We start from the raw sequence: 67,006 nt of genomic DNA, 5'->3' as shown, positions 1-67,006 counted from the left end.
TCACAAAATGTGTATTGTGTGGTTCCTGTATGTATGTGTACAGTGTGCATTCTGTGCATTGTATATTGGTATGTGAGTATACACTCAGCCAGGTTTGTGTGTATACAAAGCCATTTTTTTCTACCCCACCTTGTGACACTCTGTTTACTGAGCATTCTGTGCAAATCACCACAATACCACAACCTGGTCCATATGTTGTGGAGTTTGTGCCGCACGCAATAACCGTGTGTTCTGTGCACCTTTCAGGACTGGAGGCTGCTGTAAGCAGTGTTGCAGATATCTGTCAGGGTAGGAGTCAGTTGTACAATGCTGTGCCGGAGCCGGATGAACACGGGTTAACGGAACAAAACTGCTGGTCTCATGGCGGGGAACATGAAGCCTGAATGACACTGCTGGCATCTGGCAGAGAGTGTTAATGGAATGGCACTGATGGTCTCTGGCACCATATGTGTCAGTCCTATTATTGGTAGAAGGCGCAAAGCCTGTACATGTTAAAACTTCAGTCTTCAGGTGACCATTTCGATGCTAAGCCATTGTCTTCAGGAGGACCCCAATACTTCTCAGTCGTTACTACTTTAGACTGTAGACTAGAGATGAGTATTTTGAAAGAAGGGAACCTGCAGTGCGTGTTGCAGCCTGGAAGCTGCTAACAAGGCTAAAAAAACAAACAAACTGAGATTTGATGTTTATATTCATTTAAATAAAGAAATATTCTGAGTATTATTTATGGATGTTTGTGTATATACTGGGGCATATATCATTCCATGGCACACAATAACTTTAGAGGAAGGGGTTGAATAAAGCCTGAATATCGCCTTCAGCATGGAAGCAGGCACCGAGATGGGCGATATATCATACCCACTAACAGCCCTGGAAATATAAGTTATTTTCCTCTATATTATGCTGAAGTAAATGTCTTCCTGATATCCAGCTGCGGAGGCTTCACGCTGATAACTTCCCCCCGCAAAATGATGAGAACTATTTATTACTGAGCACAGAGTATGATCTTTCCAATCTGCAGCCTTTACGCACAATAGGAGAGCTGGCAAGTCTGGGAAATGAGGGCAATGCTACTGAATACATCAGGAGAGCTTCAGCATCAGTAAAAAAAAAACTGAAAAGAAATGCAGCTGCAGTACAGAAAGTAATGGGATTTGAGAGAAATTGAATATAATAGAAAATAGAAAATAGAAATTGAATATATAATAGAGTGAGTGCACAGTGTCAGGCAGTGACTGCAAAAGCCATAGTTGTAATCTACCATTTCTACAAGGAATTAAACATCCTTTTGCCACTTTCTAAATCTTAGATGTGAAGTTGAATTATCAATTCAATGGAATGGCACCTTTTGTGAGAAGCGATAGCGTGGCACTGGCAAGTACAGCAGAAGGAGCTGATTTCTTCTAATAACAAAATTGGCAAATGGCTTCAGATTTACCTGTAGTTGGATCAATAGGATGGATATTAATGATTTACCTGGGTTATTAAATGTAAATAACTAGATTCATTGAGGAGTAAATGAACTGCCGAATGGAACATTTCAAAGGAGCTGAGTGGGGAGGTGTAAGGACACTACTGAAGGAGGATGTTTAGGTTGTTCCCATTGTGATGGAGACACAAGAAAAACAGATGCATTTCAAGTTAAAGTGAGAATCCAATGAGAGCTAGAATCCAATTACTTTAGTGGTCGTTTATTACTACCATGGGAAGATGGGCAAGTGTGGGCCCCTTAGTGCTCATTCAGCCTGGTCTGGCTGTAGTCTACACCCCACACGTGATTTTGTTTAGTGCAAGTGCCAGCCCTGTTCCCAGCAGTCACAGTCCTCTGCCACTGTTTAACTATGCAACTAGATGACCCGCAAGTTAGGGATTGGGTAGGGGGCTGGAGGAGGGAGTGGGATGACAATGGGCCCCCTCCAGCCTCTCCTGAAAAAAATACCGGCCTTCCTATTTATTTATCCTTTTTTCCATATTAATAACATTGGGATCAACCATAGTTTTTACCGGCCAGGTGGCATCCCTATCTGCAACAAAGGAAGGAAGCATGCAAAGTGAAAAAAATTTGTGTATTCCACTGTTTTTTGCACTTTGCATGGTAAGTTGGAAGTCGTAAATGGTCCCTTATATTCACTTATACAACTAGAAAGTTTCACAAGTGGCGACAAGTGGTTCCCATTTATGTAAATGACAGACAGCCCCGAAAGGTATCAGGGAGCTGGCGGAGACGTTACGTGCGCTAGGCCCAAGGAAGAGAGGACCGAATATACCTTGGAAATTGCAATGCTGAATAAAGAATGGGTTGTAACTCTAGTGCTGAATAAATAATACTATCAGTACACTACAAAGGCTCAGAAAACTGGAATTCCAGTGTTTCAGTACAGGATGTCAATCTCCCATAGACTCTATTTTAAGCAAATAATTGTACTTGCTCCCAACTAAGTTATAATTAATCCTTATCAGGATCAAATTTGGTCCAACTGCAAATAAACACACAAGGGTATATCCCTGCTTGAACCAGCTGTGAGTGCCAGTGAACCCTCCACTGCATGAGACAGCTTGGCGGTCCACAATATCGGCAGAGGGGTCCAGGACGCCAGTGCAGAGAGCGCAATTGCACAAGAAGAGCTGAATTTCTGGTTTGAAAAATGGAAATTCATCTTTAAGGTTACCAGGAGCAGCATTTTTGCCACCCCTGGTAACTAGTAGGGCGCTGTTTATCAACTTACATCACTGGGCAGTTCCCCTGGGTACTCTACTAAGTTCGTGCCCCTGGATTTGTGATTTCCGCTGAACCCTGAAAAGCAGGATTTGTTGCATCCCTAGTTCTCTTTCATTCCCATTTCTCTTTTCTTTGTCCCACCTGTTCTTCTCTTTCTTTAACTCCCTTCCCTTAAGCTGATATTGCTTTCCCATTCCATCAGCCAGCATTCATTGCTCTTAAAGTCCTTTCCCTATTCCCCATCTTTGCTCTGCCTTTTGGCTACTCTCTGTTCTGCTCTTTCTGTTACCCCTTTCTCTTTGTATGATGATCGGAACTTATGTCTCGTCCTCCACTTCTAGTTACCTTGTGTAAATTTAAACATTTGGAGATGGAGAGACAGCAGCTCCAGAACTTTGGAAATGCGCTTTAGTAGCTAAATGTGCTGCATTGTCTCTCGAAACGACCATCATTCTATAGCGACGCAGTCCTTTGTGCTAGAGTCAGTTATTAGTAGGTTTGTCTTGTCAAGACACATATTTAAGTGCAGTTCTGAGCTCACTGCAAACCTGTTCAGCCTCCCAACCCCAGCGATCAGCCCACACAGAACAGACGAAGATGCTAATATGGTCTAATTGCTATTCACAGGCAAATTCATACAATGCTAATTACTAAGCAAAGAGAAAGAGTGACATCTAAGGGAATGTCAGGAACACACTAATCCTGTATGCACACAGTTACACAAACACCGAAGCCACACAAATCACTGCCATAACAAAATGTTACACAAACACACAGCGCCACAGGTACACAGGCACCAGCACAACTGCTCCAATCCAGCAAATCTACTCCAAGCTTCACCAATACAGTTTCACAGAGACACAGACACCACTGCTCAGTTACAGCAAATGCATGCATAGCTATACAAATAAACCGACAAACACACAATGACAGCTACACAGCAGGGGCGTAACTACAGAGGAAGCAGACCCTGTGGTTGCAGGAGGGCCCAGGAGTGTAGGGGTCCCAGTAAAGCCGTAATTAACAATAATTTGAGCAATTTCAAACTTGGTAGAATAGGTCAATTTATCAATGCTTTGGGGCCCTCAATTTAATTTCCTGTGGGGCCCAATACACTGCTACACAGGCACAAGCAGACAATAAGACAGCAATACACAAATAAAGCTCATACACAAGTAGAGTTAAACAAACACTATTGCACAGCTACAAATTTAGACACTGGCATAACTGTTGGTCAGTTTATAATGCCATAGTTACACAACTATACAATGACATAGCTACACCAGCACACTGCAACAAATTTATACATAACTGCATACATACAGGTTATGCCACAGTTATTATATCACTGCCCATAGTGAGCTGCCTCACTGTGTATGTATGTATGGCTGCCATCTTATTGTTCTGCTCTTCATGCACAAAAATGATCAGAAAAGCAGGAAGTGAAGAGGATCCTCCTACACTTCCTCATCTGCCAATGCACCATGGATTGGACAACATGGTGCATTGGCCAATTTCATTTTTTTTTTGGCAACCAAGTCAATGAAAATTCCACCAGCTTCCATAGAAATGTAAATCCAGTGTTTCAGGAGATTGAGCCAATGGGCCAATTACCTGGTGGAAATGGTCTGGAGAATTCGAGACAAAGACAAGAGGTCCTCCAGGGACTAAGTTTTACCTGCAACTTACTTGCTGCTTTTAAGGTTAAAACTCCCAAACATGGTTGCCCTTTTATTCAACCACCGACAAAAAGGTTGGCACAGGACAAAAAATATGTTGATCATCACTCACCACGTGGAGCATGCGGTCCACTTGCACCCGCCCCAGACCCTCAGCTTAGGGAGCGGATAAACCAGCAAAGTACAAAAACAGGGGTATCGGGCACTCAGAAAGAATCCACAAGGGCCACCAAAAACAAAAGTTAAAAATGTAATATTTATTGTAGAGTCATTAAAAAAAGGAATAGTATCTCCATTGGCCCCAGTGGAGATACTGTTCCTTTTTTAATGAATCTACAATAAATGTTACATTTTTAACTTTATTTTTGGCGTCCCTTGTGGAGTGCCTGATACCCCTCTTTTTGTACTTTGCCCTTTTATTGACCTCCACTGGGATCAACATAAGGCGGGGGTGTAATGAGGCTGTGACCACAAAATTCGCATAGACAAATACAAGAGTCCTCTGCACTCAACCCATTATCAATATATCAAGGACATTGAAAATGTTGTGCCTTAAGCTACTAAAAAATGCCTTACCCTTTAAACAAAACAGGGATTGTTTGTCCATATATTGCAATATTATCTGGTGCAAGCGGTGTGTAGAATTAGGAGACAAACAAATACATTTTCTTGCACCTACAGATGGGAAATACTAATACCCACTGATGCCGGACATCAAACACGTGAGCAAACACCACTATTGTGATACTTGCTGGTGCAGCAAATGTCTGGTTAGCTTACACTGACCCCAAGTTAAGTGGAGTTGCCGACATCAGATCAGGTCATGAGGGATTGCTAAGAAGGACACATAAAAGGGTGCAACGGTGCTCTTACACTGTGTTTGGTGCATGAGGCCAAAAAAAACTCATGCTTTCTTCTCATGCCTGCTTACACTATGCACTTTAGCAAAGAAACACGCATGCTTTGTCCATTATGTGCACTTTGCAGAAGATAAATTGCACATATATATATATATATATATATATATATATATATATATATATATATATATATATATATATATATATATATATATATATATATATAGAGCAGATCCTATTAATTTGCCTGCTAATAACATTACACCTCTGGATATTTTTTATCTATTCTGATCCTCCTCCCTCTTGCTAATTGTTTTGTTAAATGCCTCATATACAGTACTTGCTAAGTGTTAAAGGAAACTGTAACTAATTAAACTGTCACCTTCCCAGAGTGGTGTTCATGTGAGAGAGGAGAATACATGATTTTGTGCATGACAATCTTCATTCCAGCTCTCTGCTATTTGCCCACACTCCCAGGAGTCTGTGTCCCCTTTTGCCACTTGGACCAGTGTGTCAGATACCCTACTATGTCTCCCTGAGCCCCCTCACCCTTTCTATAATAGAAGCACCCTGTTTTGGTCCAGGATATTCACATTGATAGATTCAATACTGGGAGTTAGGCTTCGAAAAGATCCTAAGATGGTCTTACTCAATACCAATATTCCACTTTCGGATAAATATCATCGCAAGTTGATACAGTTTGTTTTTGTAGCAGCGAAACAAACTGTTGCTGCCTCATGGAAAAAAACTTCTATTCCTATAGTTATGTTTCGCTTAAAAATGAATTGGATAATGGTAAATGAAAGATTATTGAGTATATCTACTGATACCTATTCCACCTTTACTAAGATCTGGACTCCCTGGATGCACTATGCCAGTATACGCTAAACTTTGTCTAGTGCAGGTTTTTTCCATCTTCCAATGTCTCTGTACCACTCTGTACCTGGTTTATCAAGTGATTTATACTAAATTGAAACCTATATGATGGAACTTAAGGCAGTTTCAAACCTGAACTAAGAGCTAATTGTTGACAATTTAATGAATACGGACACGGTTGCTTCGGTATATTGTTTAGTTCTCTTTTTATTTTGTTTTTTTATTCAACATATACTCTTTACTTATACTACATGATGTTTTCTGATATGTCGCTATGTGGAGTGTCCGGAGCCGTTGCTCTTCCTTCACTCTCAAGACATTTGTATGTTATGCTTATGATCCCCTCTGCGTAGGAGGATACACATTTTCTATATCTACGAATGCATAAAAAAAAACTTTGTTATGAGAAAAGTATATGCTGTTTTTGCAACCAATAAAAAGATTTGAAAGAGAAGCACCCTGATTGTCTCACTGAGCCCCCTGGCCCACTTCTATACTAGCACTACTATGATCTGTGAGCACCCTGATCCTCCTCTTCTTCTCTATAATAGTATCACCCTGATCCATGTCTCCCTGTGCCTCCTCTTCTTCCCTGTAATTGAACCACAATGATCTCTACCTCCCCATGCCCCCTAATTTATTATATCTAATAAATGCACCTTTTGTCTCATCTCCTTCTGCATAATTCAGCACCCTGATCTCTGTCTCCCTATACCCCTCTTATTTACATCTCAATAATAGCAGCACACTGATCTCTAATACAGCAGCACCCTGACCTATATCTCCCAGCATCTTTACTCCTTCCCTATAATACAGCACCCATGCTTGTCTTTCCTCTAATAGCAGCACCCTGATCTGTCTCCCTATGCCCCCATTAACATCAGCTCCTTCTCTAAAATAGCATCTCCATATGCCTTTTATCCTTCTCTAGCAACTTTTAATATTGGTCTCTGTATTGCCTCCAACCCACTTTTATCTATTTCTCTATAGGGATGGGGCAGACGGGCAGATTCGGGGAGATTTAGTTGCCTTGTGACTAATTGCCTCTTCTGCGGGAAGACAATCTCCCCGAACTGCTTCTTCCTGCCTTCCTCCTGCTTGAATGAAAAAACGCCAACACAATGCACTCATGGTGCTTCAATTTCCGATATCACCCGAAGTTCCAACTTCGGGCGATTTCGGAAATCGAAGCGCTGCGAGTGCATTGCACCAGGCGACTAATTCTCCCCGAATCTGCCCTTAGCCCAATAGCAGCACCCTGATCTTTGTCTCTTTGTGCTGTCTACTAATCTCTCTAATTGTGGTGCCCTAATCAGTAGCTACTAGCAACAGAATTTAATAATCAGCCCTGTGGCATCAGCTTATATTACAGACCAACCTCATTTTCTGCTGGATAATTAGTGACGAGCCCTAAGCTTAGCTTCTCAACAGCTGCTCAGAGCCCACTGAGCATGTGAGTGTCACAGACACTTTCCAAGATGGTGACCCCCTGTGACAAGTTTGAAGTCCTGGATCATTGCTGCTATTGACAAGCTGAAACTTTAGGCTGGTGCAATAGGTTCAGTATATTAAATATGGCATTTTTAGGGTTTAGTTCTCCTTTAAATCCTGTGTTCAGTAGCTGTTGAACAGATATGTCATGTCTGTTCTCTTTGGCTGGGAAACTCCCATACTCCACAGCTCCCATAGAGAACTTCTATAGCCCCTCTGCCCGAGAGAATTCCCATAGTGTGTTAATGAGTGATGGAAGTACTTAGCTGGGCATGAATATGATCTTAAGATTCAAGGCAAGGTTACCAAGTTTGAAAGACTCATGTATGGTTTGTAATATGTTGTGTACCAGTGGTAGTGTCAAAAATTGCCAAGCTAACCCCTGTGCTATCTGCTCTTATCCATTCCACCATTGCTGGAAATGAAACACCATAAATCAAATAGGAATTCAGTTCTTAATGTAACATGCCCTAGAAATGAATCCTATTTTGCTTTTGCTGGTGGCAGTTTGCTGTTCCTAGGAAGGAACTAACCTCTAGGCAGGAGACACCCAGGGTAGACTTCCTCACACAGCCGCATTTTTCGTTTCTGCACTTCTAATGCTGTATCTTCCCTTACTGCTTACATGTGGGAGCTATGAAAAAGTTATAATTCAGGATGTTATAGTCAGCGATGGGCAAATTTGGCAGCAGAGGTGCAAACTGCAGTAGTACAGCAACCAGTTAGTAATTATTTTACTGACCCAGAATCAGTGTGGAAAAAGGTGACTGTCCTTCCACTGGAAACCCCTAGTCCTTTTTTTTTTATTCTTACTCTGCCTATTTTCTCACCCACATAGTGCCTCTATAAGCAGGGTCGAACTGGGCCGGCCAGATCCACACGGATCCAAGGCTTCTTCCTGCCACGACCTTGCTTTATTGGATGGTCACGGAAAAAACATTGCGCATGTGTGCACGGCACGTCGACGCAGCAGGGGGGGTCCAGAGGGGGTCCTTGGACAGCAGCCCAGGTGGGCCCCCCAGTCCAACCCTGTTTATAAGGGATGTGAAGTGGTGTCTTCCCTTCAGTATAGGTCTGCTGTCTCTGCTGATGACTGGAAATTAGGGTTGCTACCTGTCCGGTTTTGACCCGGACAGACCGGTACTTTGAAGGGCTGCCTGGGTCAAAACTTCCTGCCTGGTTTTCCAAATAAGCAACGGCAATCGGGCAATCGCCGTGTCACAGTCCCGCCCCTCAACATCACAGCCCGCCCCCGCTGCATCACGGTGCCGTCCCCCGTCTAAGCTCCACTGGGGAAGTAGGTGGCAAGCCTACTGGAAATCTGCATCTATTACCAAAGTAAAATTAACACCTCCCCCCAAAAAAACTACAGTTTGCCATACTGACAGCATCTCACATGTGGTGAAGAATACACGTGCCATGAGCCGGCATGCTGCCCAACCACACACACATTAAGAAACACTGGGAATGAGCAGGAGATACGATTGGTTTTTAAACTTCCGGTGCGCCAATCCTCATTGCTGTGAGAATTTGTGTGAATAAAGGGGAGGGGACGAGGGCGATGAATGACAGCAGGCCTAGGGGCGCCAGCTATGTAAATCAGGCCCTGCTTAGAGTTGCTGTCAGTCACAATTTTTATCATAGGACCCCCATTGCTTGCATATGTGCATTATGAGAGCTGCCCTATTAGACAGGCAGATAACAATAAACTAATGTGCATTAGGTAAGACGCATTTGGTCTATGGTTTGAGCAGGCAGCTGTGAACAAATTACATACCTCCTATATATCGACTTGTCAGACAACTTCATAAAACTGTATTTAATTACCAGACAGTTTTTTGTGTCAGTTTTTATCTGACACAATCCCTTCTTTTTCATAAACTTCATTTTCCCGCTCTTTTCTGTTGCTACCCTGCCTGCCAATAACAAAATAATAATTAGTGTTTGGACGTTAACGTTCTCTGGGCCAGAATTTGTTGTTCTCATATAAAATCTGGAAACACAGGGGGTTTTAGTTTGGCTTCATATAGCTTAATATAAAAACAGCAGGGTGCAGAACTATTACATTAACCATATCTGTACATCACACCCACTCTAGCTAGCCCCTGACTTCTTGTACGTCTCCTCAAGATAGGTCAGAATGTGAGTGTGTGTGTATATCTCTCTCTATATCTATCTATCTATCTATCTATCTATCTATCCATCTATCCATCTATCCATCTCTCTCGCGCTCTCTCTCTCGCGCTCTCTCTCTCTATCTATCCGGCTAGTCTTCTTCTATCTTGGTGCTAATGCACTGGGAAGCCAAGGACTGTTTATGACTTGGCACAGAAGTTCTCTCTCACAGTAGGGTGCCAATCTTCTGTAGGTGTGAGAAGGAGGCATCTATTAATAATAATGTCATGCTCCAGGGGGGCATAGTCTGAATGAAACACATACCATTGGTTGCTAAGTCTATTCAAGGAGCAACATCTAACTTCTGCGGTGTATCAGCTGTGGCACCATGACTAATGTGCATTAGGTAAGAAGCATTTGGTCTATGGTTTGAGCAGGCAGCTGTGAACAAATTACATACCTCCTATATATCGACTTGTCAGACAATTTCATAAAACTGTATTTAATTACCAGACAGTTTTTTTGTGTCAGTTTTTATCTGACACAATCCCTTCTTTTTCATACACTTCATTTTCCCGCTCTTTTCTGTTGCTACCCTGCCTGCCAATAACAAAACTACGTCTCCATTTGATCAGCCAATAACATTAAGCTGCTGAACTTCATGTACATCACCCTGACAGTATGAGTCACGTGATCTAAACAGCTGTAAGGCTGACACTTTAGTCCCCATGACTGAGAAACTCAAACACCTTAGTTGCATTTCAACCGATAAAGTGTATATTCATATTTTACATATCCCTGACAAAATGTATACAAAAAAGCACATGCCAGTGGGTTCAATATCAGCCTAGAGCCTTCACTGCCAATAACTCATCTTTGTATTTCAACCTGGCATCTAATTCTGTACAATATCAATTTGGAACAAAATATTCCAACAGCTAAAGGCAGCCTCCCATTTTGTAAGTTTTAATTCCCAGCTTCCTCTTTCCCCGCCCCCAGATCATTAGGCCTCACTCATCTGAGAGGAGGAATGGGTGCAGATACAGTGCTCGACTTGAAGCTCCGCAACAAACAGTTTTAATAAACACATTCATAAATAAGCAATGCTGCAATAAAACCTCTTTAAGAACTACATTCAATGACTGGAAGGAGGTTTATTAATAATTAGTGTTTGGACGTTAACATTCTCTGGGCCAGAATTTGCTGTTCTCATATAAAATCTGGAAACACAGGGGTTTTTAGTTTGCCTCTTATAGCTTAATATAAAAACAGCAGGGTGCAGAAATATTACATTAACCATATCTGTACATCACACCCACGCTAGCTAGCCCCTGACTTCTTGTACGTCTCCTCAAGATAGGTCAGAATGTGTGTGTGTATCTCTCTCTCGCTATCTATCTATCCCTCGCTCTATCTATCTCTCTCTCTATCTATTTCTCGCTCTATCTATCTATCTATCTATCTATCTATCTATCCAGCTAGTCTTCTTCTATCTTGGGGCTAATGCGCTGGGAAGCCAAGGACTGGTTATGACTTGGCACAGAAGTTCTCTCTCACAGTAGGGTGCCAATCTTCTGTAGGTGTGAGAAGGAGGCATCTATTAATAATAATGTCATGCTCCAGGGGGGCATAGTCTGAATGAAACACATACCATTGGTTGCTAAGTCTATTCAAGGAGCAACATCTATCTTGAAAATCAGAGGTGTATCAGATATGGCACCATGGCTGCTTGGTTGTTACTGGGTCTGGGAACCTGAACCTGGGAACTGTCTGAAATCTAAATGCCTCAGTGTCTGTCTTTTCTCCATCGTTTTGCTGCTTTCTATTACATTATTTTTGTATTATTTATTGCTACAACATGATACTTAACAGGAGCATTTGATCCTTGTGGTATCCATAGCCAAATGAGGAAAAGTGAAGTCAAAAAGTAGGCTTAAAGGAGAATTCAACCTGTAATAAAAAAAAAACCCTCCCCCCTACCCGGGTAGACCCCCCTCCCTCCTCCACCCCAGCCTACTTGCCCCCCGGGCAAATGCCCCATATTTTTTACTCACCCCTCCGTGCAGATTCTGGCCTCAGAGTTCACAGCAGGCATCTTCTTTCTTCTGTCTTTTTCGGAAGTTTCGGCGCATGCGCAGTTGGAGTAAATTTCCGGTCGCCGAAAGTCACGAAAATTGTTCAGGACCGGAAACTTACTTCAACTGCGCATGCACCAGAAATGACGTCAAGACACAAAGATTAACGGAGAAGAAGATGGCTGCTGTAAACTCTGAGGCCAGAATCTGCACGGAGGGGTGAGTAAAAAATTAGGGGCATTTGCCCGGGGGGCAAGTAGGCTGGGGGTCTACCCAGGGTAGGGGGAGGGTTTTTTTATTACAGGATGAATTCTCCTTTAAGTTTGACTCAGAGACTACTTCCACTACTAGAAGGTGGAATTAAACAGACCTCCCCTTTATTCAAAGAGACCATCAACGTATAACCAGAACATACTGTAGTTCTACCAACCCGAGACTGCCTGTACAACCCTGCAAATATACCTGTAAATAATGTTAAAATACACAAATAACATATACGATCTATATTTGGATACATAGCAAATTATGTACCCCACCCCTTCGTGTAACATATAAGAATATAATAAGGTGCAAAAGTGTTCCAAGACCATATAAGTCATGGAATTCCATGATAATGTCTAATATCCTCATATAGTATAACAGGGGGTACTTTATTAATTATGAGACACAAGTCTCATTCAGTCATGTGACTGAAATCAATGACCATATAAAGGGCTTAGTGCTTTCATACAGGTCATGGAACTCCAAAGTTACTTCTAATATCCTCGAAATTTACAAAAGGGGGTTAATTTTTTATACAGAAGTTTCAGTGAGTGATGTAACAGAAATAACATCACTAAGCTCTGATTATAACCAATGCCATCACTAAGCTCTGTTTATAACGGATGACATAACTAAGCACCATTTATTAGGATATAAAACACAGGCTAATTATGGTTCTTGTGTATTATCTACATTGGTCCTTGGTGATGCCCCTGAAACTTGTGTTTTAAACACAAATGTTTTAGAGGCGGTGAATCCGAGCAGCTCCATGGCCGAACAGAAAAATCTTCATTTTGAGGATGATGCAGTTGGTGATAAAAGGGGCAAGTAAAGTTCTCGTGTGTGTGTGTGTGTGTGTGTGTGTGTGTCTCACTGAACAGTTATGTCTCATGTGGTCCCCCCTTCAAGTCGCTGACTAACTCAGAGTTAGAGAGCTGAAAAGCAGGAAGTTGGATTCTGGCTATTATGTTAGACATCCAATCACTCCAGCCTTTATACAGTACATTACATTTTTTTTAACTAAATATATCAGAAATTTTTTTTTACATTAAATTTTTGCTAACTACCGTAACTATATTAGAATTTTTTTTATTTTGCACAGCCTATCTATCTATTTACCCAGTTTTGGTAAACTGTTCCTTTAAGAAGGGCTTGGTGCCTTCTAGGACAGACAATATCCAGAGCTAAAGTTAAAGATGCTTGAGTTAGCTGGAAACTGAGAAAGGGGCAGGTTTGGGCCCACAATTAAGGCAGAGACACACTATCAGATTCGGGGAGATTAGTCGCCCAGCGACAAATCTCCCCGAACTTCCTCCAGCCAGCTAGAATGTAAATCGCCGGCGGGATGGCACTCGGAGCTCTCGTGAGGCAACTTCCGGCGACTTCGGAAAACTAATCGATTTGTCGCCCCGAATCTGAGTATGTGTCTCTGCCCTTAAACACATTTGCAGGTCACAGTCAGGTGGAGGGCTGGGGTTTTAAAAATTTATTAACCGCCTAGCGATGTTTGGGGAGGAGACAGGTTAAATGCACAGTCAAGAAATTCCCTACACATGCATCAATATTACTTATTATTATATGTATTGTGTATATACAAAAGTTTCTGGGCTGAAAATCACCTGTACCCGGAGACTCATGCATTTTCCATTCAGATAAACCGGAGTCTAAGGCAGCATTATGTGTTTGGCCCTAACTGTGAATCTGTATTGCTTCCAAAGCTGAACCTAAAGGCTTCATATTGAAATGATACATCAAGCCTGTCATCACGGTTTTCTATTTTTTTCCTCTATTAGATTCTCAAAAAGCCATAAACACATCTAAACAGTAAATCATTTGCATTTCTGTCGGTCAGCACATTTTTTTTTTTTGTAAGCTCGTTCAATTACATTATACAATTCTGCAAAACCTAGAATGCTGTCTCAGGAATAAAGCCCTTAAAGTGACAGCCCTACAATACACTATTTCAGACTCTTAACAGGGCAACATGGGTCAAGAGGTGAAATAACCCTGGATCTATATGCAACTGCCCTCCAGACAATGCTGAAATACTCAATTTGAGGGCCCCAAATCCTAAACCGTTTAAACTCCAAACAATTGTACCAGGGCAATGAGTAGAGCGTCTAGTTCTTCATCTGTAGATACAATCATGCAGAAACGAGACAACATTAAATGTAATATTTACTCGGATTTGACAATTTCAGCAATAAATTTATACACCGTATACAGATGGAATGAACCAGACAGCTAACTATTGCACCAAATTCACATAAAATATAACACAAAAACATACCCCCCGTGTAGTAACAGCCTGCGTTCTGAGAGACTGGGAAGGGCATGTCAAAATAAAACGATTGATCTCAAAATGGGAAGGACACCGGAAAAACCTAATGCCTGGGAACAAGTAAAATGACAGATTTGGTGGGAGATACATCCTGCAGGAAGCTAGATGACAGACGAAAAGAGATGGGAAGAGAGATGAACCAAAGTAAAGCAGGTGGGAAATGACCCAAAATCTGGTACCGAAGACAATTGCTTTCCTGGCACTCTTCTACCAGCTGCAGATACCCGCGAGATGCATGGAGTCAGGCAGCAGGAAACAGTGGAGATAGCAAAAACCCTAGATATCACTATAACTAACAGGTACATGTGCATGGCTGAATTCCTTTAAAGGATAAGTAAACCTTAAAAATAAGTGAATGTAAAATTGACGAGGGTGCTATTCTAAGCACTTTTGTAACTTACATTCATTATTTATTTCAGAAACCTTTCTCAAATCTTTCCTAACCAGAAGAACATCAGAGCAGCTTCTTTCTTTGTCCTGACAACTTCCTTGACAACTTGGTGGTCAGAAAAGGACCAGCAGGTGGCGCTGTTGTAACAAAATTCATTCATATTAACTGTACATGTATCATTTAACATGTTGGAATTAAAAAATAAATAAATAATGAATGTACATTACAAAGGTTCTTAGAATAGCACCCTCATGAATTTTACATTCATTTATTTTTAAGGTTTACTTATCCTTTAAGGCTTCTGTAATTGGGTTTCTAGTAATTCAGACAAAATCACAGGCACAGCTACGCAATAAATATATGCATGCCACAAAGCGTGAACACAGCGTGGATCATCTTGCACCACATTTACATACAGAACCATTGTTGTTAGATTGTATCGAGACGCTGAATGCTCAGGATCTTGCACTGATAAAAACCCTCAATGGATAGAATAAAATTGGGATTTCTAGTACTGCTATTTCCTCTTTGTGCCTTTTTATCTCAAAAACAAAGTGGCTGCCCCCTTCCTGTGAGTGACTCCATGATGGACAAGGACCTGTAAACGGCACATGTGGAGGGGAAAGGGTGTAAGTGCAGGGTAGAGTACACACAGAGACGAATGAGACTGCTCAGTGCTTGGCGGATGAGTCTCGGGGGTAGAATTCTGCCAGGGTGCTCTGGGGAATTCTCTTCAGCAACTCTTTGGGGAAGATTCGAAGAAGCTGCCAACCGATATCCAGCGTCTCGTAAACTGTGCGGTTGTCATATGGACCTGAAAGGGAGCAGGAAACTGGGTTACAGGGACTGCAAAGACATACAGCATAAATCACACTTAATACAATAGACTGCTGTAAGTTACTGTCACAGGATGGCTCTGCAGAGAAAGCTCAAGATGATAACAAGGGTAAAGTTATCCAAATGAAACCTGTCCTTGCTGCTGTTCACTTTTCTCCTAGGTGGGAATGACAATTATACTGGAACTGTTATTAATTCACAAACTAAGGAAGGCTGGAAGCCCTTCATAATAACTGTGTGCCTACTGCCACCCAGTGGTAAATTGTATAAAGTGTAACAAACTAATCTTCCCCTATCTAGGTAGCGAATCTGATTTATCATCTCATTTAATAGAGAGGGTGTTGAAGGGTTAATGCAGGGCCACGTCAGACATCCCCCAGTGCCCCTTAAAGTTCCCATCCATCCATATGTACCAAAGCTGCTATTATCCTTTAACGAGGAGCTGGTTTCCAAGGCAACGGACGGCCGCCCACACACATACACATCCCCGTGTGACAGTCTTGTGAGAGCTATTTAAAGGAAGGCTGGAAGTGCAGCGAAAATGGGTGGCTGCTCCAGGCCACCCGCAGGCAACCAAGTGCCAGATTAGTTAACCTCTTCACAGCCTGGGGTATAAAAGGGCAGAGATGTCACATTTCAAATGTTGGCTTCTGATCATGAGGATGATCATGAACTGTGCCAACGGGTACAGTTAGTGCACCAAAATGATGGTTTTGTTCTATATCCGTAACATTGGGAGGATTAGAAAAACAAATCTGTTCTGCCTGATGAATATCAAAGAGCATGTAGGCATCAGAGACACATCATCGAGGCATCACAGAAATAGAGAATCAGCGAGAGGGAGTGTGGGTACCAGCAAGAGGGAGTGTGGGTATCAATCAGAGGGAGTGTGGGTATCAGCGAGAGGGAATGTGGGTATCAGAGGGAATGTGGGTATCAGAGGGAGTGTGGGTATCAGAGGGAGTGTGGGTATCAATCAGAGGGAGAGTGGGTATCAATAAGAGGGAGAGTGGGTATCAATCAGAGGGAGAGTGGGTATCAATCAGAGGGAGAGTGGGTATCAATCAGAGGGAGAGTGGGTATCAATCAGAGGGAGTGTGGGTATCAATCAGAGGGAGTGTGGGTATCAATCAGAGGGAGTGTGGGTATCAATCAGAGGGAGTGTGGGTATCAATCAGAGGGAGTGTGGGTATCAATCAGAGGGAGTGTGGGTATCAATCAGAGGGAGTGTGGGTATCAATCAGAGGGAGTGTGGTTATCAATCAGAGGGAGTGTGGTTATCAATCAGAGGGAGTGTGGTTATCAATCAGAGGGAGTGTGGGTATCAATCAGAGGGAGTGTGGGTATCAATCAGAGGGAGTGTGGGTATCAGAGGGAGAGTGGGTATCAGAGGGAGAGTGGGTATCAATCAGAGGGAGTGTGGGTATCAGAGAGAGGGAGTGTGGGTATCAGAGAGAGGGAGTGTGGGTATCAGAGAGAGGGAGTGTGGGTATCAGAGAGAGGGAGTGTGGATATCAGAGGGAGTGTGGATATCAGAGGGAGTGTGGGTATCACAGGGAGTGTGGGTATCACAGGGAGTGTGGGTATCAGAGGGAGTGTGGGTATCAGAGGGAGTGTGGGTATCAATCAGAGGGAGAGTGGGTATCAATAAGAGGGAGAGTGGGTATCAATCAGAGGGAGAGTGGGTATCAATCAGAGGGAGTGTGGGTATCAATCAGAGGGAGTGTGGGTATCAATCAGAGGGAGTGTGGGTATCAATCAGAGGGAGTGTGGGTATCAATCAGAGGGAGTGTGGTTATCAATCAGAGGGAGTGTGGTTATCAATCAGAGGGAGTGTGGTTATCAATCAGAGGGAGTGTGGGTATCAATCAGAGGGAGTGTGGGTATCAATCAGAGGGAGTGTGGGTATCAATCAGAGGGAGTGTGGGTATCAATCAGAGGGAGTGTGGGTATCAGAGGGAGTGTGGGTATCAGAGAGAGTGTGGGTATCAATCAGAGGGAGAGTGGGTATCAATCAGAGGGAGTGTGGGTATCAGAGAGGGAGTGTGGGTATCAGAGAGAGGGAGTGTGGGTATCAGAGAGAGGGAGTGTGGGTATCAGAGAGAGGGAGTGTGGGTATCAGAGAGAGGGAGTGTGGGTATCAGAGGGAGTGTGGGTATCAGAGGGAGTGTGGGTATCAGAGGGAGTGTGGGTATCAGAGGGAGTGTGGGGTATCAGAGGGAGTGTGGGTATCAGAGGAGTGTGGGTATCAGAGGGAGTGTGGGTATCAGAGGGAGTGTGGGTATCAGAGGAGTGTGGGTATCAGAGGGAGTGTGGGTATCAGAGGGAGTGTGGGTATCAGAGGGAGTGTGGGTTCAGAGGGGAGTGGTGGGTATCAGAGGGAGTGTGGGTATGCAGAGGGAGTGTGGGTATCAGAGGGAGTGTGGGTATCAGAGGGAGTGTGGGTATCAGAGGGAGTGTGGGTATCAGAGGGAGTGTGGGTATCAGAGGGAGTGTGGGTATCAGAGGGAGTGTGGGTATCAGAGGGAAGTGTGGGTATCAGAGGGAGTGTGGGTATCAGAGGGAGTGTGGGTATCAGAGGGAGTGTGGGTATCAGAGGGAGTGTGGGTATCAATCAGAAGGAGTGTGGGTATCAATCAGAAGGAGTGTGGGTATCAATCAGAGGGAGTGTGGGTATCAGAGAGAGGGAGTGTGGGTATCAATCAGAGGGAGTGTGGATATCAGAGAGAGAGGGAGTGTGGGTATCAATCAGAGGGAGTGTGGGTATCAATCAGAGGGAGTGTGGGTATCAATCAGAGGGAGTGTGGGTATCAGAGAGAGAGGGAGTGAGGGTATCAGAGAGAGAGGGAGTGTGGGTATCAGAGGGAGTGTGGGTATCAGAGGGAGTGTGGGTATCAATCAGAGGGAGTGTGGGTATCAATCAGAGGGAGTGTGGGTATCAATCAGAGGGAGTGTGGGTATCAATCAGAGGGAGTGTGGGTATCAATCAGAGGGAGTGTGGGTATCAATCAGAGGGAGTGTGGGTATCAGAGAGAGAGGGAGTGTGGGTATCAGAGGGAGTGTGGGTATCAGCGAGAGGGAGTGTGTAATGCCTACGGGCATGGAAAACAACAGCAGAAATGCAAGGGCAGTGCTACAAATAGAACCCATCTCTGTGTTTACAGTACAGGAAAGGTTTACACTGGTATTACCTTGCGCAATGAAATTCTTTTCAAATTTCTGTAGGAATTCCAAGTACAGAAGATCATCTGAAGTCAGAGCCTCCTCTCCAACTACAGCCTTCATGGCTTGTACGTCCTTTCCAATTGCATAGCAGGCATACTGCGGAGAGAGGGGCAGGTATGTGAAAAACATTACACTGAAATAAGAAAAGAAGCATCAAGCTTGGCTGTATAAGATGGAGCAGGGGGCCCAGTCATCAAGATGGAGTGTGGTTTGCACAAGGATAGAACTGTCCACCTAAAATAATCTCTGCTATTTCGGGAGATTAGTCGCCAGCAACAAATTGCTTCTTGTTCGGGCGACTAATCTCCCCGAACTGCCTTCCCCCCGGCTAGAATGTAAATCGCTGGCGGGATGGAAGTCGAATCGATTCAGCTTTCCGAAGTCGCCGGAAGGGTGTACCAGGTATTTAAAGGATTCTATCATGATTTTTATGATGTCGTTTTTATTTCTAAATTCCACTGTTTACATTGCAAATAATTCACTCTACAATATAAAATTGCAGTACTGAACCAAAAAGAGTATTTTTTAGTTGTAATATTGGTGTGTAAGCAGCCATCTCTGGTCATTTTGCCGGGTCATGTGCTTTCAGAAAGAGCCAGCATTTTAGGATGAAACTGCTTTCTGGCAGGCTGTTTTCTTCTACTGACTGTGTCTCAGTGGGACCTGGATTTTACTATTGACTGCTGTTCTTAGATCTACCAGGGAGCTGTTATCTGGTTACCTTCCCATTGTTCTGTTCTTAGGCTGCTGGGGGGGGGGGGTGATATCACTCCAACTTGCAGTACAGCAGTAAAGAGTGACTGACGTTTATCACAAGTCACATGACTGGGGGAACATTAAAAATAACAAAATCTGTTTGCTCTTTTGTGAAACAGATTTTAACTTGTTCTGTGTAAGAGCCACAACAGTTCCCAAGGCTGTACAAGTCAGCTGAAGCCCATCACATATTGCCTTCCGAATAGCTGACTCTATACCCTGTAAGTGTGAGCTGCTAGGGTAGATAGGCTAGGGATTTATGGATAATGATGCACCTAAATGGTAGACCAAACCATCAGCCGCATGAATATGATCAGATTACATACAGCCTCCAGTGCAGTCTCTTTAGGAGTGTAATGCATCCAGTACCTCATAAAGTCCCCACCAGGTAGGATTTTCCTAAAAATGTGACATAAATGACATCACATAGTAGTGTGATGACATCACTAAGGATTTATTTACAGGTTATGCATGGATCTTACATATTTTAAGATTATAAACATGACTGGAAGCTAGCGAGAGGTGATAAAGTGCTTACAGCCTGCCGGCCCCAGAGATTGCATAGGCAAGGCTAAATCAATAAGGGGAAAAAAGGCACCTTAAAATATAAAATAAACTTGTATTTTACTGTCCCAGTCTCTTGATATGGCATGGGAACGTTTGGCACAAGCAGGCCTCCATATTTCACATCCAACGTGTTCATCAGTACAGGATATGACAGACAGCAGATGGCGACTGTGATTCCATATAATAAAAAGCTGATTAATGCAGTGTTTCTCATACTGTGGGTAAAGAAGCTCCTAGGAGGTGGGTCATGGTGAAATTTAATAGGGGTCGCAGATATCTCAGGTGTAACATGAGCACACATACGTTTAGTTATCCAAGCCCTGCACATTCTCATTGTCTTCTCACAGTACTGTCCTTAAATATAAGATAATTGAACCCCATCCCAAGCTTGTAGGCAATACTATATGGCCCAGGTTTCAATCTGAGCTAAAAAAAACATTATCATTATCTTTAAAAATGGCCCCTTCAATGGAGATCCCCATAGATCTGCTACAGTTGCTGTCTGAGATCAAATGAGGTGCGCGTGTACGAACAGTCCCTGCCAGAAGCAGTAGGAGCCAATCACAGCCCTGAAGACACACATGCAAAGGCAGGCTTCAGTTCCCTACCAGGTCCATCTAGATGCTGATTGGTTCGTATCCTACAGTTCAGCGTGCTGCCAGCATTCCTGCACAGCCTGGGGAAGAAGGCAGCAGGGAGCGGGACAGATGGGCGGGATTTGTAAAGTTTTTGGAAAAAATTCCAATAAAGTAGTCAGAAACACAACTTTTCTATATTTAGAGGAGTATAATACACTGGCACATTCTTGTTTTTTGACAAAATATATCCCCTTTTAAAGGACCACTACTATGTATAAGCTTTGTATTTAATGTGTTTATGGCTTGCCTTGCAGATTCAGTCTGGTCTAAGCTACTTTCCTTGTAGTATATCATAATGACCTTATAGTAGTGCTGTCCAAGATTTTTCCTGTCAAGAGGTTTATTAAGATGGCATGCAGGGGGATATAAAGATGTACTGGAGGGCCACAACGGGCTTGCATGCATTCACGTTTGCCAGAAACCAGCAAGGGCTCCTGACTAGTAACGTGCTATTTCCCAGGAGGATGTAACCAATAAGAAATATGGCAATAGCATCATACAGGTATAGCTGGTACAAGTTCTTTGTTCATAGCTGGAACACAGGGGCAGCATAAAACTCCCAGTGTAGGTATTCACATAGACTAGGCAGCATTGTGCTAGAAAACATGAGTATATACTGCCTCACTTAGTTGTTTTTAAAGGAACAGTTCAGTGTAAAAATAAAAACTAGATAAATATATGGACTGTACATAATAAAACATGTTTCTAATACAGTTAGCCAAAAATGTAATGTATAAAGGCTGGAGTGACTGGAGGTGTAACATAATAACCAGAACACTACTTCCTGCTTTTCAGCTCTCTAACTCTGAGTTAGTCAGTGACTAGAAGGGGGACCACATGGGACATAACTGTTCAGTGAGTTTGGAATTGAACCTCAGTGAGTTTGCATTCAGCTCAGATTCAAAAGCAACAGTTATGAGCCATTGCTCCCCCTCAAATCTCTGATTGGTTACTGCCTGGAAACCAAGAGAGCTGAAAAGCAGGAAGTAGTGTTCTGACTATTATGTTAGACATCCAGTCACTCCAGCCTTTATACATTACATTTTTAGCTAACTAACTATATTAGAAATATTTTTTTTTATTTTGCACAACCTATCAATTGACCTAGTTTTTATTTTTATACTGAAGGATTCCTTTAAGGGCACCACAGAGGGAATCCTAGGGTGTTTAGCAGTCTTGCTTTGTGTAGGTTTAGCATTTTACTACAGGTAACCCTCAGGTGGGAAATTTGGCATTTCCCTCTGTACTTCAGAAGGACAAACAGTTATGTTGCCCACTGACAGTGGCTCTATCAGGGTTTTGCTAAACATTCTTCTTTCTGAAATGACCAGGCCATTACAGCTCTGCAAAGTCAACATAAATGTGCAGACTAAAGCAATGCAACCTGTTCACATGTTATATGCAGTATATATTCTGATTGTCTATTGCAGCTTGATTCTGCCATCTTTAGTCCTGGAGTTCAGCCTGGCACTGAAAGGCCAATCTGCATTTCCAGCTGTGTACAACTATAAGAGGGAGAAAATACTGTAGCTCTGCTTATTATATAAATGATGAAGATTTATTATGATATGGGAAAAACAAACTATAGAGCTTTCCCTTTAACATTTAGTCCAGTCGATCAGCCTGCAACTGTTGACACTAGGCCAGACTACATTTCCAGCTTTGTATAAATGAATCCGCTTCCTATACAAACAAATCTCTGAAGAGAGCACAATTTATTGCAATTAAAATGTTTTCCCTTACAGCAAGCAATCACAAAAATTAGTACAAAAAATCAAGATAAAGCAGAAAACAGAAAGACTTAAAGGGAAACTAAAGCTTAACTAAAGAAGTAGCAAGAAATGTTGTACAGTATGTAAAGTTTTTGTGCACCTGTACCAGCCCCAGGCAACCACAGTCCTTTAGCAGTAAAGATCTGTGTCTCCAAAGATGCCCCAGTAGCTCCCCATCTTCTTTTCTGCTGATTCACTGCACATGCTCTGTGCTGCTGTCACTTACTGAGCTTAGGGACCCACTCACAATATACAGTACACATAGAATAGAAATGTCACAATATAAGGCTGATTAGTAATTAATACAGATAATTACTACATGGCAGCACAGAAACCAGTGCAACTAGCATCAGAATTTCATAATCAGCCCTGTAGCATCAGCTTATATTACAGACCAACCTCATTTTCTGCTGGATAATTAGTGACAACCCCTAAGCTTAGCTTCTCAACAGCTGCTCAGAGCCCACTGAGCATGTGAGTGTCACAGACACTTTCCAAGATGGTGACCCCCTGTGACAAGTTTGAAGTCCTGGATCATTGCTGCTATTGACAAGCTGAAACTTTAGGCTGGTGCAATAAATTCAGTACATAAAATATGGCATTTTTAGCCACATTAATTTTTGGGTTTAGTTCTCCTTTAACTAACCGCAAAAATGTATTTTCAGCTATAAAATTGTAAAACTGTAATGTAGGAATAACTCACCAGCTGATTAGATACATCGGAGTGGTCCTTTCTTGTCATGCCTTCCCCAATGGCCGACTTCATCAAACGGGAAAGTGAGGGAAGCACATTTATGGGTGGGTAGATCTAATAAACAAACATGTTATTCAATTTTGCAGTTCTATAGGGTGTGTTGGAGAGGGGGTGCATGCATTAAAAAGTATTAGATTGCATCAGTGTTTTTTGATGACTTACCTGCCTGTTGTGTAACTGTCTGTCCACGTAAATCTGTCCCTCAGTGATATATCCAGTCAAGTCAGGAATCGGATGAGTGATATCTGTAACAAACAAGTAAATACTGGACTTTAATGACTCAAAGAATCCAAACTACTATGCTGTATATAAAGACTGTAACAACAAGGCAATAGATGTGTTTTTGTGTATATACCTACAAAACATGGCTACGTGTATGCCAGCTTATACCATCCATTTTCATTATTTGTGTTTTTTGAGTTATTTAGCTTTTTATTCAGCAGCTCTCCAGTTTGCTATTTCAACAATCTGGTTGCTAGGGTCCAAATTACCCTAGCAACCATGCTAGGTTAATGCTAGTCAGAGTTAGAAGGAAAATAATGCAAAAATTATAAAAATCGAAAAATGGAGGTCAACTGAAAAATAGTTTAGAATTAGACATTCTATAGCATACTAAAAGTTAACTTAAAGGTGAATGACCCCTTTAAGGGATATTTAGAGCAGCTGAAGAGATACATGGGTGGCCTTCATACACACACACTGGCCATGACACTATCAAGTAAAATATCCCAATGGAACGGGGTGAATACAGTTTATTGGAGGCAATTCGCGTATTGGAGAGGGGACGGTGGGGCAAATTGATTACTTTGATCTTTCTCAAAAGTGCACGGAAGAGAACGTTTGAGAATACCTCTATTACCCTCTTATCATACGTCCAGTAAATAGTAAAATAATGGATTTCAATGAACAGACTCTATTGTTACAGATGATGATGGACCAGCAGAATAAGACCTGGTCTGGTGTTTGACTAACCAACTACCTGCTCTGTGTTACACCAAAAAGATAGAGAAAAAAACGTTTTCTTTTTTTTTTGCTGACACCACCAAGAAATGTCTTAGCCTAGGATTGGTTTCTAAAAGAAAGTGTTCCTATGAGCAAGTTCTTACCATCGTTAGGCATGGTTAGGATAGGGATCTGAGTGATAGAGCCATTTCTTCCCTCCACACGCCCAGCTCGTTCATAGATTGTAGCCAGATCAGTGTACATGTAACCTGGGAATCCTCTGCGACCTGGCACTTCTTCTCTAGCTGCAGATACCTGGAAGGGAGAGACAAGATTGTCCCCTAAATATTGGCTGAACTGCTTGTGCTTTTGTTCTTAATTCTGCTTACATCAGTATACCGGAAAGAAACATGACAAGACCATGAATGACATAGCACCTAGCATAAGTGTTGCAGTAGACAATAAAAAAACAGATATAGCACAGCAAGTATCCGCATGATACTGGGCAGAGGCAAGACATGATTCTGCAGCCTTCAAATGTCCATATGGGCCCATGTTTTGACGGTATACAATATTTGGGGATTAAAGTATTGCTCAAATACAAAGATTTTTGGATATTAGCTTGTGTAGTCCAGTGGGACCAAGTGGTTAGTAGCTGGTTTCTGAATTAAACAGTTAACATTTTATCTTAATGTATCAACAGGCACCAAATACAGTATTTAATGCAACCATAATTGTTTTGTCATTTGCCTCAGTCAAGTTTAGAAAATATACAAATGGATTCAGAAAAGCAGATATCTTGTAATGGACACTTAATAGTACCAAAAGCACTAAATGGCAAAATAGGGCAAAAGCACTAAATGGATAATTATAGTGTATAATTTGGGGTTTATTAAGGCTCATTTAAAAAAAACACAGACTTACGCAAATCAAGTATAATGACTAAAACTTTTACAAATACTTTTAAAAAATCAGGGAATGTGTGTTTCTTAGCCATGGCTGCATACAGAAATAAGACATTTCTGCTGAGGGTTCCTTTACCCGTACTATACCATGCATACCAAACTGTAGGAAATGAGAATAAATAACAACATTTTACCTCTCTCAGAGCCTCAGCATAGGAACTCATATCAGTCAGGATCACCAGTACGTGCTTCTCACACTGATAGGCCAAGAATTCCGCAGAAGTAAGGGCGAGACGGGGGGTGATGATGCGTTCAATTCTGTAGGGGTTAAAATAAAGACATCAGATTCTGGTATATTCAATGGCATGGAAGGCAAATGAATTTGATAGCAAGGATCTGGACTTACGTGGGGTCATTGGCCAAGTTCAGGAAAAGACACACATTGTCCATGGAGCCATTCTCCTCAAAATCAGACTTGAAGAATCGAGCAGTTTCCATGTTAACCTGGTGAGTCAAGTGCACAATGGCCCTGAGCAGCTTGTTTTTATCTACAATCCAACCCTTTCCTTATTATAATAATGCAAGAGTAGCACCCAGTCTAATACAAAGCATTTCGCCTTAAAATTAATTGCTTTCTTGTTCATAACTTCATTTGTCTTACTAAATTGTTTATTTTGAGTGGAGTCTTCTACATCTTTTGAAGCATTCTCAGTAAATGTCCTTAAGTAGTGGGGGGGGTAAAATGGGGTGAGTCCCTAAATGGCCCCTAATGCCTTGATCAATTCAAGACATTTTAGTCAGGCAAATAAATGCGAAGTTGTTTGATATAGCAACAGCCTTCTCTAGTGTTCACAGCCAGAAACCAAAACAATCAATTAAAATAGAAATGACATGGGAGAAAATGTAGCAACAAAGATGTGGATTGAAAAATATGCGCATTCCTACTAGCGATTTTTATAACAGATACAGGCAAGTGTTTGAATGTAAGATTTGGGTATCTTCCCATGATAAACCTCTGGTCTTGTTCTCCCTGAATCAATTAGGAGATGCTTACCCCCATAGCAGCAAAGACTATGGCAAAGTTATCCTCACTATAATCCATAACATCTTTAGATTTCTTCACCAGCCCTGCTTGGCGACAGATCTGAGCTGCAATCTGTGGACAAAAAGAGCCATTCATGTTAGCAAAGTGGACTGTGTCTTACTAAAAAGCGCTTGCAGCTTCTCATTTCACGCACCTCATTATGTGGAAGACCAGCAGCAGAGAAAATAGGGATTTTCTGACCACGAGCAATGCTGTTCATGCCATCTATAGCAGAAATTCCTGTCTGGATCATCTCTTCAGGGTAGATTCTGCACTGGGGATTAATGGGCTGCCCTGCAACAGGCAAAATGGGGGGTAAGATGTTATAATGAGAGAGAATGGGAAATAACATGTAATGCTGGAATAAATCATACCACATGCTTGTGCATAACCAAGAGGGGCAGTTATTGCAAAAAAAAAAAAAAAAAAACACAACATGAAGACATGGGAATGGAACAAATGGCAGAATCTGGGGGTTCTCACCCATTATGTCCAGATAATCTTCAGCTAAAACACTTGGTCCACGATCAATAGGCTTTCCCGAACCATTAAATACACGTCCTGAAAACAAAGCATTATTATTATTATTATTAATAAGATGTATTTATAGAGCGCCAACATATTGTGCAGCACTGTAAAGTAAATGTTTTTATACAACTAAATCACATGAATTACATACGTATGGAGTTACATACATGACGACCAATACCAGTACAAAAGGTGAGGAAGGCTCTGCGCTAAAGAGCTTACAATCCAAAGGGAAGGAAATAAGACACAAGGTGTAGGAGTTGGCAAGATCAGAATTAAGTGGGTGAGAGATGTAGCATATAATATTGCATTTGGTAGTTAAGCAGAGTGAGGGTAGGCTTCTCTAAATAAGTGCGTTTTAAGAGATCTTTTGAAAGCAGAAAGGTTGGGAGAAAGTCAGACAGACTGGGAAAGAATTTCAGAGGAGGGGTGCAGCTCTTGCAAAGTCTTGAGCATGTGAGGAGGTAATGTGAGAAGAGTTGAGGAGTAGATCAGTAGAGGAACGTAGTAAGCGGTTGGGCGAGTATATAGAGATGAAATCAGAGATGTAGGGTGGGGCAGAGTTAAGGTGGCCATAGACTTAAAGATCCGCTCGTTTGGCGACATCGCCAAACGAGCGGATCTTTCCCCGATATGCCACTAAACTGCGTGGCTATATCGGGGGTAATTCGAGCGTTCGGCCGTACGGCCGAACGATCGAATTACGATGCGCCAAGCGGCTCCGACGGGTCAGTTGGGTAAAAATCCAACCTTCCCGATCGATATCGTGGCCAGATATCGATCGGGATGACCCGTCGGAAGCCCCCATACACGGGCAGATAAGCTGTCAAATCGGTCCAAACGACCGATATCGGCAGCTTTATCTGCCCGTGTATGGCCACCTTTACGAAGTGCTTTGAATGTCAGGGTCATTAGTCTGAATTTTATACTGAGAGGTAGTAGAAACCAGTGCAGGGATTGTCAGAGTGGCATGACAGATGAGGAGCGGTTGCTGAGGCGTATAAACCTGGCAGCAGTATTCATTATGGGCTGGAGAGGTAACAGTCTCTGGCGGGGAAGGCCAATTAAAAGAGAGATACAGTGGTCTAGACTAGAGATGATGAGAGTGAAAATGAAATTTGGCAGCATCTTGGGTGATAAATGATTGTATTTTGGATATGTTCCTTAGGTGAAATTGACATGATTTAATACGACTGGATATGAGGATTGAAGGAAAGGGCAGAATCTAGGATAACCCCAAGGCATTGGGCATGGGGAGACGGGGTGATAGTGGAATTGTTAGCAATGATAGATTCTTTCGGGAAGTTAGGATTACCTCTATAAAGGGACAGACACAAGAGAAGCAAAACCCTTTTGCTACAGATGGCATTTGGGGTGAATAGAATAACATGGTAAGTGATGGCAAAATTAAGGTATGCCGAATTGTTGAATTAGGACTTTGAAAGCTTCAGCAGCTACATTTGGAGACACTGTGCAGCAGGCACTGGCACTAGCTTGTCATTAATGTGTATAGTACAGAGCACTATTTTCTTGGCTCTGCCACTCAAACAAGCAATCCTTATTTGCCGGCAGTGAATAGAAATCTGCCTGACAGACAGATGGGACGTAGGAGAAGAACATATATCTGAAAATGTTTCAACAGCTCTCAGTGTGTAACTACACAATGGTTCCAAGCAAAGATGACCTATCTCACAAAGTAATTGTGTTTCCAGATATGGTCAGAAGTGCAAAGAGCACATACCCAACATGTCTTCCGATACCGGTGTCCTGAGAATATCCCCAGAGAACTCGCATGAGGTTTTCTTTGCATCAATGCCGGATGTGCCCTCAAACACCTGGAAAGCACGAGATACGAGGAAGGAGGTGTGGTCAAAGAAATTGTCATTTGGCTAAAATATGCTGCAGAAATCAGAACACAATAATTCCCATGCAGAAATGATCATTGTGGAGCTTTTCTCAAATGAACGTCACTATAAAGTGATCATAACAAAGGTGGTGCTGACCCACTTTGCACACAAAGGAAAATTATAAAAATGATTTGTAGCTTTATACAATGAAAAAAATGCCAGATGAACTGAATAAACATCTCATAATTAAAATAAACACCATGCACTGGTCATTACAAAGTGTTGCAGTTTCTTGGAGGTGAATGCAGGAAGACAAGAAAGGGCCAGGGCTTTGGAACTCACCTGTACTACAGCTTTGGATCCGCTGACCTCAAGTACCTGCCCGCTCCTCTTTGTGCCATCTGGGAGAGTCAGGTGAACAATCTCTGAGTACCTGGGAAACTGAGGCAAAAACACACAATGGTGGTTAGTTGCAGTTGGGGTCAAGAGTCTTAGAAAAAGTAAAGAGGAGAAATGTGGTGATAGCTGGGCAGATAAAGTGGCCTAAGGATGAAAGAACGAAATTACTTTATAATGGTATTTGTTAATCATTCCTACAGGGAAACATACACAGGAAGCCAGTCCAACTCTGTTGCCAGTGGGTAGAAAACATTGATCATTAGCATAGTTAAAAGAAAACTAAACTTCAGCATAGGATTAAGTTGCAAGGTTTTGGGGTTCTATACCAACCCAAGGGCCACCACAGCCCTTTGGAAAGGAAGATCTGTGCCTTAGAAGATGCCCCAGTAGCTCCCCATATTCTTTTCTTCTGATTCACTGCACATGCTCTGTGCTGCTGTCACTTACTGAGCTTAGGGACCCACTCACAATTTTTATTTACCACATACCACACAGTGTGCAATTAGGGGAAAAGGCTGCAATTGGCCATTTTCGGCACATCATATACTGCTTTATGTGAAGTGCTGCAGGCTTCAGAGCTCCTTTTGGAGCACAGAAACCCGGCTCATGCCCCTTGGATCAAACGCTGAGTGATTTAACAGCTCTCAATCTAAAATGGGCAAGAAGAGGGGGCACATAGGTATTCCCCCAGCCCCCTAACCTGTGCATCATACTGATGCACTCTACTTCTCATAACAGAGGGTGAAACCGCTTTTAAGGGAGCATAAGGGGCACAAGCTTGTGCTGTATTCTGTATCAGAATTATCTAATCAATTGCCCTGTAGCATCAGCTTCTATAACAGATGTCACCTTCCTTTCTGCTGACCATTTCAAGCGATCCCTAGGCGTAGCTTCTCGGCAGCTGCCTAGATCACACTGAGCATGTGCAGTGCCACGGACACACAAAAGATGGTCTAACAAGATCCAAGATGAGGAGCTCCAGTGGACAGCTTTGAAAGCCTGGGTCATTACTGTTACAGGGCTGCTGACCCTCTCTGCTGGTACAGTAAATTATAATATACAATGTAAAATAGGGCTTTAATTCCCCTTTAAGGGTTAGGGCACACAGGAACATTCAGGGAGATTAGTCGCCTGTCGACAAATCTCCTCTTCTTAGGGGCGACTAATCTCCCCGAACTGCCTCCCCTGCGGCTAAAATGCAAATCGCCGGCGAGATGGCACTTGGCGCGATTCGTTTTCCGAAGTCGCTCCAAATTGCTGACCTCAGAAAATGAATCACTGGGCAACAAATCTCTCTGAATCTGCCTGTGTGCCCTGACCCTTAAATGCTGATTATTTTTTTTTGACAAGTATAAGAGAGTGAACAGGAGCTCGATTTGAACAAACCGGGTTAAAGGAAATCAGTCTATCATTACCTTGACATTGTCCAGGATAACCAGGGGCCCATTAACACCAGACACCGTGCGATAAGCTGCAAAAAAGGAAAAAAAAACCACACAAAACAAGATTAATCGAAGACTCAGGAAAATACACAACATACACACATCACTGCACCTCTTTTTGGTGATGCCAAAGAAATAAAATATTCCTGCTATGTCTGTACACAGCCCCATAATACAGTGTGCAGCTTCCACAGCATAACATACAGGTATGGGACCTGCTATCCAGAATGCACGGGACCTGGGGTTTTTCCAGATAATGGATCTTTTCGTAATTTGGATCACCATACTTTAAATCCACTAGAAAATCATGTAAACACTAAATAAACCCAATAGGCTGGTTTTGCCTCCAATAAGGATTAATTATATCTTAGTTTGGATCAAGTACAAGCTACTGTTTTATTATTACAGAGAAAAAGGGAAAATATTTAAAACAAAAATGCTGATTATTTGGATATAATGGAGTCTTTGTGTGACAGCCTTTCCATAATCTGGAGCTTTCTGGATAATGGGTTTCCAGATAATGGATCCCATAGCTGTATTACATGCAGTTACTATTTGAGTACATAGATACATTGTACAGAAGCAAATTAACTTTTGTTTATATGGTGTATAAGAATGTATATAGACTTCTCTGAGAGACCTGTATTAGATTGCAACTTGTTACTATAATTGGCTCCTTGAGAGACAGATATTAACATTTCTCTTTCTGAATGTGTTCATTAACTGTATCAAAGTGAGGAATGAGCCTTACGCAGATGTTAAAGCTCTTGTTGTATGAAAGTGCTAGTGCACGCGGCTCCCAGAGGATGGAGGCTATGTTATATACAGCAGTTGGATATAAGCATATTATAGGAATGTAGTAGAATTGCAGTAAGGTGAGACTATCCCAGGACTCTGGCACACACTTACCACTTGCAGCGAGGTCCTGTGAAACATTACACTTGGCTCACTCATTAACGCTCCCTATGTAGGGAGAAGCTACTAGCTTTACCCGAAAAAGGTTTACAGATATTAAATAATTATTATAGGAAAGTCCAATTCAATGAAATAAGCCAGAAACATGGCAGCACTGTGTTCCTTTCTACCCAGGGTTTCTTCATTAAAGGAGCACCATAAATATTTAGCAATTGGATTCATTGGGAGGGGGGTGCCTAAGACATCAGAACCCCTAGTGGTGTACAAGTAATCGAATTCCATGGAAAGCTACATGGAAAAAATCTTAGCTATGAGGAAAGACTGGCCAAATTTTGGATGTTCACGCTGGAGAAGAGGCACTTAAGGGGGGATATGATAACTATGTATAAATATATAAGGGGATCATATAATAATCTCTCTAATGCTTTATTTACCAGTAGGTCTTTCCAGCTGACACGAGGTCACCCATTCCGATTAGAAGAAAAGAGGTTCTGCCTAAATATTGGGAAGGGGTTTATTACAGTGAGAGCTGTGAAGATGTGGAATTCTCTCCCTGAATCAGTGGTACAGGCTGATACATTAGATAGCTTTAAGAAGGGGTTGGATTGTGTTTAGCAAGTGAGGGAATACAGGGTTATGGGAAATAGCTCATAGTACAAGTTGATCCAGGGACTGGTCCCATTGCCATTTTGGAGTCAGGAAGGAATATTTCTCCCTCTGAAGCAAATTGAAGAGGCTTCAGATGAGGTTTTTTTTGCCTTCCTTTGGATCAGCTGGCAGTTAGACAGGTTATATCTACAGACTTAAAAGGTTGAACTTGATGGACGTACTTAATATGTTACATATGGGCTGTCTGGGTCGACGACAGGCCAGCTTGGTTACACACACACTGGTACTCAAGAGTGATGATTACAGGATCAGATCTAAAGATTGCAGCAGTGGCCTAAACTAAGCAATGCTATGTATCCACTGGTTCAGGCACCGAGCCCTTTATACACCTCCCCACTGACAGCACATCCCACTGTACAAAATAAAAAAATGTTTTCAATATAGTTAGACAAAAATGTAATGTACAGTTAGGCCCATAAATCTTTGGACAGAGACAACTTTTTTTATAATCACTTAGTCACTGACTAACTCAGAGTTAGAGAGCTGAAAAGCAGGAAGTAGTGTTCTGTTATGTTAGACATCCAGTCACTCCAGCCTAAAGGCATACATTACATTTTTGCCTAACTAACTATATTAGAAATATTTTTATTATGCACAGCCTATTTACCTAGTTTTTATTTTTACATCTAGCACACGAGTCTGAAGCCCTTCAACAGACCTCAGGTATAAGGTTCTAGTTCTGTTAATGTATAAATACAGAAGAAATACAGCAGTTATGAGTAATAACAGAATTCCATTTCTGTCTCCAAAACAAATTTCTGTTTGATGTTTCTACTGCCTGCCAATCTAGCAGCAACAGCTAGAAACTAATTAGCTGCCGTTATTCAGCATTGCCTTATTAGCATATTCTACTCATTTTTTTAAAATTTTCTGAGCAATAACGGTGTTTAGCGGAGCATTGTATCAGGGTCATTCAGCTTGCGGCCCTCCAGCTCTTACTGAAATGCCCCTATGTTCCCAGAGGCTTGCACAGCCCAAAGGTCTGCCAGTGCTACATAAAATCGATGACATTTCCCTCTTCCCTTTACACAGGAGTTTTACTTCCCCTTTTCTCTGTATTGTGACATCCACTAATGACATCCCTTCTTTTCCAGGAACCTTTAAAGGACATTGACAATTAACCCATTAGAGGCCTGTGGCAAAACATATTCATATTGTTCCAAACTATCTTATTCCTCTTCACAAAGCTGTGAAAATCAAACGATTGGCTGACAGTGTTTGAGGGGTTGTTCACCTTTAAGTAACATTTTAGCATGATGTAGAGAGTGATATTCTGAGACAATTTTAATTTTTTATTATTTGTGGTTTTTCAGTTATTTAGCTTTTTATTCAACAGCTCTCCAGTTTGCAATTTCTGGTTGCTAGGGTCCAAATTACCCCTAGCAACCATGCATTGATTTGAATAAGAGACTGGAATATGAATAGGGCCGATAAAAGCTCCCGACAGACCAAGTCGGCAGCTTCCTGGCCCGATCTCGATCGGATGGGACAAAAAATCCCGTTGGATCGCGGCCGCATATGTTCGTTGATGCGGTCCCGGGATCTGACCCCCATTCCCATTCGTTAGGATCCGATCGTTGGGCCCTAGGGCCCATGATCGGATCAGCCCGATATGGCTCACCTCAAGGTGGGCATATCGGAAGGGAGATCCGCTCATTTGGCGTCATCACCAAACGAGCGGATCTCTCCGTGTATGGCCACCTTTACAGTGCATTTTTTCAAAAAGCTGAAAAAAGTCAGAAGGAGGCAAATTTGAAAGCTAGATATAAAAAAGAAGGCCAAATTGCTTAGAATTAGCCATTCGCTAACAAACTAATAGATAACTTAAAATTGAACCACCCCTCGAACAATGTAGGTCTCTATAACAAGATATTGCATAAAACAGCTCATATGTAAATAAACCATTTTCATAATAATATACCGTATATACTCGAGTATAAGCCGACCCAAGTATAAGCCGAGATACCTAATTTTACCTACGAAAACTGGGAAAACTTATTGACTCTAGTATAAGCCTAGACACAACTACAGCCCTGTCTCTCAGCAGCACACATTCTGCCAAAGCGACCCCCCCCAGCGATCAACCGGACTTCTTTGCAAAGTTGAAGGTGACAGAGAATTGCCAAACGGATTACTGTGTGCATTGTCCCACTGTCCCACTATCATGTGCAGAGGGTGCTGTGTGATATTGCCATCACTGTTAATCTTTCGTATAACCAACAGAGGGTGCTGTGTGATATTGCCATCACTGTTAATCCTTCATATAACCAACAGAGGGCACTGTGTGATATTGCAGTCACTGTTATTCTTTCATATAACCAACAGAGGGCACTGTGTGATATTGCAGTCACTGTTATTCTTACATATAACCAACAGATGGCGCTGTGTGATATTGCAGTCACTGTTATTCTTTCATACAACCAACAGATGGCGCTGTGTGATTTTGCAGTCACTGTTATTCTTTCATATAACCAACAGAGGACACACTGTTATTCTTTCATATAACCAACAGAGGGTGCTGTGTGATATTGCAGTCACTGTTATTCTTTAATATAACCAACAGATGTCGCTGTGTGATATTGCAGTCACTGTTATTCTTTCATATAACCAACAGAGGGCGCTGTGTGATATTGCAGTCACTGTTATTCTTTCATATAACCAACAGATGTCGCTGTGTGATATTGCAGTCACTGTTATTCTTTCATATAACCAACAGAGGGTGCTGTGTGATATTGCAGTCACTGTTATTCTTTAATATAACCAACAGAGGGTGCTGTGTGATACTGCAGTCACTATTATTCTTTCATATAACCAACAGAGGGTGCTGTGTGATATTGCAGTCACTGTTATTCTTTCATATAACCAACAGAGGGCGCTGTGTGATATTGCAGTCACTGTTATTCTTTCATATAACCAACAGATGTCGCTGTGTGATATTGCAGTCACTGTTATTCTTTCATATAACCAACAGAGGGTGCTGTGTGATATTGCAGTCACTGTTATTCTTTCATATAACCAACAGATGGCGCTGTGTGATATTGCAGTCACTGTTATTCTTTCATATAACCAACAGAGGGCGCACTGTTATTCTTTCATATAACCAACAGAGGGCATTGTGGGATATTGCAGTCTCTCCCCAAGTGTACTGTTGGTATAGGAATGATTAAAAGTGACTGCAATCTCAGGTACTTGGGTCGGGTACCGCTGACCCGAGTATAAGCTGAGGTAGACTTTTTCAGCACATTTTGGATGCTGGAAAACTCGGCTTATACTCGGGTATATACTGTACTTTTCTAATAGTATGTGCCATTGGGTAATCATAAATTGAAAACTGCCATTTTATATCACTTAATGTGATATAAACTATCTGTTGCTTAAATATTTATTTTGGGGGTAAAGTTTTCCTTTAACAAAACAAACTGCCGGGCAGTTATCCTGCAAACTGGCAAAACACTTGCATGGAAGTGTACATCTGTCACACATGCGAGGCCCTTCACTCAGCAAGCAAGGCTATACAAAACATCTTCTGCTTTTATTATGCTTTAATATGGGCAAATGCCTGCCCTTCATGGTCTGCTACATAGAGACGTCCATGAAATGTTTTCAGTGAAGCATTTTTACTGCACTGCGATCAGCTCATTTGTTGTTTAAACAAAGTCCCAGTGAGTCTATTTAACATAATACATATTCACGGTGTGGGTTAGAGAGCCCTACAAAAATATGAAGGTAAAGATATTTATGTAACAACAAAAGGGTAGAAAACAAAAGGGGACTGCATATCAAAAAGGGGACATATATTCTACACAGAATACTTAAAAAATCGTTCTTAACTTTGAGGCATGTGAATTGGGTTCTGAGGAATTTTTTTTAAAGAACAGATTTATTCTTTACAATTTCAAAAACAAGCTCATATTAAAGGGGTTGTTCAACTTTAAATTAACTTTTAGTACGATGCAGAGAGTGATATTCTAAGACAATTTGCAATTGGTTTTCATTTTTTATTATGTGTGTTTTGTGGAGTTACCGTATTTCGCTTTTTATTCAGCAGCTCTGCAGTTTGAAATTTCAGCAATCTGGTTGCTAGGGTTCAAATTAGGGATGCACCGGATCCAGGATTCAGTTCGGGATTCTGCCTTTTTCAGCAGGATTAAGATTCGGCCGAATCCTTCTGCCCGGCTGAACCGAATCTAGGGGCAGGGAGGGAAATCCGCACAAAACAAGGAAGTCAAATTTTTTGTTCCCCTTCCCACCCCTAATTTGCATATGCAAATTAGAATTCGGCGCTGTATTCGGGCGAATCTTTCGCGAAAGATTCAGGGGTTCGGCCGGGTCTTTAGCGAAGGTTTCGAGGGTTTGACCGAATCCGAAATAGTGGATTCGGTGCATCCCTAGTTCAAATTACCCTAGCAACCCGAATATGAATATAAAGATGAGTAATAGAAAGTAGCAATAATAATATTTGCATTCGGTAATTTTTTAGATGGGGTCAGTTGAAAACTGGAAAGAGACAGAAGAAGAAAGGCAAATAATTCAAAAACTATAAAAAAAATTTAAAAAAATAATGGCGACTAATTGAAAAGTAGCTTTGAATTGGTCATTCTATTACATACTAAAAGTTAAAGGAAAATTATACCCCCCCCAAACAATGTAGGTCTCTATAAAAAGATATTGAGTAAAACCTTGCTTCATGTAAATAAACCATTTTCATAATAATATACTTTTCTAATAGTATGTGCCATTGGGTAATCATAAATAGAAAATTGCCATTTTAAAAAATAAGGGCTGCCCCCTGGGATCATACAATTCACTGTGCACACACACATTACAACAAACCATACATGTTAGGTCACATGAGCCAATTAACAGACAGAGTTGTGTCTTTTGCTTCCTCACTTCTTCCTGTTACAGTTAGAGCTGCAGTATTTCTGGTCAGGTGATCTCTGTGGCAGTACACAGACCATTATGAAATAGTGGCTCAAGGCAAGAGATGTAAAAGGGCAATATTTACTTAAATATATATTCCAGTTTGGAAAGATTCTTTAATATGCCACTCAATATGATGTAAACTGTTGCTTAAGTGTTCATTTTGGGAGTATAGTTTTCCTTTAACATAAAGGGGGGCTGCCCCTTTAAAGACTACACGTAAATGCTCTTAGTGTATTTTCATATTCATGGACCTTTAAAAGTGATGAAAAAATGCAGAGCCTTTCAAATACAATATGGCATTTTTGCACCCATGTCTCCCGGCACCTCCGGAATGAAGCAGAAGGCCTGGCCATTTTTAATTACCCCCGTCCAGTGTTCCAGCTGATTGACCTGGAACAGGCCCCGAGGTTTGGGTTGGGCAAGTGAGTTTATTTATTGAGCAGGAAATTACTTTGGAAACAACAATCAATGTAAGAAACACTACTGAATAAGCAGCAGCCTTGTTTAAAGGGGACATACACCTCAAAATTAGGAGGGCATTTCCACTAGACATGCATTACATTTTTTTGATCATTTTAAAGTTATTTGTAACAGCAACTGAATGCAGATTCTGTTTCTACTCTCTGCCCTTGTGTTTATGGCTTTTGAAACAATATAGCAGAAGCCAGCTTAACGGGCCTGTGATGGACGGCTTTGGTTACATGTTTTAAAGGAGACATATAGGATGAATTAAAAAACCCTCGTTTTGTAGGCAATTATACATAATATATGTTTTGCTTTTACATGGTGCTAAAAATTAATATTAACTTTAAAAATAGCTCCTTTATTGGAGCTCCCTATAGATGTTCTCTGTCCCTTTCCTTGTTTCAAATGAGGGGTGGGCGTGTCCTAACGGTCCCTGCCAAATGTACAGTAGGAGGGGGACAGCCAATCACAGCCCTTCAGTCACACAAGCATAGACAGGCTTCAGTTCCCAATCAGGTCCTGCTAGCTGCTGATTGGTTCCTGTCCTACAGTGCAGTGAGCTGAGAGCCAACGGCTCCCCTGCACAGCCTGTGAATTCAGGAAGCAGGAAATGGAAGAGAAGGGAGGGATTATTAGGGTTTTTGCAGAAATATTCAATAAATCAGCCTGAAACACTACTTTTTAAAGCATAATTCTTCTATATCTAAATGAGTATAAGGCACTGGTACATTTTTATTTTTTACACACAATGTCTCCTTCAAAAGAAACAATATCATTTTGTATCACCTAACAAGCACACGCCTATGTGGCTATGATTGTAGCACACCAGAAATTAAAGGGCTTGTTCATCTTTAAATTCATTTTTAGTATGATGTAGACTGAGATTTTGAGACAATTTGCAATTTTTTTTTTTTTGGGACATATCTTTCCACAATTTGCATCTTCTTACCTTAAGTTCTAAACTTGAAACAGGATTGTTTTGTCTCAAATAACTATTAATTATATATCGGTTTGGATCAAGCAAAATGTACTGTTTTATTACTACAGTAAAACACGAAATAATTTTAAAAAATATGGATAATTTGGATCAAATGGAGCCTATGGGATATGGTCATCCTGTACGTCGGAGCTATTTTTGATAATGGGTTTTCGATATAACGAATCCCATGCCTGTATTTGTGTTTTTAAAAACTATTTAGCTCTTTGTGCAACTGCTCTTCAACTTGGAATTTCAGCAGCTATATCTGTTGCTAGGGTCCAAATTACCCTAGCAACCAGGCAGTGGTTTGAACGAGAGACTGCAATATGAAAAGGAGAGGGCCTGAATATAAAAAGAATAAATTACAAAAAAAATACAATAGCTCTGTATCCAAAGAGCAACATTTTATGGGCCACCCATTTCAAAGCAAGAAAGCGTCAGAAGAGGTTAATAGCAATTAACCAATTGAAAAGTTGTAAAGACTTTGCCATTCTATAACATTCTACAAGTTATCTTGAAGGTGAACCATCCCTTTTAAGCGTATATATTTAACCCCCTGTGTGCTAGCAAGTTGCAACAAACACTGAATAAAGAAGAACTCGGGGCCTAAAGTTTTCTGGATAACCGTTATTTCTGTAATTTGGATCTTCATACCTTAAGTCTACTAGAAAATCATATAAACATTAAATAAACCCAATAGGCTGATTTTGCCTCCAATACGGATTAATTATATCTTAGTTTGAATCAAATACAAGTCACTGTTTAATTAATACAGAGGAAAAAGAAAATCTTGTTTTAAAAATTTGGATAAAATGGAGTCTACGGGAGACTGCCTTTCCATAATTCGGAGCATTCTGGATAACGGGTTTTCCGTATAACAGATCCCATACCTGTAGTAGAATTTATAGTGCTGACAAAAAAAAAAAAAACAAGAGGCAGATATGGAGGCTGCCAAATCTGTTGAGTGCTTAGCCCTTTCTGTACAGGGGAGGGGAGCAGAATTTAATATCGGTAATCCTATATTTCTCTTTCATGTACCAGGCAGAGAGCTCTATGTTGCAATATACATTTAATTATAACACAAGGGTGCACATGCGGCAGTTATTAAATATCCGCTTGCAGCACATGAAGGGAAACAGGAGGTAGAAATGACATAACCTAACTGAGGTTTATATTCATGCAGAGCAGAGGAAGCACAGAGATGGGGAGATGAGGAAGAGGGAAGGATGAATCAGGCTCTGTAAGTCACATGACGGGCAGGCATGTGATCAGCTCAGTCACATGACAGCAGAGAGGTTCCATCCAATGCATTTCCTCTTTGCGCAACAAGCCATTCATACAGATTTAGAGCAGGGATCTGACAAACTTTATAAAATTATAAAGGGGAGATGCTGAACGATCCAATATCCGGAAACCCTTTATCCAGAAAACTCCGAATTAAGGGATGGTCGTCTCCCATAGACTCCATTGCAATCAAAGAACTCAAACGTTTACTAATGATTTCCTTTTTCTCTGTACTAATAAAACACTACTTGTACTTGATCCCAACTAAGATCCAATTAGGCCTGACTGGAAGCAAATCAATCTGAATTATTTTTAATGTATGGAGATCCAAATTACAGAAAGATCCCTTATCTGGAATACCCTTAGTCCCGAGCATTCTGGATAACAACCAGTACAACGTAAAGGAGTCGGATATAACTACTCCAGGGAACAGGATGGTGGGCACAAACCAGTAGGTTCCAGTATATATATATATATTTAAGCATGTCTTTATACTTGTGACAGCTGCAGTATTTACACAACAATAACGTGCCACTATCTGTTGTGACTGCAAACACCGTGCATAAAAAAAAAAGCCCTGTAGGGAATACATCCTCACACCAGATCACACGCGGTCACAGACATAGCAATCAGCCCACTATACAGCTTGAATATTTCATGAATACTGTAAGGGCATAGAGCAACGCATTGCATTATTATTGCCTGTTGTAGCAAGAGTTTTTACTATATTAAGGTGATTACAGAGACCCAGGCCTGGACTGTCAATCTGTAGATTCTGGCAAATGCCAGAGGGGCTAATGTAAGATGCTATAGACAGTCACTATTTATTGGGTTGGTGGAAGCTGTTTGGGCCTCTGTGTACTTGAAATTTAGGGATGCACAGAATCCACTATTTTTGATTCAGCTGAACCCCCCTGAATCCTTCATGAAACATTCGGCCGAATACCGAACCGAATAAGCATATTCAAATTAGGGGTGGGAAGGGGAAAACATTTTCTTCACGCTATTTCCCTCCCCACCCCTTTATTTGCTTATGCAAATTAGGAATCGGATTCGGTTCGGCCAAGCAGAAGGAATCCTGCTGAAAAAGGCCAAATCCTGGCCGAATCCCAAACGGAATCCTGGATTCGGTGCATTCCTACTTGAAATGCCAGCGCTTATTTTAAAACCCAGTGCAGAACTGCAGAAACCCACCCTAAACAGCCTGGGGACCCACTTTTCAGTGTGGTATCCATACGTGTGTATATATAGATGTAGAACTATTATAAAGTAACTGTAATATGTACAGTTCATGTCGTTTATGTTTATTTGAAAAAAACTGGAAATGGAAGATAAGCTAAAAACTATGACCGTAAATGTTAATAAACCATGCCAGCATTTAAAGGCCACTACCACTTCAAACTCACCAAGTCAAAACTAGCAGTTACTGGGGACCCCACAGCAAAATCAGTTTAGGACTGTCCTATACCCTGGGGGATAAGACATATCAGCTAAGTACACGTTGTTACTAGTACTGAGCCCCCTATACCTCTGCACCCCTAAATGTCATTGTCCATGACTTTTAATGCATTTCTTTAAAAAAACAAAAAAACAGGGAAACCTTTAGCAAAAACAAAGACATTTAAGGTCCCAACTATGAACTATTAGGACAGAGGGAAGTAGAGATATGATCCCTAGAAAGCCTTCACATAGAACTGCCCTATCTCCTCCCTTTAGAGTTTAATTCTTTGCAGGTGGCGGCCTCTTTACCTACTACCAACCTATTTTTCTGCTTGTCATCTGAAAACCAATTTATAAAACCAATTTATATGTCCTGTTTTCATGACTTAAAGGGGTTGGTCACCTTTAAATTTTAGTACAGCGTTGCCCACACTTTACTAATGCGAGGTCTGATTTTAGTGACGTTGTCCCATTATGATCTACATCCATAAAAGCATTGTTAGCATTCTGTTCCATGGAAAATACGTTTATTACTTAAATATTGTATTGATTTATGAGAAATGTTATATTGCTATATTTAACAAACAACTATTTGTTATGTAACCATAACATAATAAATAACAGAATGAAAAGAAAGAAACAGGAGGGTGATTTAGACAAGCTGTTTGTTGACAGTGTCTTGAGATCTCCTGATCACCAGCTAAAGGTCTACTAATAGATCCCGATCTAGCTTTTAGGCACCCCTGTTTTAGTACAATGTAGAGAGTGATATTCGGAGACAATTTACAATTGATTTCCATGGTTTATTATTTGCGTTTTTTAGCTTTTAATTCAGCAGCTCTCCTGTTTGCAATTTCAGCAATCTGGTTGCTAGGGTCACAATTATCCCAGCAACCATGCATTGATTTGAATAAGAGACCGGCATATGAATAGGAGAGGCCTGAATAAAAAGATGAGTAATAAAAAGTAGCAATAACAATAGCGTTTGTTGTTAAGATGGGGTCAGTGACCGCCATTTGAAAGCTGGAAAGAGTCAGAAGAAGAACTCTAACTATACTATAAAAAATATATAACGAAGACCAACTGAAAAGTGGCCAGATTAAAAGTTAACTTAAAGGTGAACCCCCTTTTAATTAAACTGTATTCAAGGAGACCCATCATAAAGAACACAGGAATCTATTTCTGGGAGTAGAGCCTGCCTGTATATTAATGGCTCTCAGATAGATAGACAGATATATATATATATATATATAATATTTGGTTTATTGCCTATAGTATACATACAGATGAGGACAGACTCCTGTATAAACACACAGTATGTAATATATATATATATATATATATATATATATATATATATATATATATATATATATATATATATATATAAAAGGATTTGCCCAGGGACTGAATGAATGTCCTGAATGAAATGACAGAGCTGTCTCTGTGTCAGCACAACAAGAACACAGTATCAGTATCCTCCCTCCATGACTTACTCAGCCTGGGCTGGGACAGGTAATCTCTGCTGACCGCCTGTACATGTTCTCTGGCTGCTGCGCCAACGGGATTCCCCGGGCCGCCCTTATGTCCGGCTCCAACCTCTCCGCCTCTCATTACTCGTACCGCCATCTTCTCAGCTCTTTAGACTGCAGCCGCGACTCAGCAGCCGATTGTTTTTATAACTTCCGTGACGTCACCGCACAGGAACATGCGCGTCTAGTAAGTCACGGGGTCGGGGACGTGTAGTATTGCGTTCCACCGCCATGTTGGAATACCTTAACAAACCGGGGGAAATCCCTACAAAACCCCAAAAAAAACCTCAGTGGTGGAAACGTGAAGATGTTTGTATACTTTGACTGCAATTTTATAATTGCTAAGTACGAAAAGCTATTCGGTCTACATATACCGTAGTAGCGCTCTAACTTCCGGGGACTGGGTGTAGAAACATGGCTGCTCCTGCTAGTGTCACTGTCCTTGGTGCTGAAAAGAACAAACCCAGTCCAGCTTAAAAGGAATTGTTCAGTATATAAATAAAAACTGGCTAAATAGATAGGCTGTACAAAATAAAAAACGTTTCTAATACAGTTAGTAAGGCAAAAATGTAATGTATAAAGGCTGGAGTGACTGTGTGTGTAACATAATAGCCAGAACACTACTTCCTGCTTTTCAGCTCTCTTGGTTTCCACTGACTGGTTACCCTGGTTACCAGGCAGTAACCAATCAGTGACTTGAGGGGGGGGCACATGGGCCATATCTGTTGCTTTTGAATCTGAGCTGAATGCTGAGGATCAATTGCAAGTTCACTGACCAGAAATGTACCATGTGGCCCCCCTTCAAGTCGCTGACTAACTCAGAGTTATAGAGCTGAAAAGCAGGAAGTAGTGTTCTGGCTATTATGTTACACATCCAGTCACTCCAGCCTTTATACATTACATTTTTGGCTAACTAACTATATTAGAAACATTTTTATGTTGCACAGCCTATCTATTTACCCTGTTTTTATTTTCACACTGAACTATTACTTTAAACTTGATTTTTAACAGAGCGTGTACGTTCCTGGCTGGGTATAGAAATTATATTCTTGGGGACAAACTGTCAGTCCCGAATTCCTCCTGATATATTGGGGCAAAGAGAGCACAAGAAAGCCAAACTCTGTATATGAATTATACCAAGAGCAATCAAATTCTTAGCAAATAAAACCACATATACTGGGCCACTTCTCTTTTCATTGTTTTGCTGCTGGAGGATCATGGTCATTTGTTGTTATAACCAAATAAACTGTCATATATTTTATGGGCAGGTATAGGTTTTATTTTTATTGGATTTAAATAAACACACATTTGTTAGCAGCTAGCACTGCCTCATTGGCTTTTTCTCAGTCAGTAATCCATGGACAATAGATTTTGTTTTTTTATGTCTAAGAATACATCACTTATAATCAGTGCCAACCCTCCAGAATTTTTCAAGAGTGACCTGGTTTTGCCCACCCTCTCCAGGTTTCCTGCAATAACAGCCCAGTCTCCTGCTTTCCATTGCTTGCACCTGAATTCATTGTAACCCCTCGTGACCTGAAAGCACTTCTGAAATTATTTCAGATACTGGCAGCGTTTGGCAGAGCTGGGGGCAGGTGAGGTTTGGACTGGGATTCAAAACAGGCCCTGCCATTCCACATACACAGTGGCGCAAACAGCCCACAACCAGCCCACTTAATAATGACTATGGAATTTTACAGTACAGCAGTCCATTTGGCATTTATCAGAACCCAGACTGACAGTTCAGGCTTTGGGAAAATACAATACAGTAATTGATGAAGAAGTTACACACTGCACTTGCACCTGCTTAGGGTGGCAACATGGCGACTAGTATGCATTCTGGAAAAAATACCAAGAACTCGTGCCTTTTTTTTTTTAAAAGATGAGGGGACAGGGGCAGGCTATCTGGATTGATAAAAGGTATTGCTATATTTTCCTTTAAGGACTTTTATGTTATACCGCATACCTCTTTTCCTTTAGATTGTGAACATAGCCCCTTTACCTCCTGTATCAGGCAGTATGTGTATATCTTCTGTCTGATTATTCTGTGCATGCACCCTGATCCCTGTAGTCCACCGTATTGCAAAATATTTTAATGCTTTATAAATACATGTCACTAATACTTGCAAATAATCACTTCCAGAAACATAAGAAAAAATCCATTATTAAAGGGATACTGTCATGGGGAAAAAAAATTCAAAACACATCAGTTAATTGTGCTGCTCCAGCAGACTTCTGCAAAGAAATTCATTTCTCAAAAGAGCAAACAGATTTTTTTATATTTAATTTTGCCCCTAGTCATGTGATTTGTGCTCTGATAAACTTCAGCCACTCTTTACTGCAGTACTGCAAATTGGAGTGATATCACCCCTTCACTTCCCCCCCAGCATCTTAACAACAGAACAATGGGAAGGTAACCAGCTCACTAACTCAAAATAACAGCTGCACTCAATAGTAAAATCCAGGTCCCACTGCTACACATTCAGTTACATTGAGTAGGAGAAGCAACAGCCTGCCAGAAAGCAGTTCCACCCTAAAGGGCTCTTTCTGAAAGCACATGACCAGGCAAAATGACCTGAGATGCACCTACACAGCAATATTACAACTAAAATAATACACTTGCTGGTTCAGGAATGAGATGATATATTGTAGAGTGAATTATTTAGTGTATTTAGAGTGTAATTTAGAAATAAAAACAACATCATAAAAATTACGACAGAATCCCTTTAAGGTATTAAGATCGTAATTATGGAAAGATCCCTTATCTGGAAAACCCCAGGTCCCATGCCTGTAATATTAGGACTGAAAGAAAGTCTAAACTCTAAAGAAGAAAGTCTAAAGCAGTGAAAAAAAATTCTGCTGACCGTGTTTTACTTTTTAATAAAGGATGGGCTTGACATCCCTATACAGTTTCATGTTTTGCTGCAAAGCTGACTCTCCCCATGAGCTGCTTCCATTAGACGAGGCCAGTCAGTTCTTGGAGCAGCCGGCTGAATTCTCCCGCACTGGACCAGATTGACAGATAGTTATGGTATTCTGAACTTGCTGTTTATGGTGTAGACTGTCCACCAGACCTGCTACATACAGTGTCAGCTGAGTTTATAAGCTGAGTAAAGTAGAACTGTAACTGGAGAATTAATATTCAGTTCAAGGATTTTAATGGTACAAAAGCAATTTGGGGTCAAACCCAAACAAACATACATTTTATACTTTCCTTTTGTTTCACTTTCCCCTAAATAGATCATTATCCATATTTTAGATCATGAGAGGGATGTAAAAATGACATTTTATTTGCAGAAAGGGTTGAAGGTATAGAGTTAATGCTTTGTGCGCCCTGAAACACTTTCACATTCAGAACCATATCTATACCATTACCAAGCCATATACAGCTTGTGATAGACATTACATTTACATGAACTCAAAATGAACATTAAAAATGTTTAATCAACTGCTTAGAATTATATTTTATTTCTTTACTTTCTTTTTTTAAAGGGGTGGTTCACCTTTAAGTCAACTTTTAGTATGTTATGGAATGACCAATTCTAAGCAACTTCCCAACTGGCCTTCATTACTTATTTTTTTTATAGTTTTTTGTTAGTTCGTTTGCCTTTTTACATCTGAAATTTTCCAGCTTTCAAATGGGAGTCACTGACCCATCTAAAAAAAAACAAATGCTCTGCAAGGCTACAAATGTATTGTTAATGCTTCTTTTCATTACTTATCTTTCTATTCAGGCCCTCTCTTATTCATATTCCAGTCTCTTATTCAAATCATTGCATGGTTGCTAGGGGAGTTTGGGCCATAGCAACCAGATTGCTGAAATTGCAAACTGGAGAGCTGCTGAATAAAAAGCTAAATAACTTAAAAAACACAAATAATAAAAATGAAAACCAAATGCAAATTGTCTCAGAATATCACTCTCTACTTCATACTAAAAATTAACTCAAAGATGAACAACCCCTTTAAAGGATAAGTAAACCTTAAAAATAAGTGAATGTAAAATTGATGAGGTTGATATTCTAAGAACTTTTGCAATGTACATTCATTATTTTTTTTTCATTCTAAGATATTAAATTATACATGTACTGTTAATATGAATGAATTTTGTTACAACAGAGACACCTACTGGTCATTTTCTGACCATTCTGACCACTAAGCAGTCAAGGAAGTTGTCAGGAGAAAGAAAGAGGCTGCTCTGATGTTCTTCTGATTAGGAAAGATTTGAGAAAGGCTCTAATTTTTTCAGAGCAGCATTCAGTATTCTCCTCCTGTAAAATTACCTATAAATATAGTAAGAGCCAGTAAAATATCTTCAGGCCTTCAGGAGTGAGGAAGCTGCAAGACCTTTGTCTGCATACCTGTGGGCCTCCAGCAGTGGTTGAACAACTACTAGTTCCGTCATTCCCTCCATGGGCCTGTGTGTATGGTCCTCTAACTGTGACTGTAGTAATATGCTCAGGACTGCAGTTCAGCTTCAATTGACAGGCCAAATGTGTTCAGAAAAGGTTGCATTTAGAATTTATACTGTGCTACAGCTACAGGACCTGAGACTCAGGACCGATTTACATAGTGGGCGCCCCTAGGCCCACTGCCATTCGTTGCCCCTGTCCCCTCCCCTTTATTCGTGAATATTTTCATCATCTGGACTAGAGCAATGGGGATTGGCGCATGGGAAATTAAAAAAATGATTGCATCTCCAGTGCATCACCAGTGTTTTTGAACCAATGTGGGTGTGGTTGGGCAGCATGCCGCCCCCCTAAAATCCTGCCACCCTAGGCCCAGGCCTAGGTGGCCTTTCAACAAATCCGGACCTGCTGAGATTATAATGTGTATAACTATAAAATAATGTTTGCTAACCACTCATTTTAGGCTTCGTAATTTGTGACGACCCCTGAGCTCAGCTTCTCAACAGCTGCTCAGAGCCCACTGAGCATGTGAGTGTCACAGACACTTTCCAAGATGGTGACCCCCTGTGACAAGTCTATAGTCCTGTATCATTGCTGCTATTGACAAGCTGAAACTTTAGGCTGGTGCAATAAGTTCAGTATATAAAATAAGCCATTTTTAGCCATATTCATTGTTAAAGTTTAGTTTTCCTTTAAAGGATACATGTATTGATAACATGAATGAATTTTGTTACAACAGCGCCACCTGCTGTTTATTTTCTGTCTAGTCTGATCACCAAGTAGTCAAAGAAGTTGTCAGGAGAAAGAAAGAGGCTGTTCTGATTTTCTTTTGGTTAGGAAAAAAATTAGAAACTTTTCTCAACCTCTCCTGCTGAAAAATGGTCAATGTTGCCATTTTGGATGTTCCAATGTTGGAACAACATTATTTCATATTAACAGTACATGTATTCTTTAATATCTTGGAAAAAAAACTTGTAAAAGTTCTTAGAATAGCACCCTCATCAATTTTACATAGGTTTACTTATCCTTTAATCTGAATGAATTTTGTGACAGTGGCACCACGTGCTGATCAATTGCCAGCTATGATCCAGTCAAGGAATCTGTGAGAAGAAAGAATAAGGACTGGTCTAATAAAAGTTATGTGAGGTTTCTAATGTTTCTCAACCAGTGTAACAGCATTCTCTTTTCTGACAAGTTCCCCAACTCTAGCACGGTTAGAAACTGACCAGAAGGTGGCACTGTTGTAACAAAATTAATTCATGTTATAAGTACTTCTTTCCCTTAACATCTTAGAATTTTTTAAATAAAAATAAAGAATGTAAATTGCAAAAGTGCTTAGAATAGCACTCTCATCAATTTTACATTCACTTACTTCACAGGTTTACTTATCCTTTAAGGGTCACTCGCTCCCAAATGATTTAATCGGCATGAGAGTTGTAGCTCTGCAACACCTTTCCTCCACTAAGTCAGTGAGGGCCCTTCCCAGAGATTAAGGGGGTTATTTATCAAAATCCAAATTTTTCTGATAATTTTATTAAAAAAAGTCTGAGAAAACTAGAATCCATGATTTGACCTTATTTATTATTAAAAAAGCACAATTTAATCGGATCGGGGGGAAAACTCAAATTGTACAATTTTTTCGGATTTCTTTCCCGAAATTAAATGCACGATTTTTTCGGCTTTTTCCCAAAAGTCTGAGTATTTGGGATTTTTGCCCGAAATATTCGGATTTTAGGGCTAATTCCAGTGCAGTCCACAGAAACTTCCAAAAAAAGGATAGGGGCCTTTCCCATTTACTTTCCGTGTATATAACCCCGGCAGGTCTGAGATGGAGGATTTTTGAATATAGATTTTTTCCATCCTCGGTGTATAATTAATCTCGAAAAAATTGTTTTTTTTGTCCCACTAAAAATTTTGATTTTATAGTTTCGAGTTTTGCCATTTGGACTTTAACAAAAAAGCTGCTGAGTAGCTGTTTAAGTCAATGAGAGAGGGATCAGTTCTAAGTTGTTTGCAGCCATCCTGGAGAAAAAACTTGAATCGAGTTTTTGGGTCGATCCCAGGGTCAGACTTTGCTGGCGGGACACCGGGAAAAAACCCGTGGGCCCCGCTGGCCTAGATCCAAACTCAGTTTGCATATGCATACATTCACCCCCGTTTGGCAGAGAGGGGCTCTGAGGCACTTGCGGAAAAATTTAATTTGCTACAGGTCGATCCTGTTCACCCAAGTTACAATAATTAGATTCTTATAATAAATTTCGATTGGTCGAATTTTGAGTTCATGGGAGTTTTAAAAAACTCCCATGAATTCGAAATTTGACCTTTGATAAATGGCCCTTTAACAGCCACATTAAAAATAAAAGCCTACACTAAGGGGCACATTTACTTAGCTCGAGTGAAGAATAAGAAGGAAAAATACTTTGAATTTCAAAGTATTTTTTGGCTACTTCGACCATCGAATTGGCTATTTCGACCTTTGACTATGACTTCGACTTTGAATCGAACAATTCGAATTAAAAATCGTTCGACTATTCGATAGTCGAAGTGCTGTCTCTTTAAAAAAAACTTCGACCACCTACTTCGCCACCTAAAACCTACCGAGCACCAATGTTAGCCTATGGGGAAGGTCCCCATATGCTTTCCTAGCAATTTCTTATTGAAGGAAAATCGTTCGATTGATGGATTAAAATCCTTCGAATCGAAGGATTTAATCGTTCGATTGAACGATTTTTCCTTCGATCGTTCGTTTGAAGAATTGCGGTAAATCCTTCGACTTCGATATTTGAAGTCAAAGGATTTAACTTCGATGGTCGAATATCGAGGGTTAATTAACCCTCGATATTCGATCCATAGTAAATGTGCCCCTAAAAGTTTTTCTTCCTGCATCTTGTTCCTGTATTTCATGTGGGAGACCAACACAATTAATTTGTGACTGCAGGTAAGGCATTTGGGAACTGGCGTTTTTTGGATAAGGTTTTTTTTTTGTGTCTAAAACCTGAAAAATATTTATACATTGAAGAAAACCGAATAGGGTTGTTTTGCCACCAATATGGGTTTATGTAGCTGTATTTAGGGAGACAGCACTTTTTTTAAGTAACATCACACAAATTTCTCAGGGACACAGTACAATTTTTATTTATATGGTGGAATTAGGGATGCACCGAATCCAGGATTCGGTTCGGGATTTGGCCAGGATTCGGCCTTTTTCAGCAGGATTCGGATTCGGCCGAATCTTTCTGCCTGGCCGAACCAAATCCGAACCCTAATTTGCATATGCAAATTAGGAGCGGTAGGGAAATCACGTGACTTTTTGTTAGAAAACGAGGAAGTAAAAAATGTTTTCCCCTTCCCACCCCTAATTTGCATATGCAAATTAGGGTTCTGATTCGGTTCGGTATTCGGCCGAATCTTTCACAAAGGATTCGGGGGTTCGGCCGAATCCAAAATAGTGGATTCGGTGCATCCCTAGGTGGAATGCCACCATCAGGCTTTACATAGAATTTTTTTTATAGTTTTTAATTATTTGCCTTCTTCTTTTGACTCTTTCCAGGTTTCAAATGGGGGTCGCTGACCCCATCTAAAAACGAACGCTCTGTATGGCAACAAATGCATGGTTGCTAAGGTAATTGGGACCCTAGCAAACAGATTGCGAAATTGCACTGCTCAATTAAATGCTAAATAACTCGAAAACCACAAATAATAAGAAATGAGAACCAACTGCAAATTGTGTCAGTATATGACTCTCTACATCATACTAAAAGTTCATTTAAAGGTGAACAACCCCTTTAATGTACTTGTGGGTGTTCTTTTCATAATATGGGTTCCTCAGAGATATTGCTTTTGAGTCTCTTTGTCATACACTCTGGCACAAACACCTTTCAAGTGGCCGACATCCAAATCTCTTATGTGGGTGAGCAGGATATTCAGGTCCATGAAGGAGAACAGGTTGGGTGGGTTTGTTAACATTCAGCAAGCTCCTCCATTAGCAGAGACACTGTGCTTCTGGCTAAAGGTATCATTCCAGTGGAAGCAACAAGCAAGTGCCACCATCCAACAAGGTAAGAAACTAACACATAGTTCCTCTAATGATCCTTTACCTCTAAAACAAAGCTCTTTCATTTTTAATGCCAACACTTTGCCCCCCCCCCAAGGCCATTGGAGATATTTTTCAACATTTCAAGTTTTGAGTTTACTCTCATACATGTCTGTTAGGGTTGAATCAGACTCAACTTAATGGGATTCACTCATTAAAATGTTATATACAGGTATGGGACCTGTTATCCAGAATGCTCGAGACCTGGGGGTTTACAGATAATGGATATTTCTGTAATGTGGGTCTTCATACCCTAAGTCCATTACAAAATCATTTAAGCATTAAATAAACCCAATAGGCTGTTTTTGCTTCCAGTAATGGTTAATTATATCTTAATTTGGATCAAGTACAAGCTACTGTTTTATTATTATAGACAAAAAACAAATCATTTATAAAAATCTGGATTATTTGGATAAAATGGGGCCTTTCCATAATTCTGATCTTTCTGGATAATATGTTTCCAAGTAATGGATTCCATACCTGTACTTTATATTCTTTTTATACAAACTGGCACACAAGAACCCTTTTCATCTCTTCACCTCAAGCTAATAATAATTCTTTGATTAAATAAAAATCATCTATCTCTATCTATCTATCTATCTATCTATCTATCTATCTATTTCATCTGTCTATATTTATCTATCTATCGATCTATCGATCTATCTATCTATCTATCTATCTATCTATCTATCTATCTATCTATCTATATACTATCTATCTATCTATCTATCTATCTATTATCTATCTATCTATCTATTATCTATCTATCTATCTATCTATCTATCTATCTATCTATCATCTATGTATCTATCATCTATCTATCTATCTATCTATCTATCTATCTATCTATCTATCTATCTATCTATCTATCTATCTATCTATCTATCTATCACAACATCTTCAGTGTCGCAAATTTGCCAATATCAAATATGTTCCTTCCTTATATAGTGTTCATATCCCCCACATGGCATTGTTTGTAGCTGAGGCTGCTCATCTTAGATCAACAGGTCACCAGATAAGCAGATCTTTTATACGCCACATTTTGAGTACCATGCTGATACTCATGCCACTAAGTGTGGTCATTTGTGGGCAATATACATGGCCCTTAGCAGAAAGGATTATCTGATTTACCCTATTAGTATCTGAACATGACTAATCACATAACATCCTGGAAAGAGGATGGTTTTAGTCCCATACATACTAAGAGTGGTCTGCAGCATGTATCTGGCCATGTATTTACAACTCTTTATATCATGGACCAAGGGGAAACATAAACTCTAATAGCCCGAATATCACTTATACAGATAATCAGTATGGGGAAACCCTGGGACTGCTTGGCTACAAACATACCCTTCTAGGGAGAACCTTCTTTTTGAAATATGATAGTGTATGGTAGTATAACATTTTTTTGTTACTTTTAGCTACAATGACTGTCCTACAACTGTACTCTCCATGTTGGCTTTAGCTGATGGAAATGTCCCAAATGTAGAAACTATTCAGATGATGAAATATTTCTCCTCCCAGAGCTGATCCAGGAAGCAAAGCAGAGAATGGCAGAACTTGGGTAAGTACATTGTTCAGCTTGTTATTGTTTAACCATATGGGTTTTTTGCAAAGTGTAAGATCCCACAAGCCATTGCAGTCATAACACTAAACTAACAATAAGGAGAACCAAGAAGGTTTTGAAAACTGTACTAAGTATCATTTTCTTGATGAACTAAGGAAGGGGAAGGCTTATTTTGTGTTTGATGTGTTTATATCCCAGTGGGCCTACACAGGCACCACCAATACATTTGTAATAGTGCTGTCTGTACTTGCTGGAAGTAGACATGAGATCTAGTTGCACCACTCTGCACTGACTTCAATGGCACGAGTAATGAAAACACCAAAAAAATCTCCACTAAAGAAACCAACATTTTATTAGAGGATTCCTCAAGAACATTTGTTTCCATAGAAAATGAAAGCAAAAAAGGACAAGAAATTGTTGAGCTCTTCTGGTTATACCATTGATTCAGTCAGGTCTGATTGTGGGCCCCCTGTCCTGGTGGGTTCTTGGCAAATGCCTCTTTTGCCTATTTATTAAAACAGTCCTTAGTAGGAATCCAGAGTAAGGACTTTTTCTCCAGAATGGAGGTCAGTCCACCTACAGGTCAGTCTCATACAGTCAGCATTCCCAATGTGGAATAATGCTATATCTTCAACCAGATCCGGACTGAGAATCAAAATAGGCCCTGCCCTTTCAGGTACTCAGAGGCCCAATCAGCCCACACAGAGACCCAAACAGCCCCCACCAGCCCACCAAATAGTGACTTTCTATGGCACCTTATAGCAGCCCCTCTGACATTTGCCAGAAGCCACAGATTGCCAGTCCGGGCCTGTCTTCAACCCTTGTGTATTCAGAAAACCCACCACTGATCAACTAATGTTCTAATTGGTCTATACCAGTTAAGTTAATACAGGTATGGGATCTGTCATGCAAAATGCTTGGGACCTGGGGCTTTCCAGATAGAGGATCTTTCTGTAATTTGGATCTTCTTACCCTAAGTCTATTAGAAAATTGTGTAAACATTAAATAAATGCAACAGACTGATTTTGCTTCCAATAAGAATTAATTATATCTTAGTTTGGATCAAGTACAAGCTACTGTTTTATTATTATAAAGAAAAAATTAATCATTTAAAAAACATGGATTTGGACAAAATGGAGTCTATGGGAGATGGCCTTTCCATAATTCAAGTTTTCTGTATAACGGGTTTCCAGATAAAGGATCCCATACCTGCACCACAAGTTGGACAGCATGGCTGGCAGTTTCCTTTGCTTATAATGCATATCTTTTACCCTCAGGAGGTCCTTTATCATGATGGAATGCGGCTGCTTTAAATGGCTGAAGGAAAAGCGGGAGTCACCCCATCTAGTCGTAGTGGTCGTTTTCTTGGCTCTGCTTTTGGATAACCTGCTTTTAACCATTGTGGGTATGTTCTGCCTTAGAAACAAGTTTCAGCAGAAACCTCACTGCCTGCATTATCTTCCAAAACTAAATTAGGTTAATAAGAATGTCTTACTCTGACCTGCATTAGGAAGCTCTATATCCAAGAGGCTCGGGTCTCTTGGCCTTCTGTAGAGTCTCAAAATATCCATTTCATTATGACAATTCAATGTTTTTTTGTTTTCCAATCAGAAAGTGGCAAGTAGCAAATACTTTTCTCTCTCTTGTCCAGTTCCAGTAATCCCAGATTACCTTTATGAATCAGAGTTCCTGAATAAAACCATGGCTAAAACCAAGTTGTCCTCCATTCCTGCGCCAGACTCTTCATCCTTCTTAAGCCGTTTACTGTACTATAGGTACAGTGAGCTTCTGTACTCGGAAGAACATATGAATTCAACTAAGGGTCTCTTGAAGGAACCCTGCAGAAAAGACACACACTTTCTAAGAGAGGAGAATGTTTCTGTTGGTTTACTCATTGCGTCAAAATCTATGGTGCATATCCTGGTGAATCCCATTGTGAGTCTGTTCACTAACAGGTAAGGCTATGCTGATAGACAGCTGTTAATGTAATGCATCCACTCTTTTTGATTCCAGTAAAGCTTGGAAATGGATCAATTAGGCTCTCAAAGGATCAAATTATCCTGCAATTGTATATATGAATTAGTGGCCAGTCTGTAGTTCTGCCTCTTTATGGCCACAGAGTAGACATTCTGGAATAGTCAGTTTTGGTTTGTACATCTCCTCTTGCTTCCAAAGTGCCAAATGCCCCCGATATGTATGGGCAAATGTGCAACCAGTAACAGAAGGAGGAAGGAGAGCATGGTCAGTCAATGACATAGCGCAGCTTCAAGATAAGATTGCAGGCTGTTAAAACATGATTCTGCTGGTAGGGACCCAGTATAAATCTTTTTATTTATTGGAGGATTTCATTGTACTTTTAATAAACTGTAAAAAGATTTCCCTTTAGTACTCAGGTTTATTATTTTAAAAATACAACCTTAGCTGCTTTCCGCACAAACACTTCTTCTTTTTCTAGGGTTGGATATGGCTTACCGATGTTTCTTGGCTTTGTCATCATGTTAATATCAATCTTCAGTGAGTATTTCTCTTATCTTGCATCCCTTACCTCATATATTGGGAGACAAGTGAATTTAGACATGACCCTGTTGGACTTTTCTACCACTCCCATATTACATATCTATGCTGTCACTTACTATTTGTATCACTTATGCATTTGATAGCATGTGTGCAAACCAGTTTCTTGACTATCCTATCCTGTCACCTGGAGGCATTTGGCTCCAGGCATTTTGCATATTAATGCAAACAGAAACCAACATAAATTAACAATAAAGTATACTTAGTCATTGCTCAGAAAATTCCAGGTTAATTTTGCCAAGACTGCAGTTATTTTGTTTTTTGACTGATGGTAGAAAGAGAGGAAACATGGGGGCCCTGCACTGGCTTTTTCTGTCCAAAATACGATTATATTTGACATGTTGGACAAATTAAGAAGCTCTCTCTTTCTCTTTCTCTCTCCCTTTTATGCACAGCGTTTGCCTTTGGTGGATCATACATATTCCTCTTATTGGCCCGAATGCTGCAGGGCATTGGAAGCTCCTTCATCGTTGTTGCAGGTAACAAGTCTCATCCACTTTATGGAAGCTGTATTTTTAAATGCAGATAAATGGAGTTGGGGTAGGGAGAGGATCTGCTTCTCTCGTCCTGCAGAAAAAAACGCAGACTGAGAGCAGCAGAGACAACAAACACTCCATGTGTCCTCAGCCTTAAAGGGATACTGTCATGGGAAAAAATGTTTTTTTTCAAAATGAATCAGTTAATAGTGCTGCTCCAGCAGAATTCTGCACTGAAATCCATTTCTCAAAAGAGCAAACAGATTTTTTTATATTAAATTTTGAAATCTGACATGGGGCTAGACATTTTGTCAATTTCCCAGCTGCCACAAGTCATGTGACTTGTGCTCTGATAAACTTCAATCACTCTTTACTGCTGTACTGCAAGTTGGAGTGATATCACCCCCCTCCCTTTCCCCCCCCCCAGCAGCCAAACAAAAGAACATTGGGAAGGTAACCAGATAACAGCTCCCTAACACAAGATAACAGCTGCCTGGTAGATCTAAGAACAACACTCAGTAGTAAAAACCCATGTCCCACTGAGACACATTCAGTTACATTGAGAAGGAAAAACAGCAGCCTGCCAGAAAGCATTTCTCTCTTAACGTGCAGGACAAGTCACATGACTGGGGGCAGCTGGGAAATTGACAACATGTCTAGCCCCATGTCAGATTTCAAAATTGAATATAAAAAAAATCTGTTTGCTCTTTTGAGAAATGGATTTCAGTGCAGAATTCTGCTGGAGTAGCACTATTAACTGATTCATTTTGAAAAAATTTTTTTTTTCCCATGACAGTATCCCTTTAACTTTAAAGCCAAGCAGGCTAAACTGATGAGTTGATCCTACTTGATAAGGGCTGTAGAACTATCCACAATCAAACATAGGGGTGTGAATGGGAATAATTTGTTTTTATATGTTAATGACCCATTTGATTATTATCCAACTTGAGTTTCTCATTACAGTAATGCAGTTTAGAAGCAGGAATGAATCCTGCAGAACAGGATGTGCTTAGTTGAAAGACAATTTTTATTTTATTTACCTGTAATAAGTTGGGTTCTGATGGAAAAATAGAAGCAGGTGGAGTGATCCATCAATATTCTCCTTTAAATGTTCATTTGTGGTTTTGCTATTTAGGGGCAGATTTATCAAGGGTCGAATTTCGATGTAATGGGAGTTTTTTTGAACTCCCATAACTTTGAAATTCAAATCGAAATTTATTTAAAAAAGTTTTTAGTGTATTCGATCGAATTCGAAATGAAGTATTTGCCCAAAAAAACTTTGATTTTTCAAAGTCCACCAAATAGGTTCTAAAGAGACGGTACATGATAAATTTTGATTTTCAAATTTTTTTCAAATTCAAATCGAATTTTGGCCTATTCGATAGCCTACTTCGACCCTTGATAAATCTGTCCCTATGGGGCAGATTTACTAAGCTCGAGTGAAGAATTCGAATTAAAAAAAAAATTTGAATTTCAAAGTATTTTTTTTGGGTATTTCGACCATCGAATGGGTCAAATTCGATCAAATCGAATGATTCGAATGATTCGAAGTAAAAATGGTTCTACCATCCGATAGTCGAAGAACTGTCTCTTTAAAAAATAATTTGACTTCATACTTCGCCACTTTAAACCTACCGAGCTGCAATGTTAGCCTATGGGGACCTTCCCCAGCACTTTTTTAAGCTTTTTTTGATCAAATAAAAATCCTTTGATTCGAAGGATTTTATCGTTCGATCGAACGATTATAATTTGATCGTTCGATCGAAGCATTTGCGCTAAATCCTTCGAATAAGAAGGATTTTACTTCGAGGGTTGAATTCGAGGGTTTATTAACCCTCGAAATTCGACCCTTGATAAATCTGTCCCCATATGTCCCAATTCTGGTTGTGTGTTTTCTACATATTGGATGCAAGTTGTGGCAAAAAATGAAGCCCAATATTGAGTGGGAATAGCATAATTTAGAATGTGTATCATTAAAATGATGCCTGCGATTGTCTTTTTCAATGGATTCTCTGCTTAGAAAGATCTGTGACACATATTGAGATCATTATGCCTACTTTGATGTGCTAATATGTTTGTTCAGTGTAAATCATGTTAGCATATCTCCAATATACACATACAGGACAAAACCCAGTAAATGCAATTTAACGGATGATTATTCTATGGAAAATGTAAATGTATGTAAAGTTTAGTTTGTAGAGTGTCTCTACTTTGCAATGACACAGTACATGAAAGGAAGGAGCAACAGAGTGAGATAAAAAATAATTAAAAATTTAGTCAATAGGTAAAGACAAGGAAGTAGTTTTTGCCTTTAGGCGTTTCTTCGAAAAAGTCAAGAAACATCAACAGAAGAATATTAAAGCCGGCAGGGGATAAATAGTGCTGGGATCGTAGCATAGTATTTGTACAGAACTGACCAACTTACCTTTCATTGTGGAGGTATGTGCTTGAAGCAGTTAATACAGGTATGGGATCTATTATCTGGAAACCCGTTATCCAGAAAGCTCTAAATTACAGGAAGGTCGTCTCTGATAGACTCTATTTTATCCAGATTTTTTAAAAATGATTTCCTTGTTCTCGGTAATAATAAAATAGGACCTTGTTCTTAATCCCAACTAAAATATAATTAATCCTTATTGAAAGCAATAATATATATATATTTAATCGATCGATCAAACGATTTTCAAAAAAAAAACTTTGACTTCTAGAAGCTTAGCCAAATACTGGCTATAGGTTCTAGGAGGTCCCCATAGGCTAACATAACAATTTGGCAGGTTTAAGGTGGCAAAGTTTTTTAAAGAGACAGTACTTCGATTTTCGAATGGTCGAATATTCGAAGTTTTTTCAATTCGAACCGAATTTTGGCCTATTCGATGAAAAGATCAATTACCTGAGCATTCTGGATAACAGGTAAATTGGCTCTAAGATATATAGATTGCCTCCAACAAAAAGAGTGAACTTGAAACAGATTGTATTGGTAGAAATTAGAGAGGACTGGATCAATGATAAGATCAGTAATGGAAGAAGAGGCCACAGAATAAATAACTGCCCCATCTTTCATAAATGAGGCATTTTCTATATTGCTTGAGTGTGTTTCTGAGCTTCCTATGTACTGTAGCCTTTTACAGACACACCAGTGATGCTGCTGCATGTGCTCACTCTCTTCTGTATTGTTTAAGGTCTAGGCATGGTGGCAAGTATATACACTGACGACTTCCAAAGAGGAAAAGCAATGGGAATCGCTCTTGGAGGTGTTGTCCTGGGGGTGGTTGGTAAGTACATAGTTTGGTTTATTCTGAATGAGAGAGTTGAGATGGGTTCTAGTAGCTAGGTGCAGAGGGTAGTGCAGGAGAGAGCTAGAGCAATATATATTTATAGAGACCTACATTGTTCTGGGGTATAGTTTTTCTTTAACCTGTTTGCGCAGGCATCATGATCAGGGCAGGCACAGCTATTTATCACTTCCTTTACTGTATATTCTCTAGGCGATTCTTACTCATGGAAGCTTCTCAGCTACTGGAGAATATACCAATACTACTTGTGCCTCATGTCAGGTGGCTTGAAGCACACCTGTTTGTTTTCTGGCTGAAATCTGCTCTGTGTGCACAAACTATTTGTCTAATTTGCAGCTAATGTTGCCTTTTATTTCTTAATCACTTGTTTCTGTTGTCTCTGTCACAGCTGGACCTCCTTTAGGCTCTGCTATGTATGAATTTGTGGGGAAGGCCTCACCCTTCCTGCTCATTGCAGCTTTGGCCCTACTGGATGGGGGTAAGAAGAGTAACCTGTACACACTCCCCTGATGTCTGGACCACATACGTTTTATCCCATATATGTATTATAAGGTGTTATTTAATAATTATAAGGCACAAAATTTGCCCTGTGGCAGTAATCCATGGCAAACAATATGATGCTTGCATTTAAACAGGTGACTAGTAAATTCTACTTGCTGATTGGTTGCCCCATGGCAAACGTAGTGCCTTTTATTCACTACATAACTAGTGATGAGCGAATCTGTCTGTGAAAAGTTCGCAAAGTGCATTGAAGTCAATGGGAGTCATAATTTCTTTTACCCGTGACAATTTTTTACTCACGCAACAATTTTTCCAAATGCAGAGACTGGTGAATTACTAATGTGGTGCCGCTATTCAAAAAGGGATCCCGTTCTCAGACTCAAAACTATAGGCCAGTTAGTCTGACGTCAGTGATAGGAATGCTTTTCAAAGGTTTAATAAAGGATAAGATACTGGACTTCATAGAAAATCATAATACTATGAGTTTGTGCTAGTATGGTTTTATGCGTAATAGATCTTGCCAGACTAACTTATTTTTTTTTTTATGAGAAGGTAAGTAGGGACCTTGATTCTGGGATGGCAGTGGATGTGATTTACTTTGCTAAAGCATTTGAGACAGTGCCACACAGAAGGTTACTGGTTAAATTAAGGAATGTTGGCCTGGAACATAGTATTTGTACCTGGATAGAGAACTGGCTAAAAGATAGACTACAAAGAGTGGTGGTAAATGGAACATTTTCTAATTGGACCAGTGTTGTTAGTGGAGCACCGCAGGGCTCTGTACTAGGTCCCTTGCTTTTCAACTTGTTTATTAATGACCTGGAGGTGGGCATTGAAAGTACTGTTTCTATTTTTGCAGATGATACTAAATTGTGCAGAACTATAGGTTCCATGCAGGATGCTGCCACTTTGCAGAGTGATTTGTCTAAGTTGGAGAACTGGGCAGCAAACTGGAAAATGAGGTTCAATATTGATAAATGCAGGTTATGCACTTTGGCAAAAATAATATAAATGCAAGTTATACACTAAATGGCAGTGTGTTGTGAGTTTCCTTAAATGAGAAGGATCTAAGGTTTTTTGTAGATAAAAAGTTGTCTAATTCTGGGCAGTGTCATTCTGTGGCTACTAAAGCAAATAAAGTTCTGTCTTGCATAAAAAAGGGCATTAATCAAGGGATGAAAACATAATTCTGCCTCTTTATAGGTCCCTAGTGAGGTCTCATCTGGAGTATGCAGTGCAGTTTTGGACTCCAGTCCTTAAGAGGGATATAAATGAGCTGGAGAGAGAGCAGAGACTAAGTGCAACTAAACTGGTTAGAGGGATGAAAGACTTAAATTATGAGGGGAGACTGACAAGGTTGGGGTTGTTTTCTCTGGAAAAAAGATGCTTGCGAGGGGACATGGGTATATAGAATTTATGTGAAAGTAGAGAGGGGTGTGTGTATGGATGCTGGGTTTTCATTTGGAGGGGTTGAACTTGATGGACTTTGTCTTTTTTCAAAGTGATTTATCTATGTAACTATGTAACTATTAAATTCAATGGGCGTTTTTTCTTATGGCAACTTTTTTTGTCTCTGCATCATTTTTGCCGATTTATTTTGTCGCAGCTAATTTTTCCTCTAAACATCTTTTGCTGCAGTTTCACAAATAAATTCACAGATGGCGAAATGTAGAATTTCACTGTGAATTTATGGCTAGCGAAAAAAATTCGCTCATCACTATAAATAACCCCTATATAGCCTTAAAGGAAAACTATACCCCCGAACAATGTAGGTCTCTATAAAAAGATATTGAGTAAAACAGCTCATATGTAAAATCCTGCTTCATGTAAATAAACCATTTTCATAATAATATACTTTTTTAGTAGTATGTGCCATTGGGTAATCATAAATAGAAAATTGCCATTTTTAAAAATAAGGGCCGCCCCCTGGGATCATAGGATTCAGGGTGCCCACAAACAAACCACACGTTAGGTCACATGAGCCAATTAACAGACAGAGTTATGTCTTTTGCTTCCACACTTCTTACTGTTACAGTTAGAGTTGTAGTATTTCTGGTCAGGTGATCTCTGAGGCAGCACACAGACCATCATGAAATGGTGGCTCAAGCCAAGAGATGTAAAAGGGTGATATTTACTTACATATATATATATATCAGTTTGGTAAGATTCTTTAATATGTCACTTAATTTGATATAAACTATCTGTTGCTTTAGGGGCCGATTCACTAACTTCGAGTGAAGGATTCGAAGTAAAAAAACTTCGAATTTCGAAGTTTTTTTGGGCTACTTCGACCATCGAATGGACTACTTCGACCTTCGACTACGACTATCGAAGGATTCGAAGTAAAAATCGTTCGACTATTCGACCATTCAATAGTCGAAGTACTGTCTCTTTAAAAAAAACTTCGACCCCCTAGTTTGCCATCTAAAAGCTACCGAAGTCAATGTTAGCCTATGGGGAATGTCCCCATAGGCTTGCCTAACTTTTTTTGATCGAAGGATATTCCTTCGATCGTTGGATTTAAATCCTTAGAATCGTTCGATTCGAAGGATTTAATCGTTCGATCGAAGGAATAATCCTTCGATCGTTCGATCGTACTATCTGCGCTAAATCCTTCAACTTCGATATTCGAAGTCGAAGGATTTTAATTCCCAGTCGAATATCGAGGGTTAATTAACCCTCGATATTCGACCCTTAGTGAATCAGCCCCTAAGTGTTCATTTTGGGGGTATAGTTTTCCTTTAACATTTCTGTATACAATAAAGTGAATACAGTGAAGTAGCTGTTTTCTTTTCTGTTTTTTTGCCAAACTAATATCTGCTGTTCTCTTTGTTTAGCCCTGCAGCTGTTTATTCTTACACCGAAAATATCGCCCTCAGTAAGTACATTATTAACAGAGTTTCCAAGCTATATTTATGGTACATTGTACAAGCATATTCCATATTTGTCCCTATAGAATAACTGTTAGGAACAATCAGGTAATAATGGGATTTCTGGGCTATGACACACTATAATGGATACAAACTACTGTGTATTTGCTGTAAGTGATTCTCTTTCATTCCTTGTAGGCCATTGCTCCTCCATCTTTCTTTTCTCTGCTGAAGGACCCATACATTTTGGTTGCTGCTGGTAAGACTGCAATTTATATAAGAATGATAGTTACTAGAGGAGAGAAGAAGAGTCCGATTTCTTTCCATGGTGACATCCAGAATTCTTGCAGCTATTTAGTGACAACCTTGGAAAGCAAAAATACCCCCTAGTGCATGAAAAACTGTCTGCCTGGAGGACATTTGCTGCTGCTATTACATTATGTCCATGGTATAAAATGGCCTAACAAAGTCATACATTGTATTGTATTGTATTGATTGAATCACAGGTCACCATTTATCCTATTTTTGCTCTGTTTAGATCTGTTGGGCAAATTTGGAAATGTATTCTTGTTTGTTTATTCACAGGGTCCCTTTGTATTACAAGCATGGGTATTGGGATGCTAGAACCCACCCTTCCCATTTGGATGCTAGGAAGCATGTGCTCCCCAGACTGGCAGATTGGTATGTTCTACGATTGCATTTTCCCAATTGACAAAACTTAAGATGGAAAACTGTGGTGAGAAAGAATGGGACCTAAAGGGGGTTATTTACTAAATTCCGGAAGGGTCTTTTAGGGCAAAACTCAATTTTTTTTTTTAAAGGAGAACGAAAGTCTTTATACACTTGCGGGTGCCAAATGTTAGGCACCCCCAAGTGATTGTATTGACTTACCTGAAACCCGGCCGGTGCTCCTATCAGCAGAAAACTGCACCGGCCCGGGGTTATACCAGTGAGCACCACGGAGCGATCTTCTTCCGTCTTCCTCTTTCCTTCACGCGGCTGCGCATGCGCAATAGAATGAAAAGCTGAACTTTAACTAAAAAGTCGTCTATTTCATTAAACTGCGCATGCATCTGCCTCGGGAAATTTGAAGAAAGAAGACACCGGAAGATGAACGCTATTTATTAAAGTCCGATGCAGCAAAAATCTTGAATCCACAATCTCAGACCTGCGTATAAGTCAATGGCAAAGGTCGCTATCTTATTTTGAAATTTATGTAATCTGCGCTGGAATTAGCCTGAAAATCCGATCATTTCAGACTTTTCGGGGCAAAATCCAAACATTTGGACTGTTTGGAGCAAAACTCAGAAAAAATTGTAAGATCTGGGTTTTCGCTCGGTTTTATCGAGTTTTTAACTGAACCGATTAAATCGAGCTATCATAATAATAAATAAGGTGAAATCGGGTATTAGAGTTTTGTTGTGGTTTTTATATTTAAAAAATGAGAAAAATTCTGATTTTAGTAAATAACCCTCATAGTGTACCAATGTAAGTAGGAACACAGTAGTCCACCTTATTCCCCAGATACTCCATGGCTTGTAAGTCATAGGGGTAATGAAATAAATGGCCTTTAGTTTTCTGCTTGTCTAGTTACTCAAAGCAACTGGTTGCATCTAGTTGTTTGCAGAAAAATCTATGGTTACTATAGTTTACTAGAAATGGCAAACTTCCTACTTTTTATTATATTACCCTACCTATAATATTCTATTATTCTCAGAACTATTGCTAAGGCTACTGCATCACAAGACTATAATAATAAAGGCAGCCACACACCATTAGATAAGTGGAAAAACTCCTACAAAATCAGTAGCAAAAAACATTTTTAGAAAATTACTATAAAAATATAAACATAAAAAAATAGTACATGACCAATTTTTTGAGCAAATAAACGTATTTTTTTGTTTTTTAACTTTGATAAATATAGCCTTTTTATGAATTTGACTAATTATAGCAATACATGGAATAAATGCATAGATGCATAACTCTCACTTATACATTTTGCGCTGGTTTCTTTCTTCAGGTTTGGTATTTTTGCCAACCTCAATTTCATACCTTGTTTGCACCAATGTATTCGGCATTATTTCCCACAAGTTTGGTAGGTGAGTACTGTACATGAAACTGCTTGTGCGTTCCTTTAGAAAAAGGATTTGGGAATTATACTGTTCCACTGTTTATTCTTTTTCTTAATCCAGGTGGTTGTGCTCACTGCTTGGAATGGCCCTGCTGGGAATCTGCCTCCTTTGTGTGAGTGAATGACCATATAATGTACATAGTAATAGGGATGCACCAAATACAGGATTCGATTCGGTGTTCGGCCAGGATTCGCCTTTTTCAGCAGGATTCGGATTCGCCTGAATTCTTGTGCCTTGCCATGCCCAATCCGAATCCTTAAAATCACATGACTTTTTGTCACAAAACAAGGAAATAAAAAATGTTTTAAAGGAACTGTTCAGTGTAAAAATAAAAACTAGGTAAATAGATAGGCTGTGCAAAAAAAAAAATTTTTCTAATATAGTTAGTTAGCCAAAAATGTAATGTATAAAGGCTGCAGTGACTGGCTGTGTAACATATTAGCCAGAGCACTACTTCCTGCTTTTCAGCTCTCTAACTCTGAGTTAGTCAGCGACTTTAAAAACTGGGTAAATAGACAGGCTGTGCAAAATAAAAAATGTTTCTAATATAGTTAGTTAGTCACAAATGTAATGTATAAAGGCTGGAGTGACTGGATGTGTAACATAATAGCCAGAACACTACTTCCTGCTTTTCAGCTCTCTTGCTGTCCACTGATTGGTTACCAGGCAGTAACCAATCAATGACTTGAGGGGGGACACATTGATCATAACTGTTGTGTTTGAATCTGAGCCGAATGCTGAGGATCAATTGCAAACTCACTCACTTATGTCCCATGTGGCCCCCCTTAAAGTCATCATCATCATCATCATCATCATTTATACTCATTCATCTAGCTCGCTGCTCAACATCAGCTGCTCCCATATGTATGTCCCTTCACTGGCTCCCAATCTCTTCTAGAATCAAATTCAAATTACTTACACTCACATTCAAGGCCCTTAATAATGAAACCCCTCCCTATATTTCATCTCTAATCTCCAAATACACTCCTTCACAAAATCTTCGCTCTGCTTCTGATCTTCGCCTCACTTCTCCTCTGGTCACTTCTGCCCATTCTCGTCTACAAGACTTCTCTCTGGCTTCTGCTTTTCTCTGGAACTCTCTGCCACAAGCTGTCAGACTTTCTCCTTCCTTCCAAACTTTCAAGCGCTCCTTAAAGACCCATCTGTTTAAAGAGGCCTATTCGATGTGCCTTAATTAATCTGTATCAAAAATGACAAAGTGTTTATACAATCCTAATGTCTCAATTGTACCCTAACCTTTTAGTTTGTAAACCCTATTGTACTCTGTAATCCTTGTCTGTTATCCACCATTTATTCCCTGTTTGCTATAACTGCAGTAAAGCACTGCGTATCTTGACAGCGCTATATAAATAAATGATGATGATGATGACTTTAAGGGGGGCCACCTGGGACATAAGTGAGTGAGTTTGCAATTGATCCTCAGCATTCGGCTCAGATTCAAACACAACAGTTATGATCAATGTGTCCCCCCTCAAGTCATTGATTGGTTACTGCCTGGTAACCAATCAGTGAAAACCAAGAGAGCTGAAAAGCAGGAAGTAGTGTTCTGGCTATTATGTTACACATCCAGTCACTCCAGCCTTTATACATTACATTTGTGACTAACTAACTATATTAGAAACATTTTTTATTTTGCACAGCCTGTCTATTTACCCAGTTTTTATTGTTATACTGAACTGTTCCTTTAATGACGTGTTGCTCATCCCTTCCCATCCTTAGTTTGAATATTCAAATTAGGATTCGGATTGAGCTCGGGATTCAGACGATTCTTTCACGAAAGAATTTGGGGGTTCGGCCAAATCCAAAATAGTTGATTCGGTGCATCCCAAATAACAGCATAATGACCATAACATACAACATAACAGTGTTCCTCTTATAGGTCTGGAATAAAAATTGTATTCTAACTTTTGCTTGAACTTTCAAATAGGATTTAAACTCATATTTAAATTACAAGATGTTGAAACCATAATAGAGTCAGACTTAAAAGTGATACTGACAATAAACATTTTCGTTTCAAAATATTAATTTATATTAAAAGTTACCTATAGGTCATGTTGATTGTTTTTTTCTGATAGTTCTGCTTTTGTAATTAATTGTTACTTGAATTCCCTAAACCTGACTGTTTTGCCAACCTGACTCTTCTGAGTCTGTCAGTTAGAGTTTCTAATGCTAATGGACTATTGTTGCACAAATATGGCAGCCCCCTCCTAGAGGGACACAGGGGTAAGAAAGATAATGTAAAAGCATCAAACAAATACTTTTATGGCAACGTTATAAACAGCATTCAAAAGCAATGTTATGACAAATACAAAAAAAAGGTTATTTTCTGGTGTCAGTATCTCTTTAAGGTGGCCATAAA

The 67,006-nt window shown here is 40.2% G+C and overlaps 2 protein-coding genes across 3 annotated transcripts in view; one reads left to right on the top strand and one right to left on the bottom strand.

The window, feature by feature from the left end:
• Window positions 1-14,237: 14,237 nt before the first annotated feature.
• LOC108711609 (V-type proton ATPase subunit B, brain isoform) lies at window positions 14,238-42,843 on the bottom strand. Its single transcript, XM_018253503.2, has 14 exons — window positions 42,679-42,843; window positions 30,478-30,533; window positions 29,006-29,104; window positions 28,558-28,651; window positions 26,772-26,849; window positions 26,443-26,582; window positions 26,259-26,360; window positions 25,611-25,708; window positions 25,399-25,522; window positions 24,464-24,614; window positions 23,520-23,602; window positions 23,307-23,411; window positions 18,837-18,966; window positions 14,238-15,622 (listed from the first exon to the last, which is right to left on the bottom strand). Exons 1-14 carry the CDS (start codon window positions 42,809-42,811, stop codon window positions 15,480-15,482), a joined length of 1,536 nt encoding a protein of 511 aa, XP_018108992.1. The 5' UTR covers window positions 42,812-42,843; the 3' UTR covers window positions 14,238-15,479.
• An 8,213-nt stretch (window positions 42,844-51,056) lies between these two features.
• LOC108711606 (chromaffin granule amine transporter) overlaps window positions 51,057-67,006 on the top strand; it is a 20,641-nt gene continuing 4,691 nt past the window's right edge. Inside the window, exons 1-13 of one of the 2 annotated variants that reach the window (XM_018253494.2) lie at window positions 51,057-51,178; window positions 52,635-52,777; window positions 54,058-54,185; window positions 54,432-54,735; window positions 55,236-55,294; window positions 55,750-55,833; window positions 59,010-59,102; window positions 59,512-59,601; window positions 62,462-62,502; window positions 62,693-62,753; window positions 63,080-63,175; window positions 64,515-64,593; window positions 64,687-64,738. In XM_018253494.2, the coding sequence (XP_018108983.1) occupies window positions 52,764-52,777; window positions 54,058-54,185; window positions 54,432-54,735; window positions 55,236-55,294; window positions 55,750-55,833; window positions 59,010-59,102; window positions 59,512-59,601; window positions 62,462-62,502; window positions 62,693-62,753; window positions 63,080-63,175; window positions 64,515-64,593; window positions 64,687-64,738 (1,101 nt within the window). In that variant the 5' untranslated portion in view covers window positions 51,057-51,178; window positions 52,635-52,763. The remainder of the gene's footprint in view (window positions 51,179-52,634; window positions 52,778-54,057; window positions 54,186-54,431; window positions 54,736-55,235; window positions 55,295-55,749; window positions 55,834-59,009; window positions 59,103-59,511; window positions 59,602-62,461; window positions 62,503-62,692; window positions 62,754-63,079; window positions 63,176-64,514; window positions 64,594-64,686; window positions 64,739-67,006) is intronic. The other variant, XM_018253496.2, reaches the window with a different exon arrangement.

Source organism: Xenopus laevis, chromosome 3L (genome assembly GCF_017654675.1).
Source record: "Xenopus laevis strain J_2021 chromosome 3L, Xenopus_laevis_v10.1, whole genome shotgun sequence".
Taxonomy (NCBI): Eukaryota; Metazoa; Chordata; class Amphibia; order Anura; family Pipidae; genus Xenopus; species Xenopus laevis.
The sequence above is the reverse complement of the archived record's forward strand: the minus strand, read 5'-3'. Positions and strand labels throughout refer to the sequence as shown.

Bases quoted from the DNA above. Each gene is read 5' to 3' on its own strand.
- LOC108711609 (XM_018253503.2), bottom strand. From the start codon at position 42,811: ATGGCGGTACGAGTAATGAGAGGCGGAGAGGTTGGAGCCGGACATAAG. The intron at 30,534-42,678 runs GTAAGTCATGGA...CCTTTTTTGCAG, and splicing joins CCTGTCCCAGCCCAGGCTGA to CTTATCGCACGGTGTCTGGT. The intron at 26,361-26,442 runs GTGCGTGAAATG...TTTTGTCCACAG, and splicing joins CTGGTCTTCCACATAATGAG to ATTGCAGCTCAGATCTGTCG.